At 47.0% G+C, this 72089-nt stretch overlaps 1 protein-coding gene and 1 long non-coding RNA gene across 4 annotated transcripts; both read left to right on the top strand.

Annotated features, from left to right (window-relative positions):
* Positions 1–800: 800 nt before the first annotated feature.
* Positions 801–22776, top strand: LOC135374107 (zinc finger protein 271-like). Of its 2 annotated transcripts, none has more exons than XM_064607116.1 (2): positions 801–949; positions 20707–22776. In XM_064607116.1, exons 1-2 carry the CDS (start codon positions 919–921, stop codon positions 22317–22319), a joined length of 1644 nt encoding a protein of 547 aa, XP_064463186.1. In that variant the 5' UTR covers positions 801–918; the 3' UTR covers positions 22320–22776. The 2 variants fall into 2 exon arrangements, with proteins under 2 accessions (XP_064463186.1, XP_064463187.1); XM_064607117.1 differs by lacking the exon at positions 801–949 and adding an exon at positions 20603–20625.
* Positions 22777–37513: 14737 nt separating this feature from the next.
* LOC135374109 (uncharacterized) lies at positions 37514–58649 on the top strand. Of its 2 annotated transcripts, none has more exons than XR_010416760.1 (4): positions 37514–37620; positions 39127–39251; positions 39393–39485; positions 58348–58649. It is a non-coding gene; the product is annotated as an uncharacterized LOC135374109 (long non-coding RNA). The 2 variants fall into 2 exon arrangements; XR_010416759.1 differs by having other exon boundaries at positions 39390–39485; positions 58348–58646.
* The last annotated feature ends 13440 nt before the right edge of the window (positions 58650–72089 follow it).

Genomic DNA, 72089 nt, shown 5'->3' with positions numbered 1-72089 from the left:
ACGTGTGACGTTAAAGAAGAACCTCCAGAGGAAGCTTCAAAGGAACATGCAATAGTGCAAGTCAAAACGGAGCCTCATAACGTTGCAATCTTCACTGGACAGGACCAACTGGGACGCAAGTGTGATTCAACATCAGAAGGTAAATACAAAATGGTCGAGGACATTTAGTCAACACCGAACTTAATAGCGTGACAAAAAGAGGGATACAACAGACAGGTATCAGCTTTCATGCACACGTTCTGTTCAGTGGAAGATTCTCAAAGTTACGGAAAATAGACGTGGAGATTATTTATCAAATTTCACGTCACTGTTGAATCTCAATATATAAGGAAATAGATAATGACCAAGTTGCATTTTTTGTGCTCATGCGGTTCCACTATAATAGATGTCTTCCGTATGTTTTACCTCCTTTTCTTAGTTACACAACCGTTAGGAATTCCTGTTATTAATTAGGTACTGTGTATAAAAAAAAATCCGAGCTTCGAAAACTGCCATCGATTCTGAAGCCATTCCAGAGGTGTTCAGCTGCGTTAGTTCCTATTCCGGATTTTGTGATGCGTTTGAAAAATCCGCATTTAAAAAGCGATTTTATTTGGCTTGCTGAAAATAAATCTAGATTTAGAATGATTTGATTTACTCGAATAAATGTAAATCCGGACTCGATTTGGATTCGATTTAAATCCATTTTGTTTCCTGAAATCCCTCACTCTCTACTGAGGTGGTCATCACGTGACTCAAAGCTTTTGCAATGTAGCTTACTTCAATAATGTTTTACCTTAATAATGTTTTACTTCAGGCATGACAGCTGGGATATGTGACGTTAAAGAAGACCGTCAAGCGGACACTTCGAATGAACATCCAATCATAGAAGTCAAGACAGAGCCTTATGACGTGGCCGTCTTGACAGAACAGGACCAGATGGGACACAACTGTGATTCAAGATCAGAAGGTAAATACAAAATGGTCGAGGAGATTTAGTCAACGCTAAGCTCAATAGCAGGATATGGACGAAAATGGGGATGCAACAGAAACGCACTTTAGTTTTCTGACAGACAGACAGACACGTATCAACTTTCCAGAGCAGACACTCTGTTCCATGGGAGATTCTCAAAGGGGGCAAAAGAGACGCGGATATTCTTTGTCACATTTCGCGTCCTGCCTACTCTCGAATGTCGGGAGATCTTCGAGTACAAACGTCATTGCCGTACTTGCCATTGAGGAGCACGAAGAAAGAAAAAAGTTAATATTCGTGCGAAGCGTACATTCCGATGTGGCGAGCACTGAATGTTCGTAGGTTACGGATCGAAATGTCGTTTGTCTTTTTGGACGCGCCAGTGATTATCGCAGGTTTCTCATCTGTTCAAGAAAGCTCGATTTTTTGGACACAGTAATCACAAAACACCGCAACAAAACAGTCGAGAACGAATGTAATTGAGGAGCAATCGCAAAGTTCTCACAGCAGCGGTTATGCATGCCCGATCCAGCAATTACATAATTTCATATGACAACACCAATAACCGATCGCACTGTTAGTGTTACAGCAAAGTGACTTCTCCCTCCCTCCCCAGGGGAGCATGATTCCTCCTCTCTCACACGCACGTGGGAACAGCACATGGGATGCCGTAAATAGGTGTCAGTTACCTACGGGCTTCGTCAAATAGAACATATTGAACGAAAGGACTTCGTTAAACTGAGTGCAAATATGCATTGTCGTTTATGTAGAATTGTACGTGCAATGGAAATAATACGTTAAGAAAGAGGTTTCCGTTAAGCCTATGTTTGCATGAACAGCCACATCTACATAGAGTATACAATGAATTCTCAGGGAAGTATGGGATGTCGCGAGTGCATCAGAATCCTTCCAGGTGTCTAAAAATGGTCATGTATATATGCAGGATTCACTGGGAGTCGTTGCTTCCTTGGATGATGGGAGAAAAATTGTGCTTGAAACTTATCTCTCATGAAGTTTAGATATGGACAGTTCTCATTGACCGTCAGAACCAGGTTGCTATCCCCGACGGCTGCCATATTTATACGTTTCAAATGGCTCAGGAGTACCGTAATTTCACGCGTATAAGCTGCACCTCAAATAAGTTGCAGGTAGTGGTGTCGGAACTATTTTTCCACCGGGGGAGCGGAAAAAAATGCTACCATCATCATCATCATCATCATTTATTTTCCTTGAGGGCTCATGCAGGCAATACAGGGGTGGTACACAAATTGAAAACGTGCTCCAGGCAAATTACGACATGCGCATACTTGTACAGCAGACCTAAACTAACATTGCTGAAGTAATGTGTATGAATATGTCAGTGAGAAGATAATGTTAATATAATTAGTTAATTACAAACATAATTTACATATCTGGGGGAGCCGTGCTCCGTCATCTGTAAATGAGGGGGAGCCGTCGCTCCCCCTGCTCTCCCTGTTCCGGCGCCCCTGGTTGCAGGGCCCGTTTTTAGGAACGTTTTGAAAGATGTCCAACTGCACTTACCCGTACTGAACGACGTTAAAATCTGGGCAGGTTGGTAATCCATTTAAAAGCGATAAAACTCCATTGCTGGGTAGTGTGGACATCGTCATACTTGTTTGTCCTTTTTTTACCCCAGCACCGAGGTTTTATTGCTTCTAAATGGATTCATCCAGCCTTCAGTCAGTGTTCGCTCATAGCTTACAGATCTACTTCTCCTGCGAGACGTCTTACTCGGATCACGAGCCTATCCAAGAATCCAATCCAAATGCCTATCCAATCCACGAGCCTATCCAAACAGAGTTGGTTTCCATTCCGCAAAAGTACGGTAGAGGAAAAATAAATTGGTTTTAACTAGAGATGGGACGAATCCAGAATTGTACGAATCCAAATCCGAATCCGAATCCAAGGAAGGTTCTGCGATTCCATGAATCTTACGAATCTCAAATCTTTCGAATCCTTTCTTTAAAAAGAGTGTAAAAAGCAAGCAAAAAAAACTTCTACTGATACTAAGTGCTTTGAAGCAGAATGTGATATACAACGAGAGGATAGAGAGGTAGCAAGCGAGCGTTTGGTATAGATCCATAACTTAAAAACTTGAGACTAGGGGACAAAAGAACGACAAACACAGACAAGGTCTCTCTTGAGACCTTGTCTGTGTTTGTCGTTTTTTTGTCCCCTAGTCTCGGGTTTTTAAGTTATGGATTTATGTGATATACATTTGTTTAATTAAAGACAAATTAAATCATAGTGCAGTTTCAGGAGAAAAATATACCCCTATTGTTCTTCTTAAATGTAATTTATTTAACGCATTGTTCAACAACTACAATATACTGTAGCAGTTTTTTTTTTTTTTTTGCAGAATTATTTTTCGCGTTTTTGGCGCATTCCTCCAAAATCGCGATTTCAGGTTCCCACAAATAGCTCTGGCCATGCCATCAGAGGAAGATGTAAAGAAATGAAAATTGATCACACTTCTGTTACTCCTACAAGCGCACAGCACTGTACCTACTACAGTAGAATCTCGTTAATTCGAAGCCGCCCGGACCGCGAAAAAATTTCGAATTAAGCGGGTATTCGAATTAAGCAAATTCAACAAGTGACCGAACAAAATGCAGTTTATTACACAAAAAATCGATCATCTTTGTCGCTTGCAGTAGTTACTGCACTGTCGGCCGTCACCACTCGTTCCAAAGTGGCCACTAAGTCTATCGTAGCCCTGCACGCACCGCTGGCTTCCGCACGACAGTGACAGTAACAGCTCCAAACGCCTCCGAAAGCGAGAGCACCCGCGGTAGTTCAGTTCATCATCTCCGCTATCGTCACTTCGAGGCACTGCTTTGATCGGCGGCCGTCAGGATGGCGTCGTTCTGCATGGACGATGCGCACGTCTGTTCGCCTTCTTCAATTCTCGCGTAATCTTCGAAAAAGTCGACGAGCTCATCAGAGTCCGCGGCACCCACAGGGACTTGCAGTGTTGTCTGTTGCTGCTGCTATACGTGTTCCATCTCGTTGTCTTCCTCGTTATTCCCTTTTGCTGGTATCACACAGGCAGTATGCCGAACTGCTCTGCCAGCCGAGACTTCGAGCACATAGCTGATTTTGTGGCCTCGGTGACCGTCACTTTTTCCTTCACGGTTGGCGTCTTGTACTTGACCATGTCTTTGTACAACCGGCGTTGCGAACGCAGACAATGAAAATGGCGCAACCGAAACCCCGAAACTGCGCCGATGACGGCATGACGGGACGGGGACACCGAGAGCGAGGAGGAGAATGCATGGAAGGAGGTCACCAGGAGAGGGAAGTCGGCAGGCACGTGTCGCCCGAAGCTCATGAATGATGGATATTTCCGCGGGAAACCTTCGAATTAAGCGAGACGCGGCGCTTTAGTGCTTCGAATTATGAGGTCAAATTTGAACATGTTAACACGGGACCACGGAAAACCTTCGAATTACGCGGGATTTCGAATTAAGCGAGTTCGAATTATCGAGGTTCTACTGTATATACAATTATACCACGAAGCCGCAACATGCCTTTCCCCGTCTTCTCAAAACTAGCTTGTACGATAGTACGACGTCTCAACCGAACTGTTCAGTGCCCTGAGTGATAATGAATGAGAACTGCTGAAATGAACTTGCTGACCTGCACACGGCGAGTAATATGGCCTCCTGCAGGGTCCATAAAGGCATTGTAGAAGGCCTTTCCTCCCATGTCTGTGAGGAGAAGAAAAGGATTGGCCTAGAACGCCACCATCCTCGTGAACAATGGATGTCTCGGTACGTGCCGAAACATGGCCGAGTATTGACTGAACACGATATGCAAGAGCAAAGCCCTCCCGGAAACCTGTGTCGCGATTTTAAGTTCTCGCGAATTGCTCCTCAAACCAGCTTTGTCCGAAAACGCGAAAATATTTTCCACGTGAAAAAAACAAAGAAAACAGTTCTACAGTATACATAAATTCTCGAGTCTGAATTATTTCCATAAAACTAAGTATCTATCAAAAACAAGACCGTAAGACTTTTAAACTTGCAATGTTACAGTTCCTGCCTCTTTCAGTTTAGAGCACTTTTTAGAGAACTCTTTCAGTTTAGAGCAATGTAAACAAACATGAAAACATCCGACGTCTGCCTGGCTCCTAGCTGTATCTCATGCTCTAGCTTCCACGTCGTGGCTCGTAAGTGCTGCTCTTGCTCTTCGATATACGGAGAAAGGAGATGCCGAAAAACCATTGAGACGCCCTGGAAACTTCACCGAGGCGTGTATCGAGCACCCGTGTGGTGCGCGTCTCTGAAAGACCGGTTTAGTAGAAGCACCAGAGTACGAGGGACAGAGTGCATCGAGGGCGTTGGGTAGAGTCGTTACTTCAAGGCGTACAGAGGGACATCCAGAAATTTTCAGATTAAGACGTCTGATGAAAGTATATGTCAATTTACCGAATAACACGAAAGGTCTTGATGCGTGCAATTTGCTTCCCAGAAAAAAACAAAGAAAAGACACGCATAAACATGGCTCAGCGCATTCCCCATTAGCCCGTCACTCTGGGTATAGTGACGAGGAGAAGTATGATTAGAGACTGAAGTTTTGGGGAAATATTTTTTTCTAAATTCGGAGGGTAAAAATCGGGTAAATAAACGTGTGCACTAAATTCGGGTGAAAAAACTTCCAGTAGGCTAAATTCTGGGGGAAATCGGGCTCAGTTACACAAAGTGATTACAGTGTAGTGGTTTGGTACAAACGGTGATGTAACTGCATTTGCTGCTAAACAAGTAAAGTAGTGCATTCCTACAGGCATCCAAGTGAGGGCAATTTGCCAGGCAAAAATCGGGTTTCACCCTAAAGAGGCAACCTTTGATTCGGGGAAGAATCGGGTAAAACCCTAAAACTTCAGGCTCTAAGTATGATGCCACGTCACCGATGACGCGACACGGTCCAAGCATTTTTGTTCGCTAGTCCTTGAGTGTCAGCGCTCTGTCCCTCTGCGGCCGTAATCCAGTTTTGCCAGTTCTCCCAGAGAATGGGCGTTTTCCAGAGCAGAGAAGCGCCTCTAGCGGGAGGAGTCGAAAACACGGTATCTGCACACTTGGTCGAGTGCCGTGTGATTGGAGACATCTCATCGAACTCTGTTTGGTCGAAAACCTTTTGACCAAAAGCCGGTTGATCGACACCGTTTGTTCGAAATACTTTAGTCCGAAGGGAGTTCAAAAGGAGTTCAGTGTGTTATCCACACCTATCTTTGTGTAACTTTTGACGATATACTTTCTCTGAGCGTACAAAGCAGGCCACCGGTGTCCCCTGCTTTCTTTTTTTCTTTTCTTTGCTTTTTTAGTTGAAGAGGGGAGACCACGGGTTATTTGCATATCTGTCTTTCAGAAACAGCGCGGTTGAACAGAAGAGTGCGGAACAATTCGGCGCACAGCCGATAATCCGTTCTTTCTTCTGGCACCCTTCTCATTGCTGGCGGTATATGTATTTAAAGGGAATAATCTGGAATGGGATAGCCATATGCGCGAGAGAGCCACCCGAAGTCTGTGGATGCTAAGAAGGAAATTTCGCCATGGTACAAAGAAAGATATTGAATTATCAGGCATATAAAACCTTCGTTCAACCTTGTTTAGAGTATGCATCTGCACAGTATCAAAAAAAAGAAAAGAAGAGACACTACAAAGATCTGCTCCTCAGCTTGTATTGTTTAGGTTTCGAAGGACATCTTTGCTAACATATAATAATAATAACAGTAATAATAATGTTTTATTGGTGCCCCAGAACGGTCGTGACGACCCTATGTATGTTGGGAGAAGCAAATTTAGATTCACTTGAATGTAGGGACAAACTAAATACACCAAAACTCTTTCTCCTATACAATGGTCAGTTAAATACGAGCATTAATAATACACTGCTAAAATTTGTCCACGTTCGACGCGAATAAATTGTCCAAAAATGTCATAGAATTATTTGATTTATTAATCAAAATGTTTATTATTTGACATTCATTATTATTTGACAAAGTGTTGGGGATTAGGGTGAAAAACGTATATGGCATGTTTGGTCAGTGTTTTACGGTCGCCTTTTGTGGCATACTTTAAAATCAATTTCTATGACAATTATGACTGTGTGGCGTGAATTACTTCTCATGGTGCATCTTACTGGCCTACGTAACAGTTCAGTAGGAAGAAGATGTCGTAGGAGTTAAGTCTGAAAGACTTTTGAGCCTCAAGAATGCCACTTCTTCCTCCACAAAAAAAGAAAAAAAAAAGAAATGAAAACACAGCGGCTGAAATGGGCCAAAGAACCTGCAGAGTGATCTGAGGACCTTCTTTTTCCTTTTGAACAAAAAAAAAAATTGAGATATGTTTGCAGTCTCCCTTCGGATCATGTAGTATTGTTTAGGTTTTCATTTCATTCAGGTTTGCCCCAAAATGAAGCTTTCTTTTTCTTTTATTTACCAGACCAGGAGAAAGGCTTTTTCGGAACCCCGAGTAGCAGACGACGGAGGAGTAGCAGACATTTCTCTAGACCAATCAGCGAGTGTTCTGCTTATAGCGTCAGCATGAGGTTCTAGGCAGATCGCAGGCTCTTACTGCTTTTCACCGCCGTTGCGCACGGTCGCTTTTTGCGACGTACTTTAAATTCAATTTCTGCGATAATCATGACTCTGTGGCGTAAGTTACTTCGCACAGTGCATCTTACGGGTGAAAACAGGGTGTTGAAAATTACTTCTGCGCTAGTTTAAGTAAATGTAAATAAATGTATGTCTTCAACAATTGTATCATCCTCACGGTCACTTTCAGAAAAAAGTAGCCATAATGTAACTAAGTTGCTTGCTCTCAGAAACAGTAACTGTGTAACTTGAGCAAGAAAGTAACTATAACTGCAACTTAGCTGCTATTTTTGGCACATCAACTGGATTCCGTGCCACTACATCCAACGCGCCGTTACGTCCATCATTCGCTTACATCCGAAAATGAGTCGTTACATCCACCCTGCTCTTACACACAAACGACCGTTACATCCAACGAGACTTTACGTCCATTTCTGGCCGATACATCCATAAGTCAGTGCATACAACGAGCCGTTACATCCAATGGAAAACCATACACAACGAGCTGTTACGTCCATTGGGCCATTACACCCACAGACATAGGAAAGTGTGGGACAGTGGTTATGGTTCCAATGCCAGCGCAAAGAACGCAGGTGTAGCTGAACATAGACGCCTGTGTCAAACCTAGATGCTAACTCGGTACATCACGGGTACTTCTTTGAATAGGAAAAAAGCTAACTAACTAAATAAAAAGAAGTGACCTGTAATACGGATTGACATTGATTAGTTCATCGACAGCTGCTATATTGGTACAACCACAAAACCAAGGTCGTTAGAGTGTGAGGCAGGTTACTGAGTTCTAAGCAACGCGCATTTGTGGCGCAACGTGCATATTAATAAAATGTTAGGTGTACAGCAGATGGCTTTTTGTATTGTCAACGGAGGGCACTTTGAAAATATAGAAAATCGCAATGCTGCATCTGCATTCCGGGAAGTTATCTTTGTCACTGCTTTGCTGTCACCTTTATCGTTCGCTGTCTTCGCGCCATTCGTTGTCGTAAAGCAGTGTTGGTTGCTTTCTTACTTATGCCCAGTCCGGCCGTGCTGCCAGGAGGTTTTGCCTGGGTTTCCCCCGACAGTTTCCTTGGAAGTCGGCCTAGGACGCGCGCTGCTCCCATTAAATGGCGCATTGCGTTGGTTGTGACGAGCAGCCCGCCCTCAGCGAGGCCAACTACGGCAAGCAGAATATGACACCAGCAGCTTTTTTACCTAATGCGCAACTACCGTATTTTCACGCGTATTAGCCACACCGCAGATAAGCCGCAGGACTCGTTTTTAGATACATTTTGAAAATGTTTTTGCAGATAAGCCGCGGGTAATACGACGCAACTGCTTTGTGCGCTACACCAGTGATGCACATACAAAATCAACAGAGACGCTCAACGCTCGTCAGCGCCGTACTCCCTGCCAGCTGCCCTGTTCCTGTACTTGTCCGCGAAGTCGACGACTTTTAGTTTGAAGCCACTGTCGTGGCTATGCCTCACCTCTAACTGCCGTGCCCATGTCCACGAATGCTGCTGCTCTCGTCAAATGAGAACTGACGCTTAACTGACCACGTTTTATCCCAATGACAGGTGTATTGAACCCTTCCTGTGGGTCTGCCGACAAAGGAGACCGTGGGGAAGACCATAAACCCTGTCCACATTCCGGTGTCTGCATGATGTATAACAAAGGGGTCAGTTGTAGTGTTCTACTAAGATCGGATTGTGCCCTTGTTGTGTGTTTTTCGTGGATTGACGGGTTAGTCCACTCGAATGTGGAGCGGACCTGCGCCTGTTCGGTATTGTTCGTGCACTGGCAGGGCGGTCCTGTTCTGAAAAACATGAGGCACTGTCGGCCCTTTCGTGTAACCCGCGGTATGGGGAAAGTACCAGGGAAAAATGGTCACCAGATAAGCCGCACCCACGGATAAGCCGCAGAGCGTCCTCGAAAAAATAAATCGCGCATAAGCCGCGGCTAATACGCGTGAAAATACGGTATATTATTTCGTGAATATTTTGAGATTTGGGGATTTCAACTTGCGCACCAACCTTGTAATTCAGAACCTCACCTAATTTATTCTCTTACGACAGCAACTCTGTCAGTTACTTGTGAACATACCAAATCATAAAACAGCGCAATTTGACAGACTCTCATGGAAACAAACAAAAGAACAAACAAAGAAACAAAAACATTCCGAAGATACGCCACGAAATATCTGCTACGGAGTGGCTGATCCCAAAACTGCATTGATGCCATATTAGTTAGGACACGACATATCCTGAAGCCGCTTATCCAACGAGCAGTTACGTCCAAAGGGCCACAAAGTACACCGTGCGGTTACATCCATACCGTGCCGTTATAGCCAACGAGCCGTTGCATCCAATGCACCGATACGTCCACAGATGGATGTAACGCCGCGTTGGATGTAACATCTCGTTGGACGTAGCGACCCCAGGCCCATCAACTGTAACTATAGCCCCGTTACTTTTTGTTTTACGAGTAACTTACCCAATACTGGTCCAGCTAGTGTTCTCCTTGGAGGTGGCCGGTGAATAAATTGACTCCGTTATTGGGAGGGAGGATCTGTTGGAAATGTAAAGCCAGCATCGTTGAGGAAAAGGAAAAAGCGGTGTAAGATGACGAGCATTCTCTCTCTCTCTCTCTCTCTTTTTGTTGCTATGTATGGGAAGAGCTTCTACGGGCAACACAGGCGATGTGACATCTGGAGAGGAGGCACGAACAGTTTTCGCTGTAAAAATGAACGAGATGAATAACTTGTATTTCTTTTCTTGGCAAAATAGATCTCTGCCTGAGAAACGTCATCACGATGTTGGTAAACAGACTGAAACCGAAACAAATTGGAAGGGGAGGGTTGGGCTCCACGAATGGGCACTTGTTCGCTGCCTCCTATTGAAAGAAAAGCAGGACTGAAGGTCTCGTCCCTTGCAGGGACCATCGTAATCCCATCAAGACCTTTGCTTTCGGGCACAACCTTGTTCACCCCTAGCTTCGAATGTACCATAATTTCACGCGTATAAGCCACACGGCAGATAAGCCGCAGGGCCCGTTTTTACGAACATTTAAAAATTTTTTGGGCAGATAAGCCGAGGGCAGTACGACGCAACTGATTTGAGTGACAAAGGATGTATTGAGAAGGCCATAAACCCAGTTGTCCATACTCTGGGGTCAGCTCTACAGTTCTACCACGATCAGATTGTGCCCTTGTTGGGCGTTTTTCATGGATTGATGGGTCAGTGGCCTTCCAGAAGACGTGAATTACTGTCACCAGTTTTCGTTAAAGCCGCTTAAGGGAATGCACCAGGAAGGTAAGTCTACTCGAATGTGAACGCGCCCCTGTTACGCATTGTTCGTGCATTGGCAGGGCGGTGCTGTTCCAGAGACACTGTCGTCCCTTTCGTTAAAACCGGCGTATGGGGAAAATACCAGGGAAAAATAGTCGCGAGATAAGCCGCAGTGGTGGATAAGCCGCAGAGCGCCCGTGAGAAAAAAAAATCGTGCATAAGCTGCGGCTAATACGCATAAAATTACGGTAGTTCAAGTGTACCAAATTGGTGGCTCTGTCGAATGCTATGATGTCATTTCTTTACAAACAGGGAGAGGTCTATAGTGCGGGCACTTCAAACACACATAGCAAAATGTGCTGTAGCGTATTATACAGTCGCTGGGACAGCGACTTGAGAGCCTCCTAGGAACTGACCGAGTGAGCTTCGATCACATGAAATATCTTTTCTGTCGGACAATTTCTTCGGTCTCTCATTTGTCATGCAACACTGGAGAAAACAGAATTCTTGAGCCTTCTGTGTTGTCCTGATGGTCGAGGACATAGCGCTCTTAGTAGAATACACCAGGCCGGTATTATACCGGCACGGCCGGGTATTTGGGTGCTGTGCCGGTAGGAAGGTGATACAGGCAGCCTTTTGCCGGTATTTGTGGCTCAAGACCTTTCATAAGGGCTTTTATGGGAGTTTCCCTTCAACATTCCACTACAGCCTGAATAAATCTGGAACACACACCCAGCTCCGCAGTCACCAGTCGTTTTCTTAGTTATTCATTCTTATTCATTGAGCGAGCACGCGCTCTCTCTCTATGTGTGTGTGTCTCGTCCACCCCTCACCTACTTTCCCTTTTCCACGAGCCTTTCCTCCTTTCCCTCTATTCCATGACCTCTCCCTCAGCCGGTATTTTTCGCAACGAAAGGTGGTAACCCTACGCAGAAGCGTATGTACGACTACCGTAGCAGACGACAGCACAAGGGTTGTTGGGCTGGGCCAGAGGGCGCTCCTGATTACAGCAGTCAGCGCCACTTGTGGCGATAGTGCTAAGTTTTCCAAAGTAGCGTGTTCTCTGATCGCGCACATGGTATGTGCTGTGTCAAAATGGCCAAGCTGTGTTGCGATTTTTATAAGGCAAAAGAGACCGGGGGTTGTTTCCCCATTAAGTCGTAAGAATGGAAACCGTCAATAGCGGCGCGTTTTTGGCGCATGGCAGAATATTATCGGACACGCTCGAAATACGAGTAAAATGCCGGTGCTCCCCAGGTGCCGTAGATCTACTAGCTCTGAGCGAAACCTAACTGAAGAATACAGCATGAATGCATACAGTTGGATATCTCTGGTTTCAAATTTTTTACTCGGGTTTACGAAGAAGGTGTGAGAGCCGGTGGAGTAATGATTTATAAAATGAACGGAGCGAGCAGTATGCATACTTGTCAGTAGCCAGTAGTTGGGTCTTTTTATGAGCGTTACATTCCCTCTTTGCTTACTCAAAACCATGCTACTACTTATCCGTGACTGTTTTGAAAGAGAAGAATATGGGAGTCAGATCAGAACAGTCATCAGAACAAAAATTTAAATGTCTTTGTGGCTGAGATTATTGACTTTGAGGCACTAACTTAATGAGAAACATGTCTCGAGTGCAGTACAACTTTCATTATCCAATGACCAATTGCAATGACTCCCGGTGGATCCTGCACAGGTCTGATCATTTTGGGGTTTACATGCGCTCGTGACATCTCATACTTCTCCTATGCTTGCCATGCACTCGCTGCCTAGGAATTTGTTCCATCTATAGCCGTAATATGTCGCTAAGAATTTTTAAAAAATAAATGGATGCGTAATCCATGTTACTCATGATTCTCACACACTACTACGCAGCCCCAGACATAGGTATACGCACGGGTCTACGTCTACGACAGAATGGCGTAAACGCAGACGAGCTGATGGACAAAATTCATTATATATATATATATATATATATAAAAGACTGAGCGTGGAGCACGAAGCAGATACAAAAGACCGAACAGCTCAAGTTTATAAGCTTGCAGAATCACACAGCTATCAGCTTGAGTTTGAATGCAAAACATAACAGAAAAACAGGTACGCTCCGGTGTTCTTTGTGCAGTTCGTGCATTTTATAACAGTAACGTGGTCCAGGCTTTTATTTTTCCCGTTCCACGGGATGTACATTCTCAGATATTGCACGGAAGCAGGTGGAAGGTCGTGCACAGCGCATGTAATCACATTCGTCGCCCGACGAGTCTACTTTGAAACTTTGCTTCTCCGTACCACCAGGGGAGAAACGCGGCGCTAGTGTCGCGCTGCCAAACTCCAGGCCAACGTCCCTATAGGGTTTATTCACTGAAGTCACCTCGCCGGCATACTGTAGGTCTCTCAAAGTTATTTACCCGCATTCGTACGCTGCCATATGCTTTGTGGATGACTGTTAATGTCGAAAACATGGAAATTACTTGGATATGCTACAAATCACATGGCACGATAATTTTGAAACTCCAAATATACGGTGACTGCGATGTGGGTAATGACTTGGAAATGACCTACAATAGGGCGGCCGACGGCAGAACACCTGCTTGCTAGCGACAGTTGCGGCCTCCTACGGATGACGTCATGTAAATAAACCCTATAGCTCCTATGAAAATGCGTAGAATAATGATGATAACTAACCTGAGAATGAAACACCTGTGGAATATCCACCACTTCTACAGAAATACTGAGGTAAGCTGAAGTACAAAGTATTGTAGAAGTTGAGGAAGCAATAACTGGGACGATGAGTAGTGCCACCGCTACTTTCCAAAAAATGTGGCGCTGGGAAGGGGTGCCTATGACATGGTTATAATCTAGTAGATCGCGGAAGAGACTGAGGCTCAAAAAGGGTTGCATCGGAGGTCGGTTGGGTTGGGATGCGTGGGAAATGTAAGAAAAACCACTGTCTGGGAAACACACACGAAAGGAACATCATTTGACAGGCTCAGAACTGCTAACCATGCATGGTTTATTTTCATAAGCAACGTGCTCTTATATTGTTCCTCTTTTGTTTTTTACTCCTCTCGTGATGAATGCTTATTGTGGTTGACTAATGCAGCACAAAAGGATACATGGACAAGAGAACTGTAGAGCGAGAAATGAGGCGACCAGGCTCTACTGAGGTTGATGGGTTTAATGACGGTTAATGGCGATGAACCGAAAACGAAAGCTCGGGTCACGCGCAGTGCTGCGCGTAACCGATGGCGGTGCTGGTGATGATTATGACACTGCTGCTACAGGGCTCCCCCCCGTGGCGGATGACAAGGCTGGCGAGGAGGGCCGAGGTTGGCGGAAAGGTCGGGCGCCGAGGCCAAGGAGTGCAGGAGCCGGACCCGAGGCGGTGGGCGGCTCGTAGTGTGCGAGCTGCGGCGCCCAATGCACCCGACGTGGAGGGGAAGGAATGCTGGAGGCAGGAGCTGAGCACGGACGTAGGTAGGGCGGGTCGGGCGATACCAGAGGTGCAGACTCCAGGAATGCGGGCTTAAGCCTGTCGATGGCCACAGTGTCAGGTCCCCGCGGAAGATCGAGGCGAAAAAACTTCGCGGCTCGCGAGATGACCTTGTAGGCGCCGTCATAGGGAGGCTGCAAGCTGGAGCGCACAGAGTCCCGGCGGACGAAGACGTGGGTGGCTTGATTAAGGTCGGGGCTCACGAACACGCGTGTTGCGGGAGCGGAGCGGGTAGGCGAGGGCTTGATGTCCCGGAAGAGCTGGCGGAGACGGTCGATGTAGGAGGAAGGGTCGTGCACGAGCGGGGCCGATGGGCTGAAGAATGCTCCGGGAAGGCGGAGCGGGCAGCCGTAGACCATGTGGGCCGCGCTGCAGTCATCCTGGCGGATCGCGGCGCGAAGGCCAAGCAGGACGAAGGGTAGACGCTCGGGCCAGGTTGTGTCGCCGTGGTCAGTGGCGCGGAGGGACGCCTTGAGCTGCCGATGAAGGCGCTCGACCAGGCCGTTGGCAGCCGGATGGTAGGCCGTGGTTCGGATGTGATGGGTTCCGAGGGCGCTGCACAGGTGACGGAAGAGGGCCGATTCAAACTGGCGTCCTCTGTCCGTGGTTACAGTGGACGGGACGCCGAATCGGGAAACCCAGGAGAAGAGGAATGCGTGGGCCACCGTCTCTGCCGTGATGTCAGGAATCGGCGTTACCTCCGGCCAGCGGGTAAAGCGGTCGATGCACGAGAGCAGGTAGCGGTAGCCTTTGGCCGGAGGAAGCGGGCCGACCAAGTCGATGTGGACCTGGTCGAAACGTGCATCTGGCGGAAGAAACCGCGATGGAGGCGAGATGGTGTGGCGGTAGATTTTGGACCGCTGGCAGGCTAGGCAGGCCCGCGCCCAGTCACGGACGTCGGCATTCATGCGAGGCCATATGTAGCGCTCTGCGACGATCCTTTGCGTGCCGCGCACGCCAGGGTGGGACAGCGAGTGGAGGGCGTTGAAAACATGCCGGCGGAAGGCCAGGGGAACGAAAGGGCGCGGGGTACCAGTAGAGGTGTCGCACCATAGACTTGCCGTCGAACCGGGGAGCGAGATCTCCCGAAAAGTGGTGGATGAGGCGGGGGATGAACGAAGGGCGGCGAGCTCTTGATCAGCCTGTTGGGCCTGGGCGATGCCGTCCAAATCGACCGCGGGGGGCGGATGGAGAGCATTGACGTCCGGCCGCGAGAGTGCGTCGGCAGCGGCATTGTCTTCGCCTGCGACGTGTCGCACATCGGTCGTGAACTCCAAGAGGTAGCACATGTGGCGGGTTTCACGAGGCGAGTGGTTGAGGGAGGCCGATCGCAGGGCGAACATGAGAGGCTTGTGGTCGGTGTACAGCACAAACGGGCGGCCCTCGAGAAAATGGCGGTAGTGTCTGCATGCCAGGTAGGCGGCGAGGAGCTCACGCCCGAAGGTGCTGTAGCGTGTTTCGGCTGGCGAGAGGCGTTGGGAAAAGAAACCGAGAGGTTTCCAGTGGCCATCCTGACGCTGCTGCAAGACTGCGCCGACAGCAGCAGTGGAGGCGTCGACGAACAACGCTGTCTCGGCGTCAGGACGAGGATGGTGGAGCAGCACAGCATCTGCCAGGGCCTGCTTGACCTCTTCGAACGCGCGTTCTGCTGCCGGTGTCCACTCCAGAGGGGCAGCGCGGGCCTCTTTCGGATGGTCAGCGCCGAGAGCTGCGTAGAGAGGCTGGAGCAAGGCAGCACAGCGAGGCACAAAACGTCGGTAGAAAGTCACGAGGCCAAGGAATGAACGAAGTCCTTTGCGAGAAGTGGGGGCAGGAAAGTCTCGGATGGCCTGGACCTTGGATGCGAGTGGCCGGATGCCTTGCGGGGTGATGGTGTGTCCCAGGAAGGTAAGGGTGGTAACGCCAAACTCGCACTTCGCGGCATTGATGGAGACTCCGTAGTCCTCCAGGCGCGAGAACAGGGCGCGCAGGTGGGCGCGATGAGCCTCCGGAGATGGACTTGCGACGAGGATGTCATCCATGTATGCGAATGCGAAGTCCAGGCCGCGGAGCACTTCGTTGATGAATCGTTGGAATGTCTGCGCAGCATTACGCAGGCCAAAGAGCATCCGCACGTATTCAAAGAGGCCAAAAGGGGTGGTTATAGCCGTCTTCGGGATGTCAGGGGGATGGACGGGAATTTGGTGATAGGCTTTGATGAGGTCTATCTTGGAGAAGATGGTCGCTCCGTCAAGATTCGCGGTGAAGTCCTGAATATGGGGAAGCGGGTATCTGTCCGGTACCGTGACGATGTTGAGTGCACGGTAGTCCCCACATGGGCGCCAATCACCAGGTGTTGCTTTGGGCACCATGTGGAGAGCGGAAGACCACGGGCTGGAGGAAGGCCGAATGATCCCCAGTTCGAGCATGTGCTCAAATTCCCTCTTGGCAATGACGAGGCGCTCTGGAGCCAGCCGTCTGGGGCGAGCGAAGACAGGGGGGCCCCGTGTCACGATGTGGTGAGTGACGCTGTGGCGAGGTGGGCAAGAGGCGTGCGATTGGCGCAGGACAGCGGGGAACTCCGTGACTATGTCGGCGAAAGCAGTGGGCAACGGTAGCCGTATGGTGGGACTAATGGCGGCTATATGCGCTGGAGCGCCATAAACGTGCAAAGAAGTAGTGTTGTCGACGAGGCGCTGGCGTCTGATATCCACAAGAAGGTCGAAATGGTGGAGGAAGTCGGCGCCGAGGATTGCGAAGGGGAGGTCGGCGATGGTAAAAACCCAACGAAATACTCTGCGCAGGCCGAGGTCAAGGGTGACGGAGCGTTGACCGTAAGTTGAGATGGTGGACTTGTTGACGGCCTGCAAAGCCAAGTCTGGTTGTCGGTGTCGTTTTTCTGCGGGGGTTGGTGGAACGACGCTCACGTCAGCCCCGGTATCCACCAGGAAGCGACAGCCGGACACGCGGTCCGTGATCCGGAAGAGCCGGCTGTTGTCGCCCCCAGCCATGCCAGCCGTTAATGGTTGGGGGGAGCGTTTCCCGGCCACGAGCAAGGGGCCTGGCAGTTCCTTGCGGCATCGCCGAATTTTCGATGGTGCCAGCAGAACTGGTGCTGGGAGGGCGAAGGAGACCGTTGACGGGATGGCGAGCAGCGACGGCAAAACGGGCGCCGAGGGGAACGTGGGCGCTGCGGGGGAATGGCGTCCACCCGGTTCACCAGGGCCGCCACCGTAGTCTGGAGTTGCTGGAGCGACGCGCTGATGGCATTGATTGCAACGTCCGTCGGTGGAGGGGAGGTGCGGGGGGCCAGGGCGGCAACGGCTCCTGGTGATGGAAGGCCAGCAAAATCCATAATACGGTCCGCCATCTTCGCCAAGTCATCCAGGCGGGAATTTTCGCCGGCGGCCAGGATCATGCGTACGTTGTGGGGCAAACGTTGTAGGAAGAGCTCGCGTAGTAGTGAGTCGTCCGTGGTAGGGTTGCCGGCGAGGTCGCGCATGCGGCGTAGGAGCTGTGTGGGCCGTCGATCGCCGAGCTCTTCCCTGTTCAGAAGCTGCTGCAATCGCCGCTCCTCCGAAGCAGATGTACGGCGAATTAACTCGTCCCGCAAGGTGTCGTAGGGTAACTCGGGGTGAGGGTGGATGATTATGTCGCGGACTTCCGCCGCAGCTTCGGGAGGAAGGTTTGCGATGGCATAGCCAAACCTTGAGGCTTGAGAAGTGACGCGGCGTCCGTCGAAGAGAACCTCCGCCTGCGCGAACCACAGCTGAGGATCGGAGATGGAGAAAGGCGGCAGGCGGAGCGGTGCCACAGAAGCCTCGAGCGGTGGAAGTGGCGGTGGCCGGCTGGGAGGCGAAGAGCTGGTGGAGTGCTGGTCGCCGTTCATGATGGTGGAACGTTGGATCACGTCCGGGTCACCAGTTGTAGAGCGAGAAATGAGGCGACCAGGCTCTACTGAGGTTGATGGGTTTAATGACGGTTAATGGCGATGAACCGAAAACGAAAGCTCGGGTCACGCGCAGTGCTGCGCGTAACCGATGGCGGTGCTGGTGATGATTATGACACTGCTGCTACAGAACTAAGATAACACAAGCGCTCGTGCCGGCTGACATCTCCTGTTCGTATTCCTTTGACGCTTCGTTACAGTCAACCAGAAATAGTCACCAACTAGTCATGGAAATTGGAACCTGTAGAAGGACCTTGGATTGAGTCATCCCCTTTGCTCTTGAAATGGGGACACTCAGACCTATATCCCCGCCAGCGGAGAATGTAGCCCATGCATTGACTGTGGGGGGTCTCAGATAATGTGGCGCATAATCGGATACGTGGAAGTCAAATCGTGCATCTTCTTTCTGGGAGTATTTAATGCGATTTTTAAATAAACACTCACTCCTTCTCCATGTACATCGTCAGCGACACTTCATTTTGAAACGCGATCAGTGTGCAATGGGGAGTGTAATGGAAATTGTTGGTCTGAGCTGTAATCCTACTGTGCGCGCCGATGGCTGGCACTTCAGATTTGTGATGGGGGTGAGGAGGTCGTCTTGCGACTTCTAACTTGTCTCTGAAGATTTATATGGTTGTTCTAAACAATCGTGTCAGCCATTTCTTAGAACGTTGTTCGTATGAGAGCCGAGTGAAAATGTACGAGAGGTGACGCGGTCCCCAGTCGCTTCTGAAAATCGACGCTCGCAAGAGCAGACGATTTCTGCATCCTATCACAGACCTTCCCGCAGGGCGACGTAGCCATTCTCATTGTTGTGAATACAGATTGTAGCATGCTCTGCAATATTTATCACTTTAATTCGGTTATTTAATAGCTGTGACATGCTTTGCCGGGTAAATTTGCACTATCCCATTTTGAACAAAGGGCAGTCCAGTGATACACTTTATGAGAGGGGCAACAATCCAGACCCTCTTAGTATACGTTCTCTTGCAGTTGTCTTGCAAACCACATTTAAATTGTGCTTCGGCGTCGATTTTTAGGCGAAAAGAGTATGTTTTGTCGTCCTTGTTAGGCCTAGGAAAGACAGCGATCGTGAGCAAATATCAAGAAAACTGCAATGGATGGTCAAAAATTATCATGCTATAACAGAATGTTGTACTCACACCTCCCCATGAACACCCTTGCCCGCTCTTGATTCAACTTTGTTATGTCTCGTACACGTTCGCCAAGATTAACTTCCGGGCTTGTAACGAAGATAAAACAAATAGGAACAGTGTCCGAAATCTAAAGTAGATGTTAGAGGACGTGTTATGCCCCAAACTTTTATGTCAGTAGTGACGCTTGGTCTGTTTCTCTGCGGATAAATCGTGAGAATTAAAAAATAGCCGCCCTAAACGGCTATACCTGTGTTTCAGCTTCTTTCCGTCAGATGACGAAAGGGTCGAACGCGGAGTTGCAGAGTACGATTCTGCATTCAGTTCCACTTGTTCAGATTTCGATGTCGTCTGCAACGCCGCGTTCGAACGTTTTGCCATCTGACGGAAAGGAGCTGAAACACAGGTATAGCGGACTTGGCAGCGGCGGTTTTCTAATTTTCACGATTTATCCGCAAAGGAACGGACCAAATGGCAGTATCGACATAAAATTTGGGGGCATTATACATCCTCTAACATCTACTTTTGCTCCCCGACACTGTTCTTATTTGTTTTATCTTCGTTACAAACCCCGAAGTTTATCTTGGCGAACCTTGTATATATATATAATACAGGGATTTCCGTGATACCTGGAGTCTGTTCCAACACTCGGTTCTGGGGTCAAGCATTTCTGCTGGCAAGCACTTCTGCCATTCTGGATCTTCACGACATGCCCGTCTACATCCACACGTCGCCCATAGAGGCGGATGCAAAATCTGTCATGTTCGCACGTCGTATGGGAATATCCTATAGACCATTTCACCGTTCGCAAACAAACGACGCAAACTGGAAGACCAACGGAAAAGAGAACAGGTTAACGTGCGCTGGTGCTACCTGGTGGCGTGGAGCTATCAAAAGCGTCTTCGCAAAAGCAGCTGTAACCGCAAGTCCAATGGGACGCACATCCAGCTGTCGCGCGTTGACGCACCCTGGCGTGACGGAAGAGTCTATTCAATGTAATCCAATCTAGTTTCCCCAAAATGTCGGCACCCAGTGAACACAGGTAGAGGTGTGCAAACGCCCTCACAATATTTGCCTTCACCTCAGTTTTTGTCCCAGATGTTTTTCCTCACCTCACTTTACCTTACAGCAAATACCGCAGGGAGTCCCAAGGAGGATTATTTGCTGTGGCGGACACGCATAGTGTGACCGCAAAAGTGATACCGTAGGGTTTTTCCAATATTTGTCAATTAGAGATGCGCCCGTGCTGATAAGGCCTCTGAATGTCCCATTTCCGAAATTTCAGCAGCAAGAGAGAGTCCCACTACTCCTCCATCGGATGCTCAGATGGGAGAGACGGGTATTGGGTGCGACATCTGTTCCTCTGTTCCTGGGTTCTCATGGTCTGGGAGTGACGAGAACCACGTGTCGAAGCATACAGACGAGAAGCCATGCAAGTCCAATCTCTGTTCTGCACAGTTCCGGCGGAGCACGAGCCCATGGTGTCACAAGCGAGCACATACGGGCAAGAAGCCGCACAAGAGTGATCTCCGCCTTGCGGAGTTCAGCCAGATTGCGCACCTGCAGCTGCAGAAACGAGCACACACAGACAAAAACCGATACAAGTGTGATGTCTGCCCTGCGCAGTTCAGCCAGAGCCGCCACCTACAGTATCACAGGCGGACACACACGGGCGAGAAGCCATACAAGTGCGATGTCTGCCCTACAGAGTTCAGCACGAGTGTCCAGCTACAGTATCACAGGCGGACACACACGGGTGCGAAGCCATACAAGTGCGATGTCTGCCCTGCAGAGTTCAGCCAGAGCGGGAACCTACACCAGCACAAGCGGGCACACACGGGCGAGAAGCCATACAAGTGCGATGTCTGCCCTGCAGAGTTCAGCAGGAGCGGGAACCTACAGCGGCACAAGCATACACATACGGGCGAAAAGCCGTACAAGTGCAATGTCTGCCCTGCACAGTTCAGCACGAGTGTCCAGCTACAGTATCACAGGCGGACACACACGGGTGAGAAGCCATACAAGTGCGATGTCTGCGCGGCAGGGTTCAGCCGGAGTGGGAGCCTACAGCGTCACAGCCGGACACACACGGGTGAGAAGCCATACAAGTGTGATGTCTGCCCTGCAGAGTTCAGCCAGAGTGGGAACCTACACCAGCACAAGAGGACACACACGGGCGAGAAGCCATACAAGTGCGTTGTCTGCGCAGCAGGGTTCAGCCGGAGTGGGAGCCTACAGTATCACAGGCGGACACACACGGGTGAGAAGCCATACAAGTGCGATGTCTGCCCTGCAGAGTTCAGACAGAGCGGGAACCTACACGAGCACAAGCTGACACACACGGGCGAGAAGCCGTACAAGTGCGATGTCTGCCCTGCACAGTTCAGCACGAGTCTCCAGCTACGGTATCACAGGCGGACACACACGGGTGCGAAGCCATACAAGTGTGATGTCTGCCCTGCAGAGTTCAGCCAGAGCGGGAACCTACACCAGCACAAGTGGACACACACGGGTGAGAAGCCGTACAAGTGCGATGTCTGCCCTGCACAGTTCAACACGAGTGTCCACCTACAGTATCACAGGCGGACACACACAGGCGAGAAGCCATACAAGTGCGATGTCTGCCCTGCAGAGTTCAGCCAGAGCGGGAACCTACTCCAGCACAAGCGTACACATACGGGCGAAAAGCCATACAAGTGCGATGTCTGCCCTGCAGAGTTCAGCCAGAGCGGGAACCTACACCAGCACAAGCATACACATACGGGCGAAAAGCCATACAAGTGCGATGTCTGCCCTGCAGAGTTCAGCCAGAGCGGGAACCTACACCAGCACAAGTGGACACACACACACGGACGGGCGAGGAGCCATACAAGTGCGATGTTTATCCTGCCGAGTTGAGCAAGAGCACGAAGCTGTGGAACCACAAGTGCAGGCACGAGGGCGAGAAGCCATACAAGCGCGATGTCTCTCCTGCAGACTTCAGCCAGAACTCAAGTACGTCTTTTTACGAGGGAAAACGCACGTGTAAGAAGCTGTACGAGTGCAGTCCCCTCTCTTGCAAAGTTCAGCCATGGCAATGATCTTGCGGCACTATGTGCAGGGGAGAAGCCATACACAAGTGCCATGTCTAACGTGCAGAGTCCAGCCAGAACACAAATCTGAACAATTATAAATGCGCACACACGGGCCAGAAGCCATACAGGTGCGAGTTCTGACCTGCAGGGTCACCCACAGAACGAATTGCGATGTCACAAGCAGACACATATGACAGAGGATCCCTACAAGTGGGATGTGCGTCTTGCAGAGTTCAGCCACAGCGTGGGCCTGTGGCATCACAAGTAGACACAGACAGATACGTGAAACTATACAGAAGTATTCTCTGTTCTACAAACTTGGCATAGCATTCCACATGCGGACTCCTCTAATATATCTGAAATGTCGTGCCGCAATAGAGTTGAATTGCACAGAAACTTTGAAGATCCCTTGCTCCCATTGCACCACGCTTAAAGTTGAATGGAATCAATTACTGCGTATAGTACCTTCCAAGGGGGATGTGTTTATTAAAGAACAGATGAAGATAACAAACAACATATATACATATTCTGATGATGAAGTGGGGAGGTTTTCCGTAGCTAGGGTGTCTAATATGAGTGGTGACAATGATAAGTGGTGACGATGAGAGATGACTGGAATGATCGGAGCTGCGGTGGCGTTGCTGAATGTGATCGTGATGGTGGAAATGTCCAAATATAACAAAACATAGACTAGACTCATCAATAGATCGTATTGACAAATATAATAGAAGTCAGCTGGTGCATGCAACATCAAAACGGAAGTGTGGTTCTGCCATACTGTAGCATGAGCTCGTGAACAAATTGTACATGGCCACATGACCGTGTCAACTACTTAAAAGAAAGTTAACTTACGTTAACATGAGTACGGATTTGTCCAGCCAGTGCAGCAGTTTATATACACACTGTAACCGTTTTCACGTCTTGAAAGGTGTAATAACCTGCAATGCGTACGCCTTTTTCGGTGTAATTTTGGTAAGATCATAATGGAGCACGGTTTCGCACTAATTTTCTTTAATCAAATGTTGTGTGTTCTCCAAAAATTAAGCCTTGCAACGTCGCAACATTGTTGAACAGTATTGTAGACACTTGCACGTGCTCGATTATCGGTAGCGATGCACATATGCATTAGCACCAAGACATAATGACACTTGACCTTTTCTAATGCTTTCCGAATTTTTAAAATATCATCCTGGAGGTACAATGTTACGCAACCAGGTTGAATGTGCATAGCGCTCACGTTTAAAGGTGTGAAAAAGTTTACAGTGCACTGAGCACACAAGCACGTGGAAGAACATGCAGCCATATGTTAGCAGTAGCTATCGTGCTTTTGCGTTATTGACAGCTGCCGTGTAACTGCATTGCTTTTCTGTGCTCATTTATTGAGTGTGGATATAGACAACAGTAGTAAACGAGGCTAAACAAGCACCCATGTTGCACTTGCTCTCCTTCTTTTACTTTGTTAATAGCTGTCATATGGCCACAGAGTTCGTCCATGTGCTCATGTGTTCAGTGTGAATATAGTGCTAAACAACCACAAAAAAGTGTCCTTTTTGTGTCTCCTGAAGCTCAAGGCTTTTCTTTCAAACAAAAATGTATGCTTGCTGTTCGGCATCTTTTTGTGAGTAGGAGTGTTGGAAATTACTCGACGACACTGCAGCTTTACACTGATGTGATCTGTGCACTCTCTATTATATGGCCTCATATCCTGTATCGGTAAGCCTTAAGAATGGAAAAACACACCCCTGTGGAGTCATGCCACCTGATTTATCATATAAACCTGCATCCACATTGCAATTATGCCCCTATTTATGGTGAATGCCAGAATGCCTCTAATACGGCTGTGTTGTGCCTGTCTTGAACGTCTTCTGAATAGCTGAGTTCAAAAATGGTAGTAAACCAAACGAGTAACCGCTTCTAATATACATAAGCATAGTACTTCAGTGCACTTTCAATTATATTACAACTTGTTCTCCTTACACACGCTCAGATGCATGCTAAGCATCCACGTTTTTTTTGTTTGTGACACGTCCTGTACATTACCTACGCAGAACAGGTACTCTCATTTCACACCAGCTGTCCTCTGCCTTGACTCGCCCTCTACCCCTAAGGGTGAATAGAATATGGGCATACTATGGTCATAAAGTTCTTATGCAACTAAGGATGTGTCATCAGCATCATGATAAATGATGATCCTAACATCTATGGATGTGTCATTCGAAAGAGTGCCTGAATGCTGTTGCAATACGAGACACCATGACATACATTTATTGCTGGAAAGCTTCCTTCCTCATCATCATCACCAGGAGAATATGTGGCATTTACTGCTACTACGAGATCTTTGGGCATGGCGAGGGAAGAATTGTAGGGCGTGTGGATGACGAGGGTGATGGTGCGGATAAGGCATGTGGCGTCGCCTGTCGTCACGTGCATGTGGTAGTGGCTGACGAGAAACCTCACGAAGTCGAGGCGTTCGTCCTGCAGGCACAAACTGTCCTGCAGGACATCGCAGACGATATTTATGGCCCCCGTCAGGTATCCGTGGACGCGGTGGCAGGTCACCAGTTCTTTCTGGAGGCTGTTAAAGGCCCCCGGGAGGCACGACACGATGCGCCGGTACAGTGCAGTACCAATAACAAGATTGGCACTGCGTCGGGCGTTGGCAGGCGCCCGAGGATGATGACAGAGAGAAGAGCGAGGAGATGCTTCATCGTCGAGCAGGGATTCCAGCCAGACAAGGTAAAGGAATAAATCGGGGTATGCGAAACACAAAAGGGTATCTACTCTTCATCTTCTATGGTGATACGGTGGTTGGGCATTTCACTTTCAGGTGGGTAACTGTTCAATCGAATTACAAGAACGCAGTTACGAGGAATGTGTGTTATATCTTGATTCGGATGGTGGCTCATTGTAGCAGGAGGGGTGCATATATAGGTAATGTCCGTGTAACGGTACTTGAATATACATTCAATAGATTTACTAAGGCGATGCTGTCAGTGACTAGTACAAATTACCGAATACCTTCCCGAGTACGAGCCGCACTCTGTACATAGTCTTCCTCACTCATTGTCGTCTCTCTAGAGAATTTCTTTCTACACGAGAATGGTAATCAAGTATAATTATCGCTTATTATATTAGTGGCACCAATCGTTACCGTTTACAAAATTGTGTTTAGTCTGCAACTCTCTACTCTGAGGATCTCAAATAAAATGAACTCACATGGTCAATGTTAATCCGCCACTTGCGAAAAAAAAAAAAAAAACGGCACAGGCGCACATCCCACTCTCCCTAGTGCTTCCCGCCGGGTTTCAAACTGGCTGGAAAACAGACGCCATCTCGCTGCTGCTGCAAGCCATGCCTGTGAAATGTGTCTCTTATGGCTGTACAAATTATTATGCGCAGGGCAAGAAGTTACATTTTTCTTTTTTCTTTTTTTAGGTTTCCGTGTGATATGTTATATCCTCGAAAACGGGTTCGGTGGCTTTGGCCTGTGAAAAGACAGGCGAAGAATTGCGAGACACGACGGCATTTCCAACCGTCCAGGAAACAAACGAATTTGCCCAAAGCTTTTCGCAAGCTTCCCAACACAAGATTAGTACTCGATGCGACTCAAGTCAGAATCCGGAGGCCACCCTCACTAAATGCACAGAGACAAACGTTTTCGCATTATAAACATTACAGCACCTAGAAAGCAGTTGTAGTCTGCACCCCGGCTTTGGGGTTGGTCCGTATCTGATGTGGACATGGTGCAGAGTAGAGTATTGTTAGATCGCCTCGAAGAGGGTGATGCCATAATGGTAGATAAGGGCTCCAATGTTCCGTGTCTCTCCAAGGAATTGAAGTGTACAATCCACCATTGAGGGTGAGAGGAGAAGCCCCGATATCCAAGAGCAGTGTTCAGAGTACAGGAGAAATTGCCAGTGAAAGAGTGCATGTTTAAGGTGTGATTCGACGTGTGAAAAAATTTCACATTCTTGATCGGGCCTTTCCAATGGGTATGGTGGACATTGCTTGATAGATATTGCATGTATGCTGCTACCTTAGTAATTTCCAAATGCCTTAAATGAGGCCTAACACGACACAGGGAAGGTATTAAACAACTGTACATGTATATCATAATGTAATCTGTGAAGTGACCTTATCATGAACAAAGTAATAAAAATGACTCCGTTATGAGAACCGCATCTGGGGGAAATGTTTCTTGCACTGTATGCACTACAAGTTACAATATATACATTCATTTTGCACTTCACAACTGGAGCCTCCTTAGACGGATCTTCAGCTCCCTGATACTGTCTACGACATAGTACCCATTTCTATACTTTTTGTAGGAGATAGAATTCCCCAAGGTTCCCAGGCTGCGGATGCTTTTTGTGAGAACTTCTGGGATGAGAGCATGCTAAAAAAAATACTGTCCACGTGAACTTTAAGAACGGGAACGGGATGCCGTCTTTCTCGATCATGGACAGGAATTCACACTCTTCTCGATCTGGCCGACAAACACCCAAAGAAACAGTCAGACGGACGGCAAGAAGCAAGCGAAACCACTGCGATATTTCAAGAGCGTTCTAACCGAACACTCTCGAACGAAGGAGGCCCTATAAGTTCACTCTGCCTCCAACAGATTGCGCTAGTTTCTTCGCAAGTGGAGGACTACCAATATAGACAGAACTAGATAAACACCGACAACACAAATAAGGTGAAACAACAAATTTAGGGGTTTTCGGCCGCCGCGCGGCGCTCTCTGATGCGTTACTCTAGTGACGTCAGCAGAACAGCGACGAAGATGAGGGGGGCGGCGTGCAGGTCAAGCGGAGTCAACAAGTCACAGTGCGCAGACAAACCTTTGGTGTGTAGCATTACATACCAAACAAAACAAAATAAACAAAAACACAGAACAAACAAAATACAGAAACCGACACTGAAGATTTTTGTTTAAGTTTAATTTGTACAAGCTTCCTCAGGTCTGAGGAAGCCACCTGAGGAAGCGTGGACCTCCACGCGAAAGCTTGTACAAATTCAACTTAAACAAAAATCTTCAGTGTCTGTTTGTTTATGTGATCTACAGGACTTGACTCCCCTCTTCGTATACTCTTCTGTATGTAGCGTTGTTAGGTAACATCAGAGCACCATTCTATTATTATTATTATCGTCCTCCAACTCAGACGAAAGTTTCCTCTGGGGTCATCAGAGTTCGCCGGGTGGCGCTCGCGCCGCCTGCAATCCAAAGCCGTATAATTAAAAAGGGAATCTCGCCATTCATCATGCGTGTACCTGAAGCTCCACCCACTTTTTCAGGTTTCTGGAACAGGAGTTCTCAACCTGTGGTGAACTTTCAACTGGGGGAAACTTGAGGATGTCGGGCGAGAGGCGCCACCATTTAACTTTCATATCTGATTAGCCGTTTCATGCACTCCGAATAACACGTGGTGTGCGCAGAAAATGTAGCCTCACGTTTATCCAAATAGCGCGTTCCCTGGTTAGTGTTCGTGTGGCGCTCGGAGACGCACTCAACGAATAATCAACAAAAAATTGCTATATCTAAACTGGAGGGGACACAATGCTCCGCAACGCCGAGCGTTACTCTCCGCTCCTTTTGAACGGAACACACGCGGTGTGGGCTGTGTCGCTTTACCGTTAGGGGTGCCACCTGTGCAGGAACCGAAACAAAATTTAGCACATCTAGCGGTAGCTGGACGGAACTGTGACCTGCCACCAAGTTGCCTTATCTGTAGGCAATTCGGGATGCACGGAAAATAAAGTTTGCGTTGGTAACTTTTCATCCTGCGGAGTTTCGTTAACTCAGATTTTTTTTTTTCGATTTTCGTCCGGCAAGTCTATGTGCGCCACCGGAACTTCGTACGGTAAGCAGGGAATGGGATACATTCTGAAATGTAAGCCTACTTTTTCTGCGCTGCATTATTTTACTCTGCTCCGCTGATATCTATATCACAAGATCACTGGAACCAACGACGATTGAGAATGTACGTAGCGACACCCAGTGCGTGATGTGTCAACTCCTTAAAGTGCATTAGATCCAATGCTCCCTGGCAGGCATACGGGCACATGTTCAGTGGTTGTTGTCAATTATCATTTAAGACTGTCCGTATGACGAGAGTACTAGGTGTTCGGACTGTCATCATCAGCGACTTCCTACTGTCTCAATGCAGCCTCAGGGGCTGGCCGCTGCTGAAACTATGCTGAAAATCACACAAAATAGTATGTTTGCGAGACAAATCGCGCCACTCTATATGAGAAACGCGCGTTCATACACGCGCTCCCCATTCTCCAGAGGATGGAGCAACTATGCGGGCTCTGCTGCTGGCCCCCGCTACGTCAGCGGTATTGCCCAATGCCAGGCAATGCTCACCATAACTATCGCCAGCTGTGCTGCCAGTGGCGCCTGCCAGTCGCACCCACAACGCCACAAGGTGTCTGGTCGTGCCTCTGACAAGACAAGTCTGACAAGAAAGCGAAAGAAAGTGCGTTGTGAAGAGCGGGTGTGATATCGCGCGTTGAAGCGTGAGAAATGCCTTACTCAGTACGTCGTTACATCCAACATCTTCCCGAAGGGGATACGCATTCTTCGAAGCCGTCAACGTATCTGGCAATCCCACTATAACATGCAGTCAACAGGTCCACCCGCACTGCTGTCGACGTCGACGAAGCAGGGAGGTGCTGCTTACGAAGCCGTCGACCCGGGATATCCAGGAGCTGCGATGACTGACGACGAGAGGAGAGTCAATAATAAGGCACTCACTTTCTTATTTTTGGTGGTAGAGGACAACTACCTAGATGACATTGTGTCCTTGCGCACGAAGCGTGGGAGATCCTACGCGAAATGCACACGAAGTATGGACTGTTGCATACTTTGCAGTTGCTTCGCGATTTTGTGAACGTCAAGATGAAGAGGGAAGAGCCCATGAAACAGTATTTGAACAGGCTAATGGACCTGCACAGGAAGCTTTTCAGTGGAGGATACGGGTTCACGGACAAGGAAGTGGCACTGGTAATACTAATGGGTTTACCCGACAGTTTCGAAGCCCTCATCTTAAAACTTGAACAAGATGAAGCCACACTTACCACAAAGGAGGTGAAGGCACAACTTCTAGTCGAGGTGAAGAGAAAAATACGACGCGACGAGGACCAGACCCAGTTGGACGGAGATGAACAAGCTCTTGTGACCAAAGCCAGACCTGAGGTGAAACGTGGTGAGGCGAAATACGACACAAGGAAGGACCGCCCCGCTGGCAAGAGGAATTCCACTCGTGGATCACATGCCGTGCCCAGGAGACGTGTGCGATGTTTCACATGGGGGGGGGGGGGGGGTACGGGCACATTGCAAAGGACTGCGAAGGTGATTCTGAAGCAGCGACTCTTTGGAGAAGGGCCACCCGTCACACGCTAGGAAGGTGACGCATAAAGCTCTGTTTGCGAAGGAGCAGTCGCAGCAGTTGGGATGACTTCTGTAGAGCATCTTTAACCAAAGAACGGGGGTATCCTCGTTTCAAGAAATCCACAGACATGTTTCGGGATTGGAAAATAGTTTTTCCAAGCAGTCCCGAAACATGTCTGTGGATTCCTTGAAACGAGGATAAACCCGCTCTTTAGATAAAGATGCTCTACAGAAGTCATCCCAGAAGCAGATAGATTCTCTTTTCAAACCAATAATTAAAAAGCAGGGGTCAAACCTAATTTTCGCTACTCAATACAACGATGATTTAAAAAAATGCAAAACAATTCTAGATCGTCATATTAACACTCTACATGCAGAGAGCAAATTAAAAGAAATATTCCCGCATGCTCCTACCGTAGCGTTTCGGAGGTCACCATAACATCCGCGACATACTTTATTCCTCTAACGTACAAAAACAGCCCTCAGGTTGCACCCCTTATAATAGGAAACGATGCCAAACTTGTAAACATATCTTTCCTTGCACTAGAATCAAAAGTCACGACAGCAATTTTGAGTTCAAAATTGGACAACCTTTAAACTGTTGCTCATATAACATTTGCTACACAATATTTTGCTCAAGATGTGTTTTACAGTACATGGGAGAGTCTCGTAATTCCATGCGTGAAAGGTTTTATGGACACAAAGGGTGACATCGTTCATAAACGACAGACTCCCATATCTGTGCATTTCAATCTCCCTGGTCACGATTATAATGAAGATTTAAAGATTGTAATTTTAGAATCCTGTAGTAGTTTTTTTTATTGCTTCCCATACGCGCGAGAGATCCAGTTGTATGTTGAAGCGCCTATAGATGACATCGGATACGCTATAGAGCGCCAGCGAAGTTGTTTGGGTTTAAAGGGCTGTTGAACGTTGGACATTGAACGGAAGAAAGTGAGAGTCGCGGCTTGCATCGGCGGGACGCGGTATGGCAAGGTGTCCGCGGTTTTGGTCCTGAACGTTGAAATGGAACGTAAAACGCAAGTGTTAAAGAGTGTTTAACTCAGTATGTGTGTGTGAAGAATTTCTACAACTTCAGAAGTGAGATAAAGATCCGTCTTGGACTGTGACGACGAAAGAAATGTGCGAAGAGAGCGAAGCCTAAAGCCAACTCATGGTGTGATCTGATCGATAGGTTAACCAAGGTTATACAAGCCTTTAAGGAAGCAAGATTAACTCTGCGACTAAGTAAGTGTGCGTTCGCCATGGAAAGCATTGAGTACCTGGGATTTCGCATCAGTAAAGGGATGGTTATGCCAGGAGATCTGAAGGTTAAGGCCCAGTTTCCAGCTTCGAAGGACGTCCACGAGGTGAGATGATTCTTGGGACTTACGAGTTTCTTCAGGAGGTTCATAGAACACTATGCAACTATCGCCGAGCCACTGACCCAGCTTACGAAGAAAGGAGCTCCTTACGTCTGGGGCATTGAGCAAGAACGCAGTTTCCAAGAGCTGAAGTCAAAACTTACACAGAAGCCGTTGCTGTACGATCCGACTGCGGAGACCGAGTTGCACACGGACGCGTCAGCAAAAGGGCTGGCAGGAATGCTACTGCAAAAGAGCGATGGAAAGTGGCACCTTGTCTATTGTGTAAGCAAAAGAACGACAGAAGCCGAGAGTAAATATCACTCGTCAAAACTGGAGTTCATGGCAATAGTTTGGAGCGTTGACCGCCTGAGGCCACTGCTTCTCGGCATACACTTTACAGTCGTCACGGAATGCCAGGCTCTCGTATACATGAATGCCAACAGAACACAGAAACCTCAAATCGCACGTTGGAGTGATCTGATACAAGAGTACGATTTCACTGTCCGACATCGACCGGGGACTGATATGCAGCACGTTGATTCACTGAGTCGCGAGCCGGTCGAAGAGCCTTCGGACACGCTAGACAATGTTCTCGAGGACCGTTTCGAAGTATGTTTGACATACAGCATGGAAGATCAGATCCTTGCCCTACAACGGGGAGATTGTGAACTGCGCGAGTTATTGGAAATTCTCGAGAGGCCCCGTAGCAACTGGACCAAAGAAGAGTCAACTCGTGTGAAAGACTACATTACAGTGGATGGCAAGCTGTTGAAGGTCATCGTCATAAATGGCAAACAACACAACCGCTTCGTGCTTCCCAAGTCTCTACGCAAAGCCGTTGTTGTACGATGTCATGACTTAATGGGACACTTTTCGGTAGGCAAGACAGTGGCTAAGATCAAGGAAAGGTTTTGGTTTCCTCGAGTGCGCGTGCTTACGTAAGAACGCACATCTCAAGATGTTTTGAGTGCATCGCTAACAAGGTACCAGGAGGAAGAACGGAAGGTCTACTTAACCCAATCTCGCCAGGCTCAAGACCCTTTGAGACTGTGCATGCGGACCACCTAGGTCCCTTTGTGACGAGTAAGCGCCGAAACCAATACCTACTTGTCATGATCGACAACTTAACTAAGTTTGTGAGACTCTTCCCTGTCAGAAATACCTCAACCAAATGTTACTACGATGTATGGAGGAATATATCCTAGAGCGGGGACTACCGAAGACCCTAATAACTGATCGAGGGTCGTGCTTTACATCGAAGGCCTTTGAGGAGTTTTGCATGGAAAGGGCCATAAGGCACGTCCTTACTTCTACGCGACGTCCGCAAGCTAACGGGCAAGTTAAGCGAGTTAATCGAACTGTGCTGCCTGTGATTGCTTCGTCCATGCGGGATCCTGAGCAGAGAGACTGGGACGAGCGAATCAAGGAGTGCGAGAGCTACCTAAACAACGCCGTTAGCAAGACGACGGGTAGAACACCTTTCGAAGTACTGCATGGTTATAAGCCTGATTTCTACGCTCTTGCATTACAACGTCTTTCTGGAGACGATTGCAAGGAATGACAAGATCCCAAGGAGATTCAAACAGCGGTACGAGAGCGGCTGATTCACGAACAACAGAAAATGAAGATGGCCTATGACAAGCGGCATTATCCGGCCCATCAGTATGAAGTTGGCGAGATCGTTTTCATGCGGGCTGCCATACAGGACAGCCAACCAAGACGCAGCCAAAGTTTCGCGGCCCCTTGGTTGTAACTGAAATCCTCCCATCTGACACATACAGAGTTTCAGCGTTAGACAAGTCGAGTCATTTCCGAACGACTGCCCATGTGTCACAGTTAAAGGGGTGGTCCATGACAACTAGATCCTCCCATCAGCTCGATGACGACTCTGATGATGATGATGAAGGATCAGCGGGACCAGCATCAGCCCCTGAGCAAACTAATCCCAGAAGCATCCGCAGAAGACAGGGAGCACCGCCCCAGAAGAACAAGACGACCTCCAGCAAGATTTGGAGACTTCTAACTGTAGTTGCGTGCGTGTGTTAAAGATTTCCCGTGCAAAGGGATATAGCCTTTATATAACGTACCTATATTTTTATATAACCTTTTCCTATTCGCGTATTTACCATTTAACTGAGGATAGTTACGTGTGGCAATTTAACGGGGGCGTTAAATCTTTCAGAATGGCCGAGTGTAGTCGTTTTTTTATTGCTTCCCATACGTGAGAGAGATCCAGTGGTATGTTGAAGCGCCTATAGATGACATCGGATACGCTAGAGCGCCAGCGAAGTTGTTTGGGTTTAAAGGGCTGTTGAACGTTGGACATTGAACGGAAGAAAGTGAGAGTCGCGGCTTGCATCGGCGGGACGCGGTATGGCAAGGTGTCCGCGGTTTTGGTCATGAACGTTGAAATGGAACGTAAAACGCAAGTATTAAAGAGTGTTTAACTCAGTATGTGTGTGTGTGTGTGTGAACAAATTCTACAATCCGGCTTCACTGACGATTATAAGCGTAAGAATAGAGAATCGTTTTTAATTGCAAAGTTTCACAGTCTGGTTCCCCGTGGTATAAATGTACATACCGGCCCGCTTTACCGCCTGATGAAAAGGAACATTGAAATTTCGCCACCTGTTCCAACAATCAACAATGTTGTGGTAAATGCTTGTCATTTGGTTAATAATTTGATTTTGTGACTGATTGATTAATGCGCAATAATGATTTATGCTTCTCCTATACCCTAGCATTGTATAATTTTATTAAAAAATGTCCAATCCCTACCCTCATTATTTTGATGTGTATATGTATTGTTTTTACAACATGTCACTGTCCAACTTTTGAATGCACAAGTAATTTTTTCGCGGAATTCACATTAGCTGTAAGCAACTTATATTTAACAGTTTTCTTCTTTTCAACGGCCAAGCGCGGGCGGCAGAAATTCAAACTGAAGGAGTGGTGTACGTTGCTTCCAACGGTCTTGGCGTCAGATATCTATCGAATGGAGAGCCTTCTGTTTTGTTCTTTGTGATTTCATCCTTGCGTTGCTTCTCTCTTGTTCTCTGATTCTTTCTCTCACCGATCCCACTCCTTATATAAGCAATGTTTTAAATGCTTCTTTTGTCTGAAGAAGGGCAGACTCTGCCCGAAAGCTCTCGTATAATAGACTTTGTGCTTCATTCTTTCGTTATTATTTTTCTTGACGACATAAGATAGACTAAGATAAGACTTGTTGCCGTTGTGCAGAGCTTGAACGTAGGCAACTTTCGAGTGGAATTCCAGGAGATTGCTCCGAGCGTTCTTATCGCTTTATCAGTCGTTTTCGTGCCTACGGCGCACAAGAGGAGACGCTATCTAGCCAAGAGGCCGTGAAATATAGCGTTTGCAACAGGTTCTGAGAATAGATAAGAACCCTCACTGCATTGAACAATGGAAGCAGCCCATTCTTTGTATTATTCCCTGACAGCTCCAAAGCCAACTGTTGCCCTGTACGGCGAACAGGCCGCAACAACTGGAGAGGATTGTTCGTGATTGGCGGACGAAGTTCGCAGATGATCAACTTAAACCAGACGTCACTAAACCATGGCTAAGTGGGACTGGTGAATACGGGCTATTAAGTTTAAGGAGACCAATACGGGTATATTTTTCCCCTGAAATTCAACAATCATTTAATTTTTTATTCATCAAACAAATGTATCGTATGCTAATTCCAAACATTTCGTTGTAATATATTTTTCTCCCTGGCTTTTTGGACTTTTTGTAAAAGAAAGGACTAGAAAGATTCGAGTTTCGTAAGAATCGTGGATTCGAATTGGGAACCATCTGGATTCATCCCATCTCTAATATGAATGCGTAGTCCTAAATAGTTTATAGTTACCTATTTATCCTTTCTCACCTTTAGTTTGCTTCTTGAGCCTTAAGATTGGCCCCATATTATCATTTTACCCTAATTTACTGGTTGTCGTCCTCGTCCTTCTTTTGGTGCCATTGTGCACAGCAGCATTGTGCAAGATTCAACGATTGACTCTCGAGTGGGGTTGCACGTGTTGGCTCCGTGGGTTCTTATCGCTTTATCAGTTGTTTTCGTGCCTGCGGGACACAAGACCAGGCCTTATCTAGCCAAGAGACAATGAAACATGCCGTTTGCAACAGGTTCTGAGAATAGATGAGCACCATCCTTGCTGACGCGTTATTATTATTTTTTTTTGCATTATTTCCTGACAACTCCAAAGACAACCGCTACCATTACGGCGAACAGACGGTGATAACTAGAGAGCAGGATTGCACAGTTTCACTACTGGTTTTAACTAGAGAGAGGACAGTAGGACTGGCTAGAATGTCTGCTCAGTTTATTAATATATCTGCATCGTCGAAGACCTTAGAGCAGCGAGGAATGAATTTACGAAATAAAAGAAAACACATCTTACACGCGCATGACATGCGTGCATACAGATATAAATGGATGCATGTAAACAAACTCTACAGAGTTAGTCTCGCAAACGTCACACATTTTGATCGCGTCGTAAAAATAAGAAGACTGGGTTTATCCAACGCCAAGCTTTGCAGACTGGTAGCCATTGGTCCGAAGCTTCGTTGGATTTTTTTGTGAGCGTTATACTCCCGTAGAAGAAAGATTAAAAATCGAGCAAAATTTCACTCCATGTATTTTCTATGGACTATCTCACTCAAAAGCCGCCATTTTCTGCTGTGTGTGCTTCATTTTCATTTCACCACACACAGGTGGCATCAGCATGGGACAAGACTGGAACAAGAGGATTGGTGCATAACGGCGGAATTGGCAAGTCACATCGTTGTAGGCAGCGCTACCTGTGTGAAGTGATGGGAATGTGAAGCAGACACAAGAAAAAATGGCAGTGTTTGTGTGGGATAGGCCATTGAAAATGCATGGGACAAGATTTTGCTTTATTTTTAATTTTCTTTCTACTTGATCGTAGCGCTTACAAAAAATTTGAATGAAACTTCAGATAAATGGCTATCAGGCTGCAAAGTTTGGGATGGGCCAGACCTAGTCTTCTATTTTTACAGTGCGATCGAAATGTGTGACGTTTGCTAGAATAACCCTGTGGTTGTACGACAACATACCAGATCAGAAAACAAAGCGTTATTGGATTTACAGACAACATTCTTTGACAAAGTCTTCCACCGTGACGTGGTCCAGTTGAAGGAAGGCATCTTTTCTGCAGTCATATTCTCGAAGTTGTCTCGAATGATGGACTACAGAAGACGTATTGTAGGGACAAGCAAATAACGCTGTAGTTGTGCGACAACATACCAGATCAGAAAACAAAGCGTTATTGGATTTACAGACAACATTCTTTGACAAGGTCTTCCACCGTGACTTCATGCATCCGAAGGAAGACATCTGTTCTGCAGTCATATTCTCGAAGTTGTCTCGAATGATGGACTACAGAAGACATATTGTAGGGAGAAGCAATTACCCGGAAAAGTTTTAACGCAGTTCCATTATTATACCCACTCAACAAACATATTTACCTCGAATACCATCACTTCATCATCATTTCACGAACATTTCCGTCTCAAATTATACCGAGACCAGGCAAATCTGGCGTCACCATTTCGGGCGTTCTCCTTTGGAGCATTCTACAGAGGACTAACCTACGTGTGGGAAGCGTTAACTTTAAAATTTATAATCTCCTTCGCATTACCGTCTATTCCGGACTTGTGCCTTATGCGAACTTCGTCTCGAGATTTTATCGGCCAAATCGAGCACATCGACTCACTCCAATCTTCCCTATAACGCCAGAGGAGCTGCAAAGCTTTTTGCCTTCTATAGTTCAGAAAGGATAGAACAGAGGAGACTTTAGTCTGGGAAGATAGCAGGGATTGTACAAGATTACGTAATGTCTTTAATGCAGAGATTTAAAAAAGTGTTAAAAAGGGATTGTGTTGAATCTAGCCCTCACTCTGAGGGAAAGTGCAAACAATATCCTCTCCTCTATTAAATTTCCTCGGCATTATACAACTTTCATTTACTAAGGTACTCGCTCCAAAGCAATCATACCCGATGACCTCATCTCTGCTCTCTCAATCAAAGCATAGACTATATTTGAATGTGTGTTCACCACATTCTAAACTACATTTACTTAAAAGGCATGATGTACCAGTGAGAGACTTGCAGTGTAGTGGTGTAACTCTATTCCTCCAGTCTTACTCTAAACCCACATTCCCACACCAGGAGGTGACACTCGCACGACAAAGGCGCGGTGAAAGATAACGCCTTATCTGCCTTCCACATAAGCAGGTTTCCCATAAGCGTCGCTTCAGACTTCGCCCGGTGACCGATGGATCTCCATCTCTTCACGTGAACATCAGTGAAACTCCAGAGTAAGGTGGGATCCCCAATGCGTATATTTTTCACTATTATTTATGCTGCGTTGTAGCGTTTCACCGTGTAGTCCCGATATTTTTTTTACTGTTCCCACAGTGTTTGTAACTTGTACGTACCCTGCGCCTGGCTACTTAAATTTCCCAAGGATCACCGAAGCGTGTCCTTGATTCTCCTCGGATTAATATAAAGCGTCACTCTCACCGATGGTCGCTCAGAATTCCCACCTATTTGTGCCGTCTGCCTTTTTTTCCCTTTTTTTTGCGAGTGTGTTACGGTTAATTCGAATGTGCGTCATTAATGTTACTATGCCTAAATATCTGCGTAGTTCGCTCATCATTATCCCCTTATCGTCTCAACACGATTTGTTGCATCCGCAGTGGGGAACAATCTCACTTGCCATCCCTTCTCGTGTATGGTGGTGTCTTTCTGAACAATTACTGTGGTCTTTTTCTCATAGTTCGTTATATAAAGTGTAAGTTTAATGGTGTCCTCGCTAGGAAAGGTCACCTTGGGCGGTTTCCAGGTGCAAAAACAACTGATAAGACGATGAGAACCCATGAAGGGATCACGTGAATACCCATTCGAACCTTATCTATTTTTTAGTCACCGTGCAGTGATTGTGTGTAACTGTCGCTTACATAGAGCATAAGACATCCATATATATAACTCTTTATCCGTTCTAGCTTAATCAATGCGTTTTAGAATACACATTTTTATATTTCTGCAGTTTGTCAAGTGTAAGATATTACAATTCTAACGGACGTTCGTGAATATTAATGTCCACGTGAAGGATGTGTCTACCAACAAGATGGCTATGAGCGGTTGTTTTAGGAGGAATTAAAGCTCAAGAATATTATAGACATGGGAGAGGGGCATTTAAAACATTACGAACAGTTTACGAGATCTTTTACAGTTGAGGGGAGGACCTTATGAACGTTTTTTGTTGCCGGAAGATTTAACGCAATTTTTATAATCTTTTTTATATGTGTTTATTTGAATTCCGTGTGAGCACCGCGAAGCAACTGTGACTATGAGCGGCATACAGACGTGAACAAATGGAGAGAGGACAGCGGGGAGGAGTTGGGGACAGGAGGGTTAATGTGCGTCCTGGGCCGACTTCAGAGGGAACTGTGGGGGCAATTCGTCTAGAAAGTCCTGGGAAAACCCAGGGAAAACCTCAGAGAGCACCGCCCGTGACAGGATTCGGACCCGTGTCACGTCCCAATCTCGGCATAGCAAAGCGATCATCCTAACCACTATGCCACGCCAGCTGGTTTTGGTATTATTCCACTCTAAAAGTGGACCTCGGCTCTCCACCAATCAACGTTTTGTACATGCTTTGTACTATATACACCTTGGAACGTCAAGTGAAGTATGTAATTACAAAGCATGGAGCGGGCCTTATATGGAGAGAAAACACGCTTTCCGCCACGCTTGTGACGTCACGTCTCATCTCGAACGATGGCAGATCATCAGGGCAGTTTGTAAGTCACGTGGCACGTTACAGGAGGGACATTGGTCTGACCTTGGAAAGCCCATGACGACGAACCAGGAAACCATCAGTGCAGGGTCCAAAGACTGACACGTGATCCGCGGGGTACTTGGACAAACATCACGTGACGTCCAACAAAGGTATGTGAGACTCTAATACTACTATAGGCTCCGTGGTGGCGATGTTGCAGTGAGCCACATAGCATAGTTGGTCCCTGTGACCCTGGTCACGCTCGCATTTCCTGGACATTTATTTCTTTATTTTTTACTTTGGCGTAGAAGGTATTCGTTGAGTAATTCGACGACACTCTCTCATCCAACCAAGGGCACCCAGGGGAACTGCGACGCTTGTACGCTTCTATAACATCGAATAAGGTAAGTTCTGTCCTTCTGTCATTCAGAATGTTATTTCGTCTTCTGATCTGTTCAAAATGGGAGTCTTACGCCTCCCTGCCAAGATAGAGAACAAAAGAAATGTCTGCTGACGTCACAGGTTCCTTCCTAAAAGGATACAGTCGTCGACCTTGATACAGAACACATAATCGAAACAATGGGACGACGCTGAAGTAAACAATGTAAAAATAGACTAAATTGAGAAATGAATCTCATAAATCTAACTTTGAAAGTAAACTTTCCAAAGTCGATGGTCTGTATCTACGACGTGCCAATACATCGAACCATTGCATCGAACAAACTACGGCAAGCAGTCATTGACGTATATGTCACCATTTATTTTTAATCAGTTTGTTGGTACGTCGCCGGACCCATTGTTGATGCCAAAAGGAATGCTCTGTCGCTTTATGTTGGGTATTTAACTGCTAATTGAGTCAATTTTGAACTGTTAGTTGATTTGTTTGTATCATAACCATTATATCTCTTCTTTCCATTTTTCTCACTTGGTTATTGTTACAATATTGTTTTTCTTTTTTTCTGTACGCTATGATCGTTACTGTATTGTTGCTGTAAATAGTGAATTTTGGGGGAGGAGCCGGTGTCAAGCCTCATGGGCTTTTTGCTGCTCTCCCAACCGCAAGGAAATAAATTGAAATTGAAAGTCGCAGAAAATAAAGTTTAAAAGACAAATTTATTTTACTGATAAACGAGTCCCGAATAATGCGTGCTGGAGTAGCCAATATCGACTGCTTTGGGACTAGCATCTACATTTTTGCCTTCACCATTCGATCAATCAATCAATCAATCAATCGTTCCTTATTCCTTCTTTATACGTCCGCATCTGCAAAGTATCGATTTCATTCCTCCTTCGGACACTCCTGGGTTGCCAGACCAAACAACGGAATAAGTCACGTGTCTTCAGGACCTATACATAATATGACGCAGATGCAGACTAGCTGTTGGAGTAACCTCAGCTTGAGCAAGCCTCTGCGATGGGCGACACAACCACGTCGTGTTTGTTTTTCTTTGTCGCCCATCGATCAGGTTTCTTCTATCAATAGTATTGGGAACTCTAATGCACTTACGTCATTGAAATCTTTGTACCCACACTGTGTTCTCTCAAAGTGTTGCTTCTACTTGTGAAGTATCATAAAGTTTATTTCTAAGTTTTGAGAAGTGCGCCGTCATAGTTTGCGCGATCTGCCACACGTCTGGCCACATTGCTCCACTAAGTTCGCGCAAGGTTGTCACAATGTTAATTTTTTTTAAACCACCAGCAAGAGTTCGCTCGTGTCGATATCGCTGTCGTGTCCTGGCTCCACATCACACGAAAAGTCATCTTCGAGTCATGGGACCTTGTTGATGTTCCGTTTTTGACTCTGTCATAAAATATGATATATGATACCTCGATCACAAAATAAGGAACATAACGTGGAACTTTCATAAAAATACTGTGGCACTCTAATGCACAACCGTAGAACTCGTGCACACCAATACGTTAGGCGCGTGACGGCAGAACGCGCTCCGGCAAATATCAGGCCGAGGAACTTGTACCTATATTATTACTGTAGACGTTTCTCTTTTTTTTTTTTTTCGCGTGGAAAATATTTTCGCGTTTTCGAACGAAACTGCTTTGAGGAGTGATTCGCGAAAACTTAAATTCGCGACACAGGTTCCCAGGGGTGTTTTGCCCTTGCATATCGTGCCGAGGTCAATATCGGGCATATTTCGGCACGTACAGGTCAGGACAAAAGTTTACGGAACACGCGAACTGTGTACTTTCATCTCTGCACGACACCCTAGCGGCAAGCGGGAACTGGCGAAATGAGGCCAGTTCACTGCCTCAGAGGGGTGGACGACTGCTCTCTTAGCGACACACTGAGGTAGTTTCGGTATTAATACTCTTGTATGTGCCAGTGGAGTGAGTTGAATTTGGATTGCAGTCAATCAATGAATCATCAATGTTAGCGTCAATTGTTTATCAGCTGGTCACCACTGACCCGAAATGTACTGAAAATCAAGTGCAATAGGGGTGGACGGGTATGTGGAAGGCCTTGAACAGGTTCGTGAAACTAAAGAACACTGATAAAACACATACCTTCCACCCCTATTGCACTCGACTTTCAGTGCATTGTGCTGCTTGGGGAGTTCCATAATAAATCAACTGTTTACAAGATATCTTTCTTTCTCTTGTCTGTCAGGGCTTTCCAATAAAAGCAATACACTGTAAAGTGCTGCCACCACGATTCATCCTTGTTATCACGGTGATACCGCCTAGTTCCCTGTCTTAGCAATCTTTGAGTCACGTGCTATTGGCAAGCACAACAGTTAAATCAACTCACCTTGCGGGCACCATACCGAAACTACCGCAGTGTGTCGCTAATGGCGCAGTCGTCCACCCCTCTGGGGCAGTGAACTGGCCTGACTTTGCCAGCTTCCGCTTGCCGCGGGGGTGTCGTGCCGAGGTGAAAGTACAGTGCTCGTTTGTTCCGTAAACTTTTGTCGTGACCTTTACTAAGACATCCGTTGTTCACGGGGATGGCGGCGTTTTAGGTCAATCCCTTTATTCTCCTCACATGGGTAATGGGAGAAAAGATCCTGTACAATGGCCTTTTAGGACCCTGCAGGAGGCCATAGTACCTGCATGTCAGCCATTTGTTATTCATTATCACTCAGGCCACTGAACAGTTTGGTTGAGATGTCGTATTATCATACAAGTTGGCTTTGAGAAGGCGGGGAAAGGCATGTTGTGGCTTCGTGGTACACGCCTCGTGCACAGACTAAAGGTGGCGCTTTGGGCTGCCACGTAGCGGTAGGAAAGCCAACCTTTTGTGTGAGTCGTCCGATATGAAAACCAGTCAAAAGTGTACGTGGCGGACTCATGAACATCGAAATTGTGTGAATCGGTTTTGTAACTTTGTGGATTTCAATCGCTTCAAACTCCGAACGACTAGTTTCGGTCCTCAGTGGTCATCAGAATATAAGGCATGCAGAATCAGGCATGCCAGCGTTATTCCAATTCCTTTAGCTTTTCTTCGTGAGCACTGAACTTGCTTGTGTTTTCTTTTATACTTTTTACAGCAACCTTGCAAAGGTTGCACCTACAGCACAGGGATGCAGAATTTTCTTTAGCTGAGTCAGGAAAAGCGAAAAGGTCCAAGCTAATCGGAAATTCGGTTCTGAATGGAGAACATACATCACATCACTCAACGCAACACGAACGATATACGGTCTGATCACGGCAAGCAATTAGGATCATTGGCATAAAAGAAGACAGATAGAATCCACGGAGTAACTTATTTTGTGACACGTGTACGTTTGACGGCCGACATTAATTTTCTTCTCATGTCCACTTCGTGTGGATTTGGCGGGAAACTCTAGACCCTTGTACCCCGTGAGGCGTTCTCGGGTCCCGAAAAAAATGGTCCCTGGTTGCGTGGCGGAAACAATGGTCCAACGAGGTTCCGTGTACACAAAAATAGCTTATTTTGTGACCCGTGTACGTTTGACGGCTGACATTAATTTTCTTCTCATGTCCACTTCGCGTGGATTTGGCGGGAAACTCTAGAACCTTGTACCCCGCGGGGCGTTCTCGGGTCCCGAAAAAAATGGTCCCTGGTTGCGTGGCGGAAACAATGGTCCAACGGGGTTCCGTGTACACAAAAATAGCTTATTTTGTGACACGTGTACGTTTGACGGCTGACATTAATTTTCTTCTCATGTCCACTTCGTGTGCATTTGGCGGGAAACTCTAGAACCTTGTACCCCGCGGGGCGTTCTAAGGTCCCGAAAAAAATGGTCCCTGGTTGCGTGGCGGAAACAATGGTCCAACGGGGTTCCGTGTACACAAAAATAGCTTATTTTGTGACACGTGTACGTTTGACGGCTGACATTAATTTTCTTCTCCTGTCCACTTCATGTGGATTTGGCGGGAAACTCTAGAACCTTGTACTCCGTGGGGCGTTCTCGGGTCCCGTAAAAAATGGTCCCTGGTTGCGTGGCGGAAACAATGGTCCAACGGGGTTCCGTGTACACAAAAATAGCTTATTTTGTGACACGTGTACGTTTGACGGCTGACATTAATTTTCTTCTCCTGTCCACTTCATGTGGATTTGGCGGGAAACTCTAGAACCTTGCACCCCGTGGGGCGTTCTCGGGTCCCGAAAAAAATGGTCCCTGGTTCCGTGGCGGAAACAATGGTCCAACGGGGTTCCGTGTACACAAAAATAGCTTATTTTGTGACACGTGTACGTTTGACGGCTGACATTAATTTTCTTCTCATGTCCACTTCGCGTGGATTGGGCGGGAAACTCTAGAACCTTGTACCCCGTGGGGCGTTCTCGGGTCCCGAAAAAAATGGTCCCTGGTTGCGTGGCGGAAACAATGGTCCAACGGGGTTCCGTGTACACAAAAATAGCTTATTTTGTGGCACGTGTACGTTTGACGGCTGACATTAATTTTCTTCTCATGTCCACTTCGTGTGGATTTGGCGGGAAACTCTAGAACCTTGTACCCCGTGGGGCGTTCCCGGGTCCCGAAAAAAATGGTCCCTGGTTGCGTGGCGGAAACAATGGTCCAACGGGGTTCCGTGTACACAAAAATAGCTTATTTTGTGGCACGTGTACGTTTGACGGCTGACATTAATTTTCTTCTCATGTCCACTTCGTGTGGATTTGGCGGGAAACTCTAGAACCTTGTACCCCGTGGGGCGTTCCCGGGTCCCGAAAAAAATGGTCCCTGGTTGCGTGGCGGAAACAATGGTCCAACGGGGTTCCGTGTACACAAAAATAGCTTATTTTGTGACACGTGTACGTTTGACGGCTGACATTAATTTTCTTCTCATGTCCACTTCGCGTGGATTGGGCGGGAAACTCTAGAACCTTGTACCCCGTGGGGCGTTCTAAGGTCCCGAAAAAAATGGTCCCTGGTTGCGTGGCGGAAACAATGGTCCAACGGGGTTCCGTGTACACAAAAATAGCTTATTTTGTGGCACGTGTACGTTTGACGGCTGACATTAATTTTCTTTTCATGTCCACTTCGTGTGGATTTGGCGGGAAACTCTAGAACCTTGTACCCCGTGGGGCGTTCTCGGGTCCCGAAAAAAATCGTCTCTGGTTTCGTGGGCGGAAATAATGGTCCAACGGGGTTCCGTGTACACAAAAATAGCTTATTTTGTGACAGGTGTACGTTTGACGGCTGACATTAATTTTCTTCTCATGTCCACTTTGTGTGGATTTGGCGGGAAACTCTAGAACCTTGTACCCCGCGGGGCGTTCCCGGGTCCCGAAAAAAATGGTCCCTGGTTGCGTGGCGGAAACAATGGTCCAACGAGGTTCCGTGTACACAAAAATAGCTTATTTTGTGACCCGTGTACGTTTGACGGCTGACATTAATTTTCTTCTCATGTCCACTTCGCGTGGATTTGGCGGGAAACTCTAGAACCTTGTACCCCGCGGGGCGTTCTCGGGTCCCGAAAAAAATGGTCCCTGGTTGCGTGGCGGAAACAATGGTCCAACGGGGTTCCGTGTACACAAAAATAGCTTATTTTGTGACACGTGTACGTTTGACGGCTGACATTAATTTTCTTCTCATGTCCACTTGGTGTGCATTTGGCGGGAAACTCTAGAACCTTGTACCCCGCGGGGCGTTCTAAGGTCCCGAAAAAAATGGTCCCTGGTTGCGTGGCGGAAACAATGGTCCAACGGGGTTCCGTGTACACAAAAATAGCTTATTTTGTGACACGTGTACGTTTGACGGCTGACATTAATTTTCTTCTCCTGTCCACTTCATGTGGATTTGGCGGGAAACTCTAGAACCTTGTACTCCGTGGGGCGTTCTCGGGTCCCGTAAAAAATGGTCCCTGGTTGCGTGGCGGAAACAATGGTCCAACGGGGTTCCGTGTACACAAAAATAGCTTATTTTGTGACACGTGTACGTTTGACGGCTGACATTAATTTTCTTCTCCTGTCCACTTCATGTGGATTTGGCGGGAAACTCTAGAACCTTGCACCCCGTGGGGCGTTCTCGGGTCCCGAAAAAAATGGTCCCTGGTTGCGTGGCGGAAACAATGGTCCAACGGGGTTCCGTGTACACAAAAATAGCTTATTTTGTGACACGTGTACGTTTGACGGCTGACATTAATTTTCTTCTCATGTCCACTTCGCGTGGATTGGGCGGGAAACTCTAGAACCTTGTACCCCGTGGGGCGTTCTCGGGTCCCGAAAAAAATGGTCCCTGGTTGCGTGGCGGAAACAATGGTCCAACGGGGTTCCGTGTACACAAAAATAGCTTATTTTGTGGCACGTGTACGTTTGACGGCTGACATTAATTTTCTTCTCATGTCCACTTCGTGTGGATTTGGCGGGAAACTCTAGAACCTTGTACCTCGTGGGGCGTTCCCGGGTCCCGAAAAAAATGGTCCCTGTTTGCGTGGCGGAAACAATGGTCCAACGGGGTTCCGTGTACACAAAAATAGCTTATTTTGTGGCACGTGTACGTTTGACGGCTGACATTAATTTTCTTCTCATGTCCACTTCGTGTGGATTTGGCGGGAAACTCTAGAACCTTGTACCCCGTGGGGCGTTCCCGGGTCCCGAAAAAAATGGTCCCTGGTTGCGTGGCGGAAACAATGGTCCAACGGGGTTCCGTGTACACAAAAATAGCTTATTTTGTGACACGTGTACGTTTGACGGCTGACATTAATTTTCTTCTCATGTCCACTTCGCGTGGATTGGGCGGGAAACTCTAGAACCTTGTACCCCGTGGGGCGTTCTCGGGTCCCGAAAAAAATGGTCCCTGGTTGCGTGGCGGAAACAATGGTCCAACGGGGTTCCGTGTACACAAAAATAGCTTATTTTGTGGCACGTGTACGTTTGACGGCTGACATTAATTTTCTTCTCATGTCCACTTCGTGTGCATTTGGCGGGAAACTCTAGAACCTTGTACCCCGCGGGGCGTTCTAAGGTCCCGAAAAAAATGGTCCCTGGCTGCGTGGCGGAAACAATGGTCCAACGGGGTTCCGTGTACACAAAAATAGCTTATTTTGTGGCACGTGTACGTTTGACGGCTGACATTAATTTTCTTTTCATGTCCACTTCGTGTGGATTTGGCGGGAAACTCTAGAACCTTGTACCCCGTGGGGCGTTCTCGGGTCCCGAAAAAAATCGTCTCTGGTTTCGTGGGCGGAAATAATGGTCCAACGGGGTTCCGTGTACACAAAAATAGCTTATTTTGTGACAGGTGTACGTTTGACGGCTGACATTAATTTTCTTCTCATGTCCACTTCGTGTGGATTTGGCGGGAAACTCTAGAACCTTGTACCCCGTGGGGCGTTCTCGGGTCCCGAAAAAAATGGTCCCTGGTTTCGTGGGCGGAAAACAATGGTCCAACGGGGTTCCGTGTACACAAAAATAGCTTATTTTGTGACACGTGTACGTTTGACGGCTGACATTAATTTTCTTCTCATGTCCACTTCGCGTGGATTTGGCGGGAAACTCTAGAGCCTTGTACCCCGTGGGGCGTTCTCGGGTCCCGAAACAAATGGTCCCTGGTTGCGTGGCGGAAACAATGGTCCAACGGGGTTCCGTGTACACAAAAATAGCTTATTTTGTGGCACGTGTACGTTTGACGGCTGACATTAATTTTCTTCTCATGTCCACTTCGTGTGGATTTGGCGGGAAACTCTAGAACCTTGTACCCCGTGGGGCGTTCCCGGGTCCCGAAAAAAATGGTCCCTGGTTGCGTGGCGGAAACAATGGTCCAATGGGGTTCCGTGTACACAAAAATAGCTTATTTTGTGACACGTGTACGTTTGACGGCTGACATTAATTTTCTTCTCATGTCCACTTCGCGTGGATTGGGCGGGAAACTCTAGAACCTTGTACCCCGTGGGGCGTTCTCGGGTCCCGAAAAAAATGGTCCCTGGTTGCGTGGCGGAAACAATGGTCCAACGGGGTTCCGTGTACACAAAAATAGCTTATTTTGTGGCACTTGTACGTTTGACGGCTGACATTAATTTTCTTCTCATGTCCACTTCGTGTGCATTTGGCGGGAAACTCTAGAACCTTGTACCCCGCGGGGCGTTCTAAGGTCCCGAAAAAAATGGTCCCTGGTTGCGTGGCGGAAACAATGGTCCAACGGGGTTCCGTGTACACAAAAACAGCTTATTCTGTGGCACGTGTACGTTTGACGGCTGACATTAATTTTCTTTTCATGTCCACTTCGTGTGGATTTGGCGGGAAACTCTAGAACCTTGTACCCCGTGGGGCGTTCTCGGGTCCCGAAAAAAATGGTCCCTGGTTTCGTGGGCGGAAAACAATGGTCCAACGGGGTTCCGTGTACACAAAAATAGCTTATTTTGTGACACGTGTACGTTTGACGGCTGACATTAATTTTCTTCTCATGTCCACTTCGCGTGGATTTGGCGGGAAACTCTAGAGCCTTGTACCCCGTGGGGCGTTCTCGGGTCCCGAAACAAATGGTCCCTGGTTGCGTGGCGGAAACAATGGTCCAACGGGGTTCCGTGTACACAAAAATAGCTTATTTTGTGAGACGTGTACGTTTGACGGCTGACATTAATTTTCTTCTCATGTCCACTTCGTGTGGATTTGGCTGGAAACTCTAGAACCTTGTACCCCGTGGGGCGTTCACGGGTCCCGAAAAAAATAGTCGCTGGTTTCGTGGGCGCAAATAATGGTCCAACGGGGTTCCGTGTACACAAAAATAGCTTATTTTGTGACACGTGTACGTTTGACGGCTGACATTAATTTTCTTCTCATGTCCACTTCGTGTGGATTTGGCGGGAAACTCTAGAACCTTGTACCCCGTGGGGCGTTCTCGGGTCCCGAAAAAAATGGTCCCTGGTTTCGTGGGCGGAAACAATGATCCAACGGGGTTCCGTGTACAGAAAAATAGCTCATTTTGTGACACGTGTACGTTTGACGGCTGACATTAATTTTCTTCTCAAGCCCACTTCGTGTGGATTTGGAGGGAAACTCTAGAACCTTGTACCCCGTGGGGCGTTCTCGGGTCCCGAAAAAAATAGTCCCTGGTTTCGTGGGCGGAAACAATGATCCAACGGGGTTCCGTGTACACAAAAATAGCTTATTTTGTGACACGTGTACATTTGACGGCTGACATTAATTTTCTTCTCAAGTCCACTTCGTGTGGATTTGGAGGGAAACTCTAGAACCTTGTACCCCGTGGGGCGTTCTCGGGTCCCGAAAAAATAGTCCCTGGTTTCGTGGGCGGAAACAATGATCCAACGGGGTTCCGTGTACACAAAAATAGCTTATTTTGTGACACGTGTACGTTTGACGGCTGATATTAATTTTCTTCTCATGTCCACTTCGTGTGGATTTGGCGGGAAACTCTAGAACCTTGTACCCCGTGGGGCGTTCTCGGGTCCCGAAAAAAATAGTCCCTGGTTTCGTGGGCGGAAACAATGGTCCAACGGGGTTCCGTGTACACAAAAATAGCTTATTTTGTGACAGGTGTACCTTTGACGGCTGACATTAATTTTCTTCTCATGTCCACTTCGTGTGGATTTGGCTGGAAACTCTAGAACCTTGTACCCCGTGGGGCGTTCTCGGGTCCCGAAAAAAATAGTCGCTGGTTTCGTGGGCGGAAACAATGGTCCAACGGGGTTCCGTGTACACAAAAATAGCTTATTTTGTGAGACGTGTACGTTTGACGGCTGACATTAATTTTCTTCTCATGTCCACTTCGTGTGGATTTGGCGGGAAACTCTAGAACCTTGTACCCCGTGGGGCGTTCTCGGGTCCCGAAAAAAATGGTCCCTGGTTTCGTGGGCGGAAAACAATGGTCCAACGGGGTTCCGTGTACACAAAAATAGCTTATTTTGTGACACGTGTACGTTTGACGGCTGACATTAATTTTCTTCTCATGTCCACTTCGCGTGGATTTGGCGGGAAACTCTAGAGCCTTGTACCCCGTGGGGCGTTCTCGGGTCCCGAAACAAATGGTCCCTGGTTGCGTGGCGGAAACAATGGTCCAACGGGGTTCCGTGTACACAAAAATAGCTTATTTTGTGAGACGTGTACGTTTGACGGCTGACATTAATTTTCTTCTCATGTCCACTTCGTGTGGATTTGGCGGGAAACTCTAGAACCTTGTACCCCGTGGGGCGTTCTCGGGTCCCGAAAAAAATGGTCCCTGGTTTCGTGGGCGGAAAACAATGGTCCAACGGGGTTCCGTGTACACAAAAATAGCTTATTTTGTGACACGTGTACGTTTGACGGCTGACATTAATTTTCTTCTCATGTCCACTTCGCGTGGATTTGGCGGGAAACTCTAGAGCCTTGTACCCCGTGGGGCGTTCTCGGGTCCCGAAACAAATGGTCCCTGGTTGCGTGGCGGAAACAATGGTCCAACGGGGTTCCGTGTACACAAAAATAGCTTATTTTGTGAGACGTGTACGTTTGACGGCTGACATTAATTTTCTTCTCATGTCCACTTCGTGTGGATTTGGCTGGAAACTCTAGAACCTTGTACCCCGTGGGGCGTTCACGGGTCCCGAAAAAAATAGTCGCTGGTTTCGTGGGCGCAAATAATGGTCCAACGGGGTTCCGTGTACACAAAAATAGCTTATTTTGTGACACGTGTACGTTTGACGGCTGACATTAATTTTCTTCTCATGTCCACTTCGTGTGGATTTGGCGGGAAACTCTAGAACCTTGTACCCCGTGGGGCGTTCTCGGGTCCCGAAAAAAACAGTCCCTGGTTTCGTGGGCGGAAACAATGATCCAACGGGGTTCCGTGTACAGAAAAATAGCTCATTTTGTGACACGTGTACGTTTGACGGCTGACATTAATTTTCTTCTCAAGCCCACTTCGTGTGGATTTGGAGGGAAACTCTAGAACCTTGTACCCCGTGGGGCGTTCTCGGGTCCCGAAAAAAATAGTCCCTGGTTTCGTGGGCGGAAACAATGATCCAACGGGGTTCCGTGTACACAAAAATAGCTTATTTTGTGACACGTGTACATTTGACGGCTGACATTAATTTTCTTCTCAAGTCCACTTCGTGTGGATTTGGAGGGAAACTCTAGAACCTTGTACCCCGTGGGGCGTTCTCGGGTCCCGAAAAAATAGTCCCTGGTTTCGTGGGCGGAAACAATGATCCAACGGGGTTCCGTGTACACAAAAATAGCTTATTTTGTGACACGTGTACGTTTGACGGCTGATATTAATTTTCTTCTCATGTCCACTTCGTGTGGATTTGGCGGGAAACTCTAGAACCTTGTACCCCGTGGGGCGTTCTCGGGTCCCGAAAAAAATAGTCCCTGGTTTCGTGGGCGGAAACAATGGTCCAACGGGGTTCCGTGTACACAAAAATAGCTTATTTTGTGACAGGTGTACCTTTGACGGCTGACATTAATTTTCTTCTCATGTCCACTTCGTGTGGATTTGGCTGGAAACTCTAGAACCTTGTACCCCGTGGGGCGTTCTCGGGTCCCGAAAAAAATAGTCGCTGGTTTCGTGGGCGGAAACAATGGTCCAACGGGGTTCCGTGTACACAAAAATAGCTTATTTTGTGAGACGTGTACGTTTGACGGCTGACATTAATTTTCTTCTCATGTCCACTTCGTGTGGATTTGGCGGGAAACTCTAGAACCTTGTACCCCGTGGGGCGTTCTCGGGTCCCGAAAAAAATAGTCCCTGGTTTCGTGGGCGGAAATAATGGTCCAACGGGGTTCCGTGTACACAAAAATAGCTTATTTTGTGACACGTGTACGTTTGACGGCTGACATTAATTTTCTTCTCATGTCCACTTCGTGTGGATTTGGCGGGAAACTCTAGAACCTTGTACCCCGTGGGGCGTTCTCGGGTCCCGAAAAAAATAGTCCCTGGTTTCGTGGGCGGAAACAATGATCCAACGGGGTTCCGTGTACACAAAAATAGCTTATTTTGTGACACGTGTACGTTTGATGGCTGACATTAATTTTCTTCTCAAGTCCACTTCGTGTGGATTTGGAGGGAAACTCTAGAACCTTGTACCCCGTGGGGCGTTCTCGGGTCCCGAAAAAAATAGTCCCTGGTTTCGTGGGCGGAAACAATGGTCCAACGGGGTTCCGTGTACACAAAAATAGCTTATTTTGTGACAGGTGTACGTTTGACGGCTGACATTAATTTTCTTCTCATGTCCACTTCGTGTGGATTTGGCTGGAAACTCTAGAACCTTGTACCCCGTGGGGCGTTCTCGGGTCCCGAAAAAAATAGTCGCTGGTTTCGTGGGCGGAAACAATGGTCCAACGGGGTTCCGTGTACACAAAAATAGCTTATTTTGTGAGACGTGTACGTTTGACGGCTGACATTAATTTTCTTCTCATGTCCACTTCGTGTGGATTTGGCGGGAAACTCTAGAACCTTGTACCCCGTGGGGCGTTCTCGGGTCTCGAAAAAAATAGTCCCTGGTTTCGTGGGCGGAAACAATGATCCAACGGGGTTCCGTGTACACAAAAATAGCTTATTTTGTGACAGGTGTGCGTTTGACGGCTGACATTAATTTTCTTCTCATGTCCACTTCGTGTGGATTTGGCTGGAAACTCTAGAACCTTGTACCCCGTGGGGCGTTCTCGGGTCCCGAAAAAAATAGTCGCTGGTTTCGTGGGCGGAAACAATGGTCCAACGGGGTTCCGTGTACACAAAAATAGCTTATTTTGTGAGACGTGTACGTTTGACGGCTGACATTAATTTTCTTCTCATGTCCACTTCGTGTGGATTTGGCGGGAAACTCTAGAACCTTGTACCCCGTGGGGCGTTCTCGGGTCTCGAAAAAAATAGTCCCTGGTTTCGTGGGCGGAAACAATGATCCAACGGGGTTCCGTGTACACAAAAATAGCTTATTTTGTGACAGGTGTACGTTTGACGGCTGACATTAATTTTCTTGTCATGTCCACTTCGTGTGGATTTGGCTGGAAACTCTAGAACCTTGCACCCCGTGGGGCGTTCTCGGGTCCCGAAAAAAATAGTCGCTGGTTTCGTGGGCGGAAACAATGGTCCAACGGGGTTCCGTGTACACAAAAATAGCTTATTTTGTGAGACGTGTACGTTTGACGGCTGACATTAATTTTCTTCTCATGTCCACTTCGTGTGGATTTGGCGGGAAACTCTAGAACCTTGTACCGCGTGGGGCGTTCTCGGGTCTCGAAAAAAATAGTCCCTGGTTTCGTGGGCGGAAACAATGATCCAACGGGGTTCCGTGTACACAAAAATAGCTTATTTTGTGACACGTGTACGTTTGACGGCTGACATTAATTTTCTTCTCAAGTCCACTTCGTATGGATTTGGAGGGAAACTCTAGAACCTTGTACCCCGTGGGGCGTTCTCGGGTCCCGAAAAAAATAGTCCCTGGTTTCGTGGGGGGAAACAATGATCCAACGGGGTTCCGTGTACACAAAAATAGCTTATTTTGTGACACGTGTACGTTTGACGGCTGACATTAATTTTCTTTTCAAGTCCACTTCGTGTGGATTTGGAGGGAAACTCTAGAACCTTGTACCCCGTGGGGCGTTCTCGGGTCCCGAAAAAAATAGTCCCTGGTTTCGTGGGCGGAAACAATGGTCCAACGGGGTTCCGTGTGCACAAAAATAGAGCAGTCACTCTGGAAACTCGATGAAACTGATCCTAGCCGACCAAATGCTATCATTCGCCCTCCTGATTTGTTAAAATTGGGGGACACAGGTTTCTTAATTAACATCGATGTTTATGAAGAATAAAAGCCGCACGTCATTCAATGGCGAAAATAAAAGCGATTACATTCGCGTGCAGATATTATAATCTATTAACATATGAAAACAGGTCTATGCCTCCTTTTTCAACAAATGGGGAGAGCAAATGCTAAAACTCGGTCGGCTGTGACGTGTTTCATCAGTTATCCGCAATCACACCCTTGTATTTTTGGGTGCGCAGGAGCCTGGGGGACAATTTTTCTGCTCAGACAACCAGGGACCTTTTGTCCCACATACCCGGCATTATCATACGTTTTTGTACACCCAAGGACGCACCAAATTGTGCGCTACGGCATTACCTTTCGCAGTTATCAATTCAGGTGCGGCGTCAGCGATGCAAGGTGACCACTGAAAGCGTACCAATAGCAATCGAAACCCGAGCGGACTCACACAACTATATGGCTGCCGCCAGGATTTTCCGTGGCGCGGCGGAAGCTTTGCACGAAGCCTCAGAGGCTTTTTGGTGGAATATACGTGTACAGTGCAATGTTTGTAGGGGTAACAAAAGCGTGATCAATTTACATTTCTTTACATCTCGCATGATGAGAGAAACCATTCTTCTGCGGCTTGCTTCAACTTTCTATGCTGCATGGAGTAGAAAGGGTCAAGGTAGTCACGGTACAGCATAGAACGCCGCACGATTTTTGCCCTAATATGGTCAAAGTTATCCGCGGGAACTTAAATTCGCGATTGTGGAGAAATGCGCGAAAAACGCGGAAAATAAAAAAAAGCACTTGTACAGTATTCCCGTAGGCATTTAGTCTTTGCACATTTACGTGACTGTTTTCCCCATATCTTAATGTGCGGGTCGAATTCGGTTCCCTTCATTTTCATGTGAGTCAGGAAGAATGCCATGATGTCACATACTCATGGTGGCTAAATGTGTGTCATTTTGGAACGCAGCTCTTAGGCGCCCGCACCAGCGTTGAGAAGCACCGACGTTTTAGAAGCTGGTTTAGAGTCGGACGTAGTCTTCGCCCGTCGCAGCCATCACTCCGCGCCTACAGGAACCTATCGCTACGCCACTCTTCCTCATCTTAATCCTACCGGGGTCATAATCTAACGAAAAAGCTATAAAAGGTTTTCTCACTTCGTATAGGGAAAGCGGTCATACCAGGCAACTGTACGCGCGTGCTGGAGTTCGACGGAAAACAATCCGTTTTTCCATTGTGTTTTCTTGTACTGCTGGAATAGGGTTGGGACCACCAACGTGCACATTCAGTTGAAGAAGAAAGTCGCGCGTCTATAGACCATCGGTCGTGTATTCTCTAGACCAGTTTCCGCGGGTGACGTCACAAGGCCGGTGTGGGCAAAACAAATTAACAGAGAGTCCAGGACGATGAGAATGGGCGACGCCATAATGGAAAATGCCATGGAGGAAGGAAACGCAAGGAGCGGCCCTTCCGACAGTTTTCCATCGGGACGAGCGTAGCCGGCTTCGCATTGTATTCTGGGATACTCCTGTCTACCACGTGACCGCTCACGTGACCCTCGAGACAGCATGGCGCCAGCAGAGCAGACAATGCGAGCTGTAGTTGTCACAGCTTATATGGCAGTATTAAGTTGAACGCGTGCCTGCGCTTTATTTCTGTGTATTCGAATGTTTACTGTTCTATTAGAAGACCAGTCAGAGTGTGCAGAACGCAAAAGGAGAACGCGGGACTGGAAACATCACGTGTTGCAACGGTTACTTCCAACGTATGTACATTCCTTGATTAAGTGGAAAAGAATATGCCGTGCTCAAAATACCATTAATCAGATTTGTACAACAACAGAAGATATGAAATGAATCTGCGGCACAGCTTGAGGTCCCAAATGAACAATTCAAGATGACTCCAACACACAAGGCCGACTAAAAGTAAAACAACTGACCGTGTACTTACGAACAACACGTAGCCGTAACGCATTACCATAGGTCGTTTCTACGATGGTGCTCACGTTTTCACAATAAATTACTTTCAAAAAGCAAAATCATACGGAGAGCAGCGCGAGAAACAAAGCATCGCAAAAGCGAAACTTTAGAGGGGATCACGTGGTGGACAGGAAGCAATGGGCGATGTTGACTCGAGCGACCGCTAGAGGGTGGCTACGCTAGCCCGGCGCGGAGAGCCGCTCCTTGTGTTTCCTGTCTGCATGAGAAACGCGAGCCCACCAGAGCCCCCGCCGTGCAGAGCTCGGTTCCCGGCGCCAGATGTAGAGCATTGCTCTGCTCCCCCGACGGCTCTGACGCATCGCGTTTCACCGAGTGCCGTCGAACTATGAACTCACGGGCGGTGGCTGACGATTCGTGTCGTTACGCTCCGTTCCGTCTCACTCTAAAGGCGCTGTCACACTGGACCGACACGACACCGACACTGACATGGCGCCGATGCTGACGGAAGACAGACTTTATCACCGTACTTTGTATTGCAAAGCACAGCTGTGACACTGCGCCGACCGACAGCGACAGACGCAATTCGACAAAATGTCGCTTCTGTATGATACATTTGGATGACAAAATCGGAAGACAGACAGTGTCTGACGATGTGTCCTCAGCGGTTTGATCGTTGCTCAAAGTATATCGCCGACAACAGACACATATTGCACAAAAAGTTTTTCTCTCTTTTTTTTTTCAGGCAAAGATTGTGGCTTGGCCTATTCACGAACGGTATTAAATGGTAGAAGTATTTATATTTACTTAACAACTGCAACTGTATTTTAAAAGCTTCCGTGCATGAAACTTGCATATCCTAAGCACGGGGCATGCAGGTCACCCGATCATTGAGTAATCCAGTTACGCACTCGTTTCGGTAGGATCATTTATTACAAACACTCTACTGGTTATGCTGGAACATGAAGTATTGTAACAAACTCAGCTCGGAGGACAAGCTGACTCAACAGTTGAAGGAAAACAGTAAGACGGAAGAAATTGAACTTGCGGTTGTGGAGTCCGATTGTCCAGAAGTTCAACCTAGGGGTCGCCCGTCAGGTGGGGTATCGAAGCGTACATAGAAGAATTATGAGGTCACCACTCGGAGCACCGTTTACGAATCCCAAAACGGAATAGGGGGTCCATGAAGGCACACAACACACGTGACAGCGAGCACAATCCCACTTCACCTGACGCAATCACCAAGGGTCGCCACGGAAAGCGCATTTGTAAGGCCGTCCAGGGCCAACTCAAGCAGGGGAGACATAGCGTCAAGAAATGAGATACACTTGTGTCTGTGTTGGCCTCGATGTTCGTAATATTGACGATCAACTAAAAACAACGAGGATTCGCCGTACTTTTCCCCAAAAGGCTTATTCAGGACGCTATGTTGAAAGAAGCGACAACGCAGCTTGTCGGTTGTCGCTGTCATTCATTGTGCAGGGCTTTGTCAGGAGGGTCCGTCGATAGTGGCATATGTCGATTCCGACATACGGATGTCTGTGTCGGCCGTCTCTTGTATGTGCAGTGTGACTGGTTCGCGGACACGATGTCTTTGGATGTAAGCCGATAGGTCTTGTCAGGACAGTTCGGTTGTCGGCGCAGTGTGACACCGCCTTAAGCCACCCTTAACCGCCAGAGCGAACGAGGAGCGAGGCAAAGGATGAAAGTATGGGAGGAGTGAGGAGGAAAGCAGAGAGGAACGTACGGCGACAGTGCGGAAAGTGCGAGGAGGAAAGTGAAGGAGGAGGATGCTACGAGAGGAGTCTAAGAAGCCGCGCTCGCTCTGCGGTTGCTGCGTATATAACTGTTTAACTTTGTGCCTTTAAACGTTTTCTTCTCCCACAACATTGTAAGGCCGGTGTACAAAAGTAGTGCAGGATACGCCATTACCGTCTACGCATTGTTTTGACCTGTTCCGGGGATGTGGCAGATGGCACAGATTTCTTCAACCTACACGCAGTGCAGAAGGACTTCAAAGATATCTCCACCCACACACTCGGTTGGTTTGGAAAAGGATAGTCTTCATCCAAGCGACCCACAAAAATGCGCACGTCCAGGTTTGGAGAGGGTCCGTCTGCCAGAGAAGTTGTGACAGTACTGATGGCTGTTGAATGGAAGAAACGGAGTACGTGTTTATTAGAGACGCAATTCTACAAAATTAATATACGTCAACGCCGGAAGTCCCGTAAAAAAAAAAGGATTACGACAGTATACTAGGGTACCTGCTCGAAAGCCCTGCGTGACAATGGGGCGAGCCCCTGCAGGCTAACCGCAGAGTGGCCACCCGGACGGCCGCACCCCTTGCGAACTTCTTTTAACACTCCTACGACAGAGCCCACTTAAATGGATGGTCCCAGTCGATGCCGAAACTGTACTCTTATGTTCTTCGTAGACCACAGACTGCGGTATCGGAAATACCCCAGGCGAGAGAATGGCGCAGCTTGACTCTTATTCGATGGGATGCATGGGAAATGCAGACGCCGTACGTTGATGGTATGCCGGAATTCCATCTCTAGGTGAACGACCAAACCTCACTGGCTAAGAACCAATGGAGTCGCGGCATTGAGAAAAAGAATGCCGCAACCGTGCAGGTGCATCACATAGTTTTGGGGCGTAGCAGATCCTGCCGGATAACTCATACGAGACAACTCGTATCAAACTCGACCAAGACTAGCATAACCTGTACCTTGACAACTCATGCCAAGCGATAAATCGTGCTAGCACTGCATGAAGTCCTGGTATAAGTTGTCCCGAAATTAGCAGTCTTGGAGTTATCATACTTTTAGTTGTCCCGGTGTGAATGTTGTGTGGTATGAATGAGCTTGGTAGGAAGCAAGAGGACGCCGGAGCAGCGGAGGCTCCGTCGGCGTGACGTCTTTAAAGGGATTTAAAGTCCTTTCATTTAATGTCGAAGCTCTTTTCATACGATAAAAAAAAAGTAAAAAAGGCCATGTGGGTGTTCGACCGATATCGAGCACAGTGGTTCCGCTTTCACAGATGACTTTCTGGATACGAGCGTCCTTTCAAAAGAGCAGTGAATTCCCCTTTTTTAATTCATTAAGCAAGGTAGCAACCAATCCTCAGGTCACTTCCCTGCTTTGGAAAGAAAATCACTTACGTCGCCGGACTTAAGTGCAGTCTATACGGTGTTTTGTAAGACATTCTTCTGTTTCTCTCGTTCCAGATACCGTGCTCGTACTCCGCTACCTGAGCTGCCCAGGACGTTAAGCCTGAGTAGGTAAAAGCACACAGAGGGACAGCATCAACACAGGAGCACACAGTTTGTGTGTCAAGGCGCAGGCTCTTGCACAATGGAGTTTCTCCACCTGCTTGACTGCATATGTGCCATCTTGTCGTGTTTCCTTGCTCTGCTGTACGGTACGTATTCTTTTTATTTAGCCCCGACTCCAGAATGCATTACCCAACCCTCTCTCACGCTCCCACGTGGTCTATACATGACCTCCTTACCCCAACCTAGCGTAATTGGGAAAAAAAATCATTGCTTTGCTGTTTGAGTCCTGTTCTGTCCGTTTGTCCTGTATGTCTCGGACCCTACCCAAGTGTGAGGCAACAGAAGCAGACGAACAAACACTACTAGCAGGAACAAACATACTCGAAAACCTCTGTTGCTTCACTCGTATTCTGTCCTAGCATTGTTCTGAATTCATTAATCATTTGCACTGATCTTTTATCACAATATTATTGTTGCTTCACAATGCGTTTCAATCTTTGATCGTCCATATTGGCTTCCTCGTGCAGCTCCAATGCTCCCGTGTTTGTTTTTTTCTTTTTTCTCATTAAGAAGTTCACGTTACATACATGACACTCCCTGTCGACGAGACGTCCAAGTGCATTCTTTCGCTTCATTCTGGTTCTGTGCCTTCCTTGCGTTCAGTGTATTAAATGCTTCGTTGCTTTTTTGAATCTCGTCCTGCGTACGTGCCGTTTATGTACTTGCATTTGTCTACTTTTTATCTACCTCCGTTTACTTGCAAATATGATATAGTCCACGGCTATCAAGGAGCCGCACACTTCCACCCCACTGTCTCCTGTTATGTGTCGGAAGAAACAAACGTGTTCCCACGAAATGTCCGTCATGGTCTGGAGAGTCAAATAAGGAAACAAGCAAAGTTATCGATAAACACTGAAAACTCAAAGACACGAGACAACAACCTAAAATACAGCAGTGACGATATATCACTGCTGCTTTTTATTATACCACTTGATCCCAGAGTAAAAAAAAAATAAAAAAACAAGAGTCCCTGTAGCCACTGTTGCTTCGCGGCGCAAACACGGAAAAACAAGAGTCGAGGTCTAGAGAAATTGGCGCATTTGACCTATTTATAGTATTTCAATTAGTGTTGCTTACGTTCCTAAATGCCTCGTTAAAATTACAGGAATCTCACGCTTCATCTCCAAAGATCTATCTTCGACACCTGAATTTGATCTCGACTTCGAAAGGTCGCAAGAGTGGGAAGACGTCAGGAAGGAAATGCACGAAGCCATTGCAGCGAAAGACGAGGCTCGTGTTCTAAAGTGCCTGGATGCTGCACCTGCTTTGAAACTGTGGTTGGACCCTGTTAAAGAAAAATCAGCTCGTTACAGAGCTGTTAAAAAGAAAGCCATCCGTATACATGGCCTCTTAGTCTCGCGTGAATGTGGACTCAAGAACAGCAAAGAATCATCGTGTTACCAAGGTCTCACACGTGTTGAACAAGCTGAAATTCGGCGGCAACAATATTACACCACAGAATGCGAGGGCTCTGACATCGACTATTTGAAAAGCAAATCAAAAAGCGTCACCAGATGTGATGACTTCGGTGTACGATTGGAGAAGATGTTTAAGCAGCACTCCAGTGATGAATTAAACGGGATTATTCTCAAAGTGGCTGCAAGAGCGCCACACCTGGAAATAAGGTTCGACTACAACAGTGAAAACGTTCAAGGGACCACGGGAAGCTGCAACAGAGGCGACATCGGCCTTACTTACTACGAAGAACAAAGAGTTTTCATCGGAGGTCGAGGTAAAGAAGCCGTAGTATGGGGAACGCTTATCCACGAGTTATGTCATATGGCACTTTTTCTAGTGTATGGGAACGATGGCAAGCCATATTACAGTGACAATACGGAGCGGGAACAGCAATACAAGGACATCCTGAATAACATAAAACCGAAGCAAAAAGATATGAACCTTCTCATCCAGCAAGCTTTTATGAGCAAAAAGAATGAAGAAGAAGAATTAATTGTACGGATCCCTCACGTTCTGGTTCAACATGGTTGCGACGAAGGTCATAGGCTTCTGGAACGGGAAGTACCCGAACTACTAAATTTTTTCAAGGACCATGTCATCCCGGACATGCGAGAATACATTCAGAATGGAGTCCCCTCAGCAGACGCAGATAAGATCAAAGAAGGAAACGCCACACTCCGAAGATCTCTCAACATTGGCAAACTTAACGTCAAATTCGAGAAACCATTAAAGAAAAGTGTGTGGAACAAAGAGCCCCTTCACGTACTTACGGGTCCAGAAGTAAGGCTTCTGGAAATAATGGTTCACAACGCTGTGAAATCTTCGGGCCAGCCATACTTGTTTTTCGAAACATCCCAGACGGAGTGGAAAGATCTGTTAACGACCTACAAATGTGCATTTGTGCTCGTGACGGTCCGCCCTAACACAGAGTTTGGAATGGATCTCAAATCTCTGAGTGAAGTGTCCAGTGTGACTGGAGCGAAAGTCATCTTCCTTGTGGAAGACAGCGGCAAATCTTCCTTGTTGGAGCAAGTGCAAAACGACACATTCTTTGCCGCTGGACTTGTAGAGCATAACATCCTTGAAGCGAGTTTGGAGCATGTTGCGAAGAGCTGCAAAACAGAAGTTTTTGAAAAATCTCGCCTAGAACTTCAGGGCATTTATGTTTCCGTCTTTCCTGAAGCAATGAGTATCGACACATTCTTACGTTGCCTGGACACTGCGGTTTTCCTAAACCTCTGTGAGCATGGGAACATTAACCTGGGACCTCCCCTTCGTGAACTAGAAGAAGGTGTTAAGAACTATTATGTGGAGCGAGTGTTTACAAGGAGTGTGGAAATTGACTTGAGAGAGTGCAGAATGGACGACGAGAATGAGGCTTTCGCACTTTTGGGTTGTTCGGATGACTGTGCTGCAAAACTTGTACCTCAAGGTTATGAGGCAACACATAAGGATAATCTAGAGAGTTTTGAAAAATTTGTGATCCTTCAGGAGAGACGTGACTATGAAGCTCTCCTACTAAATAATAATTACAGGGGGAAGGTGGTGCATCTGTTCCGAATCAATGAATCCGGTAAGGGACTGTTCTGGTCTAAATCAAATGGCCGTCTCAGTCACCTTCCAATGACGGGAAGTGACTATTATACTACAGAGACGTTGCTGAACGTGCCCGAGAAGGTCGTCCTCCTTTCTGGCGCACCTGGTATGGGAAAGAGTGTGCTGGCATCTCGGTTGTGTACACAGTTAAAAGCTCAAGACAAGAAGCGGTGGGTGCTCTACGTCGACCTTCTTCAGAGAATGGCATCTGTTGAAACTGCGTCTCCTAGTCTGAAATATCTAGCGGATCTGTGCCAAGTACGAAAAGATGGTCTGGAGTTCGTTTTGTTCGAAGAAAGCTTGAACAATGGTAGCCCTTTCGAAGTCGTCGTCATGTTGGATGGTTTCGATGAAGTTAATGAGAAATGTCGCAAGCATGTGTTCGACCTTATACAGTTTCTAGCTAACAAAAAAGTTTACAAGGTGTACCTTCTTACTCGCACTGTGTTTAAACCCCATGTACAAGATACCTTGCACACTGTGTCATATGACCTCATTCCTTTTTCTAATGAAAACCAGAATGAATTCCTCACAAGATATAGGGGCCAAATAGAAACTCCAGCCACCAGGAATGACGCATTTGCGCAAAAATTCCAGCAAGTGTACGCGACATTGAAGGAGAAAAACAAGACGATTCTGGAAACCCCTCTCCTACTTCGTATGATGGCTCAGATGGAGAGCGGAGAAATTACGAAGTCGGACGATTACTCTTCACTTCTTAATATTGCTGACATTTGTGGCGGCAGTATATACACTGTACACATCTACAAGATGTTTGTCGAGTACAAGCACCTTGTGCACCGAAAAGAGAAGGTGAAGGAAGACATCTCCCGAAGTGCTGTGCGAGGGGACAACCATGACGCGAAGTCTCCATTCTACGTAAACCATGGTCTCCTGGCTATGAAGTGTATATTTCCTCAGGATATATTGGAGAACCTATTGAACGAAGACGAATTAGAGCAGTTAGATCCCGAAGGAAGTTTAATCACCGGCGTGGATTCTTTCAAAGAAGGTTTTGTGAATAGAATTAACGATGGAGGAATTCCGGAGTTCGTTCATAAGACTTTCGCCGAATTTTTCGCAGCTCACTACCTGTTGGAAAAGGCAAAAGGAAGAAAAAAATCCAGATTTAGGGAATACGTCGTCGGATTGTATTGTGAAAAAGACTACGATGGTGTAATGGTGTTGTTCGATGGCCTGGCGTCGGCGTCCTATCCACTTCACTCTGCTGTAATAAACAACGACGCTTCATATTTTGAGCAACGCGTTATCCAAAGAGAGGATATGCTCAAAGTCGATGAGCTCAAAAGGACGCCATTGCACGTAGCTGCCCTGCATTCTGATAAAACGACATTGGAGAATCTTCCAGTGGATGATGAACTAATCAAGAATGATTTATTTAATATGTCACCATTCGAGTACGTGGAACACTTTTTCCCATGGGACGAAGAATGGATGAAAGATATGTGGGAAAGGTCTATGATGAAGATTTTGTCGATTATGGGTATGGAGAAATATATGTGGCCTGACCCTTCAGCTCTGAGAGAGAGACTCAACGTGTTGTACACTCGATGCAGTGAGGAAGCAGTGAAACGTTCTACCGAAAATCTACGCACATGTGAAACCTTGGAGCAAAAGAGATATTTTCTCGGACGAGCAATATTCACGGCTGTGAGACACGACCTACGAGGCGTTTTAGACGTGTATCTGACCTATGTGTCCCCGAGAGAGAGTACAGTAGATCTGCACAAAGACATCATGGACCAATTAGAATCACGCAAGAAACGAAGCTTGAGATGTTCTGCAGAGCCTTCGGTAGTTGGAAACCTTGATAGTTTTACAGACAGTAGCAATAGAAATGTCCTTTTTTACGCAAAGTCCGAGACTGTTTGTAAAATGATCGTTCCTTACTGCGATATGGGAATTCTTGATGAGGATGGAAACACAATGTTGCACATTAGCGCGAAAGAAGGAAATCTGGAGACAATACAGTTTTACCTCGCACACTTATCCGTTAGCAGTAGAAATGGACGCTTTCAAACTCCTTTGCACTTGAGTGAAGATGCAGAGATTGTGAGGCTACTTCTTCCTCTTTATCCCTCAGTGAATGTTCTCGATGATGAGCAACACACCCCGATGGATATATGTGCAGAGAGAGATGATTTGGAGGCCATGAAGTTGTTACTCCTTCGCACTCGGACATATGACGAACATCACATCAGGCTGAACACAACGCTTCATGAGGCTTCTGCCTCTCTTTCCCTTAAAGCTGTGACGTTTCTTCTACCCCACACAAATGCGCACATGCTTAACTACGAAGAAGAAACGTGCTCAGACGTTGCTAGGGCAATTCGCAAATATCATTCGAGTGTGGAGTCCGTTGTGAGTTGTCTCATCCCACACTCGCTCGTGAACTCACCTGAAACGTTCGGCTCATCACCGTTGTACGTCTGGGCGAATGATTGGGTAAGGAAAGTGATGCAAACTCTATGGCCTTATTTGCGACACAGTGACCCTAGGCATGCACAGAGGATCAGCAGAAGATATGTTAGTGTGGATGTGAATTCGGATTTCCAAGAAGAAATTTGGTGTCTGAAACTTCTCTTCCTCCAATTAGATGTCATCGCTGGTGATCGTTATAGCCGTGAACTGCTGCATGATATGGCCAAGGGCAAGCTACGTAGGATAAAAGAATTAACTAATCACGGAAAAAAAGAAGTAAATTACATTAATTACATGAAGCTGTTACTGCCGCATTTAAATCTCCGTATGCAGGATTATGTAGAGTGTAGCGTAGGAAGTGAAGACATTGCTACCTTATATCAGAGATGGTCGGACACGAATAACAGCGATGATCCCCACATTGACGATGTGGACACGGAAATGATCGACGACGATGACAATACGGAGTTGCTAATAGAAGCAGAGGAAGGAAATGTGGAAGCTGTGGAACTTCACCTCTCCCATTCATCTGTGTGCTTTACAGATGAAACAGAGAATACTGCATTGCACTTGAGCGCGAGGAACGGACACACAAATGTGGTGAAGATTCTCATTCCTTTTTATACATCAGTGGACGTGATGAATGATAATCAAATGACGCCCATGCATATGTGCGCCTTTAAAGGACACCTGGACGTTGTGAAGTTATTATTACTCCGCTCTAGAATGAGTTCCCGTGACATGTTTGGAAGGACACCTCTTCACGTGGCCTGTGACAGGGGTACCGTTGACATCGTGAACTTCCTTCTTCCGCACTCATTCCCTAACATGCGCGATACTTGGGGTTACACGTGCTGCGCTTTTTCCGCTATAACAAGGAAAATGAATGTTGTGAGATGCCTCATCCCTCACACTCCTATAAACTGTCCTAATTGGATAGGCAAATCACCAACGCGAATGTGTGCAGAACATTATATGAGAGAAGAGCTGGTGACATTATTGCCATATTCTTGGGATTATGACGCTGAGAATTTGTTGACGCCTCGCCTGTCATTTTGGGAGGTCGATATCAGTATGATAAGTACGCCTTTTGTGAAACTGATGGTTCTCCACTCAAATGTCACGGCACTAGATGCGTGTTTCCGTAAAACACCCAACCGCATTCAAATGTTTTATGTAGGGAGTGATCCAACCCTGCTTCCAAAACAGACTGAGAGATCACTACTCCTGAATTATATTTATCGCTGGCTTCCAATCCTGCGTCCAAAAGAGACTAAGAGATCACTATTCCTGAATTATATTTCTCTCTTGCTTCCGCACGCAAGTATTTCTGCTAAGCAGGATGAAGGCAAGAAACTATTACAACAAGCGCTCCAAATTGGTCGAGATCCCGGATTGATTAGCGTGCTTCAGAAATGGCTCGCATGAGTGACATTCATTCATGATGCTGGCAATTGTTTGCATCGAGTGGCACCGAGCTGTCAGTGGATATGAGCTCTGCAGATGGTATCGCAGTTTTAATAGAGCTTTCAACAGCAGTATACTTAGTCCTTGCCTTCTTCTGGGAAAGCACAAATATTCAGCCAGAGTAAAAAATAAAACAAAAAATCACTTTTGTGATGGCCGTGGCTAACGCAATTTTTTCTTCTTCTTGTTCCTTATGTTACAAAGCACTGTTCCGTTGTAGATTCATAAGGTGATTTGAAAATGTGTAAAAAATGTGTTTATTCCTGATGTGCTTGTTATATGATTGACTACATTATACCACAGCATGAGAATACGGCTGCGTGTGATTATGTTTATATGGTGCGTCTCACCTCTAGTCGATGTAACTGAAATAACAGCGATTAAGCACCAGGTTCTTAAAACAAGTTGGTCAGTGTTATATCTTTTTAGGGTGGTAATGGCTTGTCGCCAGTGTTAGTCGAAAGATGTGTGAAGTTGAATCTATACAGCAGGGTGGTACGCTTCCACACTAGATATATATGCTTCCTAACTTTACCCGCCTTGGTGTCAAATGTATATTCCCAAATGTCAAATGTAAATGAAATAGTGTTTTTTTGCAAATTGGAGTAGGCTCAATTCAAATTATTTTGGAAGTCTCACTTCGCTGCAGAATTGTGTAAAATAACTATTGTCCAGCGAAACACATGTGCGAGATACTCGTATTTTTATTACGACCGAATAAATGTACAGGTTCCAAACTGCTTTGCAGTTATCATTACAGATTACAGTGTAGTTACAGATTACGGAACATATTAGTTTGAGGTAATCAAGATTGTGTAAAAGAACCGCGACTGATCCAAAAATACCCGTCAGAAATTGGATTTGTGTTCGTGTGATGAAAGGATTGCATGCAGTTGTCCTTGGAAATAATATGTCCACTTAGATGTCATCAAGAGATCCAGGAGGGAAGAGAATTCAGTAAAGAAATATAAAGGGAAATGTCCCAAGAGGAGAGCCGCCCATATTTCGAACAGAGACTGTTAATCAAGCCAATGAAGAGCAATAAGTGGCGTTATCTTGGCTCAAAACAAGTAAGGCGCGTCATGTTAGAAAATGACCAGCATGTCATTGTTATTGAGGTTTGAAGCAATGTCGCCCATAAAATTACTTTCTCGAATTGCTTAGTGAACGATGATGCTTCGCTGGCGTTACATTGGTCTACAACCAAAACAAACTGTCAATATAGCCAGTTTTCAACCACTGCTTGTAATTTAATATTCCCAAAACACGTTAGAAAAACCGGAATACTATTGCTAAAATTTAACTTGTGGTCCCACGGAGTATTCTGGCAACAACTATTTCTTAACTTTTTGGTCGATATGTTCTCAGTGATGGGTAGTTCTGTAGGACTACTCGAATCCCAGACCGAGCGAGATCCTACTATCTCACCACCGCGTGCCACCCATGGCAGAGTTTCAGTATCTACACAGATAAATATAAGAATAAAGCCGAAAGAAAAAATGCATTGTACCGTGATGCCTTCCCGTTGTCGTGCTGCAATTCAAACCAATTAAAACTCGACCGGAGTGGTAGTTACTATAGCAACAGAGAATTCGTATTATACATTGCTCACCACGGGCTTGCAACATTGGATCAATATTGGCAGTTTCATTGGCGTATTATCGGACCGAGTTGCATGACCTATATACTGGACCAAAGTAACTTATATTGGCTGCCAATTTTGGACCTATATGGGACCAATGATGGCGTGCTGTTTGTATAGTTATGTTTACAGTTACGAAATAAATCTTCGAAGGCATGTTGTGCTTGCACCACATCACGTAAAACTGCTTTCATATCGTGCATTCGTGTGGCCCTAACTCGAATACGCATCGGCCATATGGGATCCCCATCAAGAGTACTTAATTCAAGCATTAGAGTCAGTTCAAAACAGGGCGATGCGCTTCATTACATCTAACTATTCCAGAGATGCAAGTGTTTCACGTGTAAAGAAAAACCTTGACGTTGATCTTCTCTCGTCAAGACGGTTGATAGCCAGGCTGTGTCTCTTCCATAAAATTTTTAACAACACAAACGCTCTCGATCGTCTCCTAGTCCCTGCTAACTAAATTTCATCTCGTCTGAACCACATCCATATGATTAAGCTTCCCCATTGTAATATCACTTCCTTTCTAAGATCATTCTTTCATAAAACAACTGGCGATTGGAATCTTCAGGCTGAACACGGTGCCTGTACACAGGGCCCTTCAGGTTTTAAGGCTGTCCTCTTCCAAACTCACATCTTCATATTCATACATGTTCTTCCCATGGTACATCTGGTCTTCTTCCCTTGTCAGCTTGATATTTCTTATTTACCTTTCTTTTGTACTTTTTGTAATACTTTTGTTGTGTGTTTCTATGATACTTTTTCTTATGTGCTACTCACCAGTCTGTTATGCAATACCCTCTGGGGGTCTTTAACGTACTTAAAGTTTTCAAATAAAGTCACTTAGATCTGCTTCAGTTACATACAGTGTGATTGGAACGAAGTCTTGTTGAAAACAACTCTCAAAATGTTTATTGTAGCACTCGTAGTGTTGATCGTCGCAATTGCGAGTGCATCTGATGCGCGTTTGAAATAAGCACTTGTATTTTCTCGGTGTTTTCACGAGTAAGCTCAAACCGGTTGAGTGCCAACATACTCCTTCAAAATAACAAATGGTAGCTTACGCGGTAGCAATCGTCTAACGAACGACAAAATGACGTCTCAGGCTGGTCGACGGAGGAAACGGCCAAGCAAAAGGCGAGAGCAATATGCTTCCCGCGACCAGCGCTCGACAGATTGTGCTGCCGCAAACTGGTCCCAGAACCGTAATCTCAGAGAGGCTAGACTCCGTAGCACGTCCCGTATCGCATGACCGTTGTCTGGGCCTCGTGACCCAGGATGGCGCAAAATAGACAGCACTTGCCGGAGGTGCAAAAATTCGTCCCGGCTCTCCCTTGCACACCTAGCTCTCCACTGGCGAAATAGACTCGCGGCTCCTAATTTGGTCTCTTCCCACCATTCCGCTGAGGTTAAAGTGTCAGCACAGCGATCAACAAGGAAAGCTTTGACGTCGTTACGAATTTCTGTGTCTCGCAGTAGCTCGGCACAAAGCCTCCAGCAGCCTGATCCGGAGCGAGAACCTCGCAACCCGGTGAGCAAGAGACGCACACAGTCATGGTCGGAAAGATCTCCAGAGGGAAGCACATCACATTTCAAAACATGGCTACTCAAACAAGGAGAAACGTACAACCGGTCAAGTCGGCTATGTGCACCCTGAGCATTGCACCACGTGTACTGGGAAACTTAGGATTTATGTGCGAAAATGCATCTGTAAGTCCTAGGCCGCCAACTGATTGCAACAGGCCCTGGTGTACGGTCTTGCTTCCACTCCCACCACCGTCAATAGCGCAGTTAAAGTCCTCCGCAACCACAAGGTTTGAGTTACCCATCATGAAATAATCGAGAACCCTTTCACCGTGGCGGACCGGAGCGTACAAGTTCACGATTCTGAGAACCGTGCCCTCCAGGTCCAGTTCAACGGAAATAACGCAACCATCCCAATCGCGATCAAACCACTTTACCAAACCGTGATAAGATGGAAAAATTATAATGCCTACTCCTGACCGACGAGGTGAGCCATGACTACAAAAGACCTTAACGTGATGGGTCGCGTCTAAATTCCTGACAGCTTTTGCTGAAAGAAAATGAGTTTCCTGCAACAAAAGAATATCAATGGAATGACTAGAAGCCCACTGTAATACAGAAAACTGCTTTGTACAGCGAGTAAACCCCCTACAACTCAGCGCAGCCACAGAAAGTGCCATAATTTGGAATAATGCCCTCACAAAAACTACCATTGCACTGCTTCCTCTGGCACAACAGCTGAGTCAATGTCGCCATCATTTTGACCCGGGATATACGTATATGTATTGGCATCATCGTGGAAGACCAGCCACATTGGCTGGCTCCCTTTAACGCAACAAACACACTAGTCTACAACCATCGCAACGCCAACACCCGAAGACGAGCTTCACCCGGGATAGCGAGTTTTCCAATGTTACTGCGAATATCACTGTAAGGACGGAGTTGCAGACTGACCACGGCTCCATATAATCACTGGCAGTTATCCAAATTTGCCGGTGTTACATAAGCTTTCAGAAGGAAAGTGTTCGCCACTCCTAAATTCTCTCGCTCTTTGCGATCGAGGGACTTTAGTCACTCCTAGGGAGTCTCCATGCGCGTCCCCTTTTCAGGGAGGCGACAACTCCGTCATCTGCTACGAGCGCCGGCATCTTGACTTCCACATCACATTTGGCGTCAGCGGCGGGGTTGCGTTTCTCTCGATTTTTCGCGACAGGAAGAGGGTAAAAGCGGAATGAAGGATACTGGCGTAGCAAAACTGTCATATATGCTAGTAGAGCTGGTCATAGGTCGTAAAATATGTTGTTAATGCTTTGTAACGTTTGTCTAAACTCATCACTGCACCTGCACAGGCAGTCGTGTCTCGACCAACGATTTACAATAGTAAACATGGGAATGTGTATAGACAACAGAAATATGTTAATTTCAAGCTGATTTTATTACCTCTCATCCAATAATATAGAATAGAAATAGAAAGAGAAAAAGGAAATTAGGTCGCACTGGTGCCGTTTTGCTTGAAAACGACTTTGTCTCACCGACATGTGCTCCTGTCGCAAGTGCACCCTCTATCGCAGTTGTACAGATTTGTCCACGATTACATGATATCGTTCTTCTTTGTGTTGGTCACAAGTCGGATTATTGTCCACGTTATTATGAATAAAAGTCGACACAATCTTGAAAGGTGAGTTGCATCGCATAAATGCGTTTCGAAGCAGATATCACCCTGAATGCCTCTTCACATTGTACGAAGAAATGTGCTACGCTGCCCGAAATATATCGAAGATCCATTGCACCACGTACGTGTTCACGAAGCTCCATGAGCTTGTTGTGGCTTTCCGGAGACTTAACGTAATTTAATATAATTTAACGTAAATGACCACTGAGCAACAGGAATACATGGTACACACTGCACGCTGCAAAGGTGCTTGCTTACCTCGCACACGTACGAGCTCCTTGTTGGTTCCCGTTCTGCTCTCTTCACTTGCGCGAGCCAAACATCTTTCCGCTTTTTTGATGCTGGGAAGCGATACAAACGCGCACCTTTCCGAGAGTGGTTGGCACACTTGGGCACACAACACCCTGGAATTTTGCTGCACGAGGACAACTCACTTTCTCAAACTACATGAGTAAGAAACGGAGACATTACCTCTACGCCGACTCCAATACGCCAAACAATTTCTCTCACCGTTGCTTGCGCACGCAATCGAATTAAACTTAGACATCTCACCCTTCATTTCGACTCACAGGCGAACAAGGCTCTCGAATGTGTAGAAGCTCGCGATGTCTGTTGCCTGTTTGAAAGTGAATGCAACCTCATTTTCAAAGTTTCGTGATTTGGGTTGTACACTTTTGTGGTCTACGGTAACGACGACGACGACGAAGCTGAGCTGCGGTGAGTGATTCTGTCCTTGTGTGAAACATCTTGTACCTCCCGCTTCCTCCCTCCCCTCTGCTATGGCTTCCTTCTACTAACATGTCACCGTGGGTCTCATGAGCCTCTAGTGATTAGTCCGCACCAAACCCTGGCCAATCGCCCTGTGTGGCTGGCGGCCACTGTTCCTGGTGGTGGAAGAAGAAGATTCTGTCCTTGTTCTGATTTTCTGTAAATATTGTAACGACGACGAGGGCGGCGGGCCTAGCGGGCCCATGCCACCACGCGCGGCCATTCCCATTGTACCATTCTCGTCCTGCGATCATCACGCTGTGCTGCCCGTATCATTTGGTGGAGATGCGGGCTATCCTCCTTCGCAAGCGCTCTTGTCGTGGCCATCGACGCTCCAGCCCCGACGAGACGCCAGCCCTTATGACGAGACGACGACGCCCCGAAGATGCCCCAGCCCCGACGACGCCCAACGACGCCCACGACGGCAGCGCAGAGTGGAGGATGCCCTCGACCCCGACCCTGTACAGGCAGCACAGCGTTCACCAAGCCCACTTTACCAGCGCCCCATCATCGGCCACCTGTCCACCCTTTGTGCGTCACCATCATGCATCTCCATCGTCCGCCGCACCGTTGCCTTTCTCATCACATCGTCCACTCATCTTCCCGCCATCTCCGTTGTCTCGGACCTTCTCCACCTGCCCTACAGCCCCTGCCCCCTGCTGACCCTGACGTGCCGCGCCCGGGGGTCGCGCCTTCGGAGGGGGGCAGTGTAACGACGGCGAGGGCGGCGGGCCCATGCCACCACGCGCGGCCATTCCCATTGTACCATTCTCATTCTGCTCATTAAACCATTGCAATCATCACGCTGTGCTGCCCGTATCAATATCTATGTATCTCTGTGTTTTCCTTTGTGTGGTTCTATTGTTGGTGATGAGCTAGTGTCATTCTTTTGGCGTGTGTGTGTGTGCCATGGCCAGCCGGCCTCTCGATTTTCGCGTACCACTGCCGTCGGCAGTGTCACGCGTGGAATTCCTTCTCGCTCTGGTGAAGAAGGCTCCTGGTGGCTGCATACGATCTTTTCAGCACCAGGATGAGTCAGATTTTGAGCTCAAAGCTATGTCT

The sequence above is a fragment of the Ornithodoros turicata genome, unplaced genomic scaffold, assembly GCF_037126465.1.
Source record: "Ornithodoros turicata isolate Travis unplaced genomic scaffold, ASM3712646v1 Chromosome44, whole genome shotgun sequence".
Lineage (NCBI taxonomy): Eukaryota > Metazoa > Arthropoda > Arachnida > Ixodida > Argasidae > Ornithodoros > Ornithodoros turicata.
This window is presented reverse-complemented; position numbering and strand designations above follow the sequence as displayed.

Excerpts from the sequence above, each read along its gene's own strand:
- LOC135374107 (XM_064607116.1), top strand. The coding sequence starts at position 919 with ATGGGACACAACTGTGATTCAAGATCAGAAG. Across the intron at positions 950-20,706 it reads CTGTGATTCAAGATCAGAAG|CAGCAAGAGAGAGTCCCACT; the intron begins GTAAATACAAAA and ends CCGAAATTTCAG.